This window comes from Copidosoma floridanum, unplaced genomic scaffold (assembly GCF_036245765.1).
Source record: "Copidosoma floridanum isolate Cflo_tuat_1 unplaced genomic scaffold, Cflo_Japanese_pri ptg000029l, whole genome shotgun sequence".
Classification (NCBI taxonomy): domain Eukaryota; kingdom Metazoa; phylum Arthropoda; class Insecta; order Hymenoptera; family Encyrtidae; genus Copidosoma; species Copidosoma floridanum.
In genome coordinates, this window is record NW_028321906.1 from 6,469,566 (window position 1) to 6,537,005 (window position 67,440).

At 38.5% G+C, this 67,440-nt stretch overlaps 3 protein-coding genes across 3 annotated transcripts; 1 reads left to right on the forward strand and 2 right to left on the reverse strand.

The window, feature by feature from the left end:
• The first annotated feature begins 4,970 nt into the window (after positions 1–4,970).
• Positions 4,971–40,029, forward strand: LOC106645390 (trehalase). The gene is made up of 9 exons (XM_014361238.2): positions 4,971–5,216; positions 14,378–14,494; positions 14,949–15,250; positions 16,567–16,745; positions 16,832–17,013; positions 17,090–17,339; positions 19,143–19,383; positions 25,612–25,811; positions 39,847–40,029. The coding sequence occupies exons 1-9, from the start codon at positions 5,092–5,094 to the stop codon at positions 40,012–40,014; spliced, it is 1,764 nt and encodes a 587-aa protein (XP_014216724.2). The 5' UTR covers positions 4,971–5,091; the 3' UTR covers positions 40,015–40,029.
• A 2,682-nt stretch (positions 40,030–42,711) lies between these two features.
• On the reverse strand, positions 42,712–47,954 carry LOC106645359 (B9 domain-containing protein 1). Its single transcript, XM_014361206.2, has 5 exons — positions 47,811–47,954; positions 46,694–46,805; positions 45,747–45,855; positions 43,100–43,218; positions 42,712–42,840 (listed from the first exon to the last, which is right to left on the reverse strand). Exons 1-5 carry the CDS (start codon positions 47,952–47,954, stop codon positions 42,740–42,742), a joined length of 585 nt encoding a protein of 194 aa, XP_014216692.2. The 3' UTR covers positions 42,712–42,739.
• A 2,435-nt stretch (positions 47,955–50,389) lies between these two features.
• On the reverse strand, positions 50,390–57,903 carry LOC106645388 (aconitate hydratase, mitochondrial). Its single transcript, XM_014361236.3, has 10 exons — positions 57,605–57,903; positions 55,697–55,851; positions 54,924–55,090; positions 54,504–54,847; positions 54,037–54,448; positions 53,742–53,944; positions 52,844–53,132; positions 52,508–52,781; positions 52,090–52,438; positions 50,390–51,787 (listed from the first exon to the last, which is right to left on the reverse strand). The coding sequence occupies exons 1-10, from the start codon at positions 57,635–57,637 to the stop codon at positions 51,647–51,649; spliced, it is 2,367 nt and encodes a 788-aa protein (XP_014216722.2). The 5' UTR covers positions 57,638–57,903; the 3' UTR covers positions 50,390–51,646.
• Positions 57,904–67,440: the final 9,537 nt, after the last annotated feature.

Genomic DNA, 67,440 nt, shown 5'->3' on the forward strand with positions numbered 1-67,440 from the left:
ACGGAGGATCTGGCTGGCCCTTTGGGGGTGACTCAAATATCGATAAATTGTTGCTAAACTGACGATTTTCTCTATTACGTTGACAATCGCTGCTCGAACTCATTTTCTCGCTGATTTTTTAAACACTTTTCCATTATCGGTGGTATGCATTTTAAAAACCGCCATTTATATGGTAATAGATTCATGTGTCTCGTCCGATACGTGACCAGGAAAGTGATTGCGTCGTTTTTTCACATTATAACATTCGAGAGACATTTTTACGAAACTACAAATGACAATTACGAGTTTATACATTCAGCTACGTAAGCTCTACAATCTGTCACGTATTTGAATACACCAAAAGTATATATTAGTCGAGTTCTATTGGCATTTGGTAAAATACATGTATACAATGTCACTGATATTAAACTCAATTAGGACACCGTATAGTCCGTAATGGCATTCGAATTGAAATTCATTATCGTCGATCGAGAAAATCAAATGATATTATTACAATTCGAAATCACTCGTTCGATTGGTACGTCCGTGATTACTTGTTACGTCTGGGAAATCGGACGTGATGATACAGCAGTAAAACACAATTAAATCCCAACTATAAACTTTTACGTAACGAGCAAGCTGCAGAGACAAAACAAAATTTACTCATCCCAGCTCGCTGACTATATACGCTAAATAAGGATTAAAAAAAAAGTATTTTATTTATTTTCATCATCGTTGACCAAAAACTACACGCGAGCAATATAAATCACGTGATATACGCGCGTCGTTAAATCGTATCATCGTCCCGTCGATCACAGTAAATAATGTCACCCTCGTTTCTAACCAGTCCCAACTGGTCTCCGGATAACGTTTACCGATACAAAATCCATGTCACTTTTTTTTTTTTAACTGCATAAAACTTGTTTCGCCAATCGCAGAAAAGTAACAATTTTACGAAACATTAAGTGCTCGGGTACACTTTGCTCTCTGCATAACCAAACAGTGCAGGATTAAGCGTCTCGTCGATTGATAAAGTTCGAAAAGCGTCGGCCCACGCGCGATGTATACAGGGTACTCGTATACATATACATCTATGTAGCAACCAGCCGGAAGTTGCATTAATTGAATTCAAACTTGGCACGGTTGGGATTTATTGAAAGCCCGACGATGATCTGGGGTGAAGTGGAGCGTCGAGGAGAGAGGGACAGAGAGATCGTATCGAGTGATTGGAGTTGGGCATATCCGATGGCGTCGAGACGCGCGTATACCCGATGGGAGCACAAAGAAATGATGCAGACAGAAGTTTGCGGTCTGGAAAGTTGTGGGGATTTAATGTGATCCCGCCGTGTCGGTGTTGTTAACTTGAATTTTTTTTTTTTTTTTTTTTTTTTTTCTCATCAAAGTAGATCTTTGTTTGCTGTCGGACGTTTTTCACCAGAGTTGTATTTCTAGTGGTGTAAAATGTGTTATTGATCGTAATACTTTTTAAAATTTTTTTATTAAAATCTAATGGTACATAACAGAGATGAAAAAAAATTAGACGTACAATTGTATTGTTTTTTTTCTGTCTTTTTAATGAAGACTTCTGTCCAACACCGCAGTTTGGCCTTGAAAGCGAAGGTCTGACACGATTGTATAAACTGCACAGTTTCAGCGAAACTGAAACGTTTGTTGACAAAAACGTTGTAATGGCTCTGAAAATGTGATAAAAAGTATGTAGAAAACATGTGCGTTCCATTGACACAATCACAATGACAAGTGGCGTTTGGGTTTTCCTGTACATCAGCGTACAGTTTTTATCATACTATTTGCGTAATTCACATAAGCGATTCTCGTAACGGTATCTAATCGAAACAAAGTGTCCCGGACATGAACAAGACAGCTGCGCTTACTAATGCAGGCGCGTCGATGTATACATTGATGTGTGTGCTTGGCCGGTCTTTACAAAAAACAAAAACTCTTTCACTACTATCTTGGTGCAATAATGATATACCAAGTGATAAATAAAGCAAGTGTTTCTGAAAATTCGTTAATAAAAATACTACAAATATAAAAAAAAAAGTCTTTTACAAAAGTTTTATACATGAAATCTCAACGTCGTCATTCCATGTGTTGATCATTTTTTTAAATAAATAAATTTGTAGTAGTTAATAAAAAAATTGGATGAAAAATCATGACAGAGTGAACGTGATAGAGAAAAATAATATTTAATGTACTGGAAAAAATACTCAATAATGTTAGTCATAAAATGTGCCCATATATCGTCAATTGTTTGTTTTTAATATGTTTTACTGATTAAGCACATTTTTTTCCTAAGCAATAAAGTGCTCACGAACTCTGAGAGGAAAATTTTAAAATATTAAATGTAAACAAAACAATATTTGGAAAATTAAAAACTAAATGAACAACTAATTTACAACTACTTCCAGAGAATTTTTTCACAACCGATAAAATTAAATTATTTCGTAGAAATTTTTCATTTTTTTTTTTTTGCCACGCATACAATATTTTTTCCTCTCGAGGTTATCTTTTTGCCACAAAATGTTGTCAAGCTATTTTATAAATTGCTGTAAATCCATGTATTGTTTGCAAAATGAATACAATTTCACGTCACATAACTTTCTTTGGGAAGACACGGGGAGTTATGCGAGAAGAGATTTTCACGAGAGACAAGGTGTAATGGAAGCGACCAAGAGTGCAGAGAATTGTCTCTTTGCCCACTCCTTGCTCGGCTGACAGGGGAATAAAGTTTGATTCAGTGTCACTTGCTTTTTTTTCATTACAAGACTGAAATATCTACCGTCAGAGTATACCATGGCAGATATGAAACTTTTCATTCGCAAAGTTTTGGTCCGTTCGGAACATCAGTAGAGACACCCTTGGGAAAATTCAGATTACAGAAGATTGAAAAGAGCGGCAGCTTCATTGTGAAAAAAAAAAAGAAAAAAAATACAGCTGGTTCTCAGGAGCACGCTTTCAAAACATCTATTGAAAGCTCACTATTATCTAGCATAGCTGTCTAAAAAAAATCCCGCGCACCTCATTCAAAAGCGCCACTCGACCGATGAATCAGACTCTGGCTGTCGTGGAGAGAAAGGATAAGAAAGTACGTATACTCATGCGCCTCACGTGGAGCGGCTCGTGGTTTGGATTTTTACGAAGCCCCGCACCACCTATCTCCGATAAGTGCATGCTTGTAGATTGGAAGGAAAAAAAAAAAAAAAAAAAAAAATAGATGACGTGTAAATAAATAAAGAAAAAAAGGCAACGAGGCTATCAGCGCGGGCAGGATTATCATCGAGCGCGCACGGCTGCTCAGAGGCGGATAATTATGTAATCGTCGGCCCGATAGCTCGACAAGTTTACGCACGAGCGCGCGTGTAATCGCTCCTGCGTTACCTGCTTTGGAGTTTCTTGCGGGATAATTGACAGGTGCCAGATTCGCGAGCTTAAATTGGAGAAACACTTGGCTCGCGTGCGAATGATGGTACATTCGCGACATTGAGATGCGTAGACTAAAGTACATACAGTCCACGAGGACCTGGTTGTACACGCTTGGATGTCTAGTTATTTTGGGGATGAATGCTTTGCTTCACTAAATTACGTGTACACGTAAGACTCGTTTGTCAAAGGACTCTGTAGTTGCGGTGGTAATGATGATTTCCCGGCAAGACGGTGTGCGGGTGATTTATGTAACGTTATATTACATCACGATACGATAGTGATAATAACGCGATGCTGCAGATAATTTCGAGATGCTTTTGCCTCGTGAAGAACGATTTTGATCGTAATCTACGGCTAAGTAGAATAAAAAGGCGCCATGGCAGTGAAAGGAAATTAACTTTACGTCATTGAATTTTCACGAAAAGTAAAAATGATGTACATTGTATGTTTTTCCGTTTAGAATTGAAACAATACAGAGACACTGTACTTTTCATTTTCGATACGATCATTTTTCACTCGGGCACGATAAAATATGGGAAGAAAATCGGAAGAGTGAAGCGGATCGTCGAGCAAAGTTGCTGGAATTAAAAAAGAGATAAAAGTATTACATCGTAAATGACATTACGATATACGTTATTCAAACGATAAATCATAGCCAGGCCTGATATTGTTTCGCGATTCTTCCTCGGTCGTAAATAACTTTGATCGCGTTGTGTACACGGCGACGGAAAAAAAATTACGATAAAAATCGTTCAGGTAAAACTTTTGGTTTTTATTGCCTTCGCTACGTATTGTTCGCCCCGAAACCGATCCCGTACAATTCATTGTTATACACGTATACATTTGTTCCTCTTTGCAGTGCGAGCGATTAAAATCGATGAAAAATCGGTGATTCAGTATCGACTCCACGTTCACCCGTTCCGTTCGACGATCCTCCAAGTCTGACAAAACGCCGAGTATAAGTCCAAGGACCCGAGCAAAGTTTCGGCCTCATCACCTCGTTTTCACACTTTGTTGCACTTGACCCACATACGGGGTGTACACCTACTCGACAATAGACGAATCAAGCAGCGCACCGATAAACTTCGATCTCCAGCCGAAACTTGTACACCGATCGGCTCTCCTCTCTACCCCGAAGCGATAAGAGAAGCCAGGCACGACCACAGCGAAAATCCATCATCCGTGTGTGCACCGATACATCTGCGCGCAATCCAGCACAGACAGCTAAATTATTGCCGAGTGCAGGGGCATCCCCAAAGAGAGGAAGAGAGAGAAAAGAAAGAGATGTAATAAAATGAGATGCTATAGATGGTGAGAGGAGGGGGCCCAAGTGTTTTAAGGTCGTCGACCAATGGCCGGCCGCTGCTGTGTACTCCTCTCGTGATCAATTCAGGCCTCCGGTGCACACACACACACACAACCACGTGGCGATGTCCGGACAGGCCCAGCGCAACTCTACAGTCCGTCCGTCCTATCTCTTCCTCCTCCTCCTCCTCCTCCTCCTTTTGTTTCAGCGCCAACACTTCTCTTTATAATGGAGAGCGCGGGACTCGCGCGCTAGAGCGTATACTTATTGCGCGACTCGGCGGCCACGCGGCTTCGAGCTCTCGTGGGGCTTTTGGTTGTAGTTTCCGTGAAGATCCATAGTTGGACTTTGAATCGCGAGTCATGTCGGGGGGCCGATTTTCGTGGGTTATCGTTGCCCTTGTGCTGTGCCAATTGGGGCTCGATCGGGCCGGTGCCAGGATCGTAGGGGAGCTGGACACGAACGATGTGCCGGATTTTTGCGACAGGTGAGTCGAGAGGAGGGTGTTATTGTGGTTTATCGATTGGTGCTTGTCGTTTCGTTGAAAAACAAAAAAAAAAATCAACTCCTGTCGGAGCAAGGAATGTGTATTTCGAGACGACGACAACAATAACAACAACAGCAGCGTCTGTCAATACGGATCATTTGAAATAAAGTGCAGTACCCGTGACTGTACGGCTTGACTCTCCCTCTCTGCTAATGATCGAATTTCATCGTCAATTAAGATATCGTTTACGGTCCGAGGAAGTAGAAATAAAAAATAAAAAATCCTCGCGCTTGGAGAGTGCAAGACAAGCATTCTCGGCATTCTTGGCAATAATACTTTAACTGATCGTTCGCGTAGCGCTTAATAGAGCTCAGTTGAGTTATAAAAAAACGTGGAAATTATTTAACTGTTATTTTGTCATTATTGTTTCATGTTATTTTTTTTTTTTTTTTCATTTCACAATTGTTTACTAACTGATCTGATGATACATCGAAATTATTCGTGTTGTTGGTAGTGAACTTGACGTTGCGTTATTTTCCAGTAGAGGCTCGTGTATATGAGCAATCACGCGAAAATGTCTAGCTTGGATTGTACTTGGATTTTTTTTATTATCGAGGATGACCATTGAGATCGTGATTTTTATTTTTTAAATGCCTTTAGAAATATGTAGAGAAATTCGTGAATGTAACATAAATGCGGTATACTTAACGTAACAAAAAAGGTATAAAATATTTTTTTAAACCTCTTTCAAGTTTATTAAAAAGTCACAAGGCAACTGAGAAGAAAATGGATATGTCTAGCAATTTTTTTTCAAGTTCCACAATTTCTGGATAAAAAAATTGCAATATTAAGAAAAATTAAATTTTCCCATATTTCTCAAAAGCAAAATGAAAATAAAACTATTCTGTACAACAACGTGCATACAAAAAAAAAAAAAAACTTTTCAAGTACAACTAAACACTAATTTTTTGCGGAATAGCCCATATTCTTGTGTAAACACATGGACGGTTTTTATAACATTCCCGGAAATCAGCTACTTGACATGCTTTCGTTTCATTGTTTTCTCAAACGTTCAAAGGGTAAATAAAATATTTGCTGGCTCACGTTACCATTAGCTCATAGAGACTATTATTATTATTATTACTGTAGCGTTACCTTCATTTTTTCTGGCATCGAATAATACAGTGGGTATTTTCTTTTTTCATACACAGTTTTTGAACAACAATGGAATCTCATCTGTCACTTGTTATAATATCTTATATTGACCCGATTATTCCTTTATTGTCATTTAATAATGAATATTAATTATGCGACGACAATGAGTGAACATATCATGTAGGAAAACTTGTTAATTAATGTCAACAAAAATTTTCTTTTTTTTTAGAATTAATGAGAAGTAGATAAAAATTATTTAAATAATTTGTACTTTTTTTTTTTGCATAATATTCCGTTATATTTCCAAGAATTTATTGACATTGTAGCAAACGTCACACGGAATGGCACATCTACTTTATCCGCACATAAAAGATCTCTTTGACGTAGCGATCGTTTGGTTAACGAGTTTAATTGAAACAAATATGTGCTCTGATGATAAAGTATTAAAAACTGAAAGACCAAACGATCAAGAGTCATTTATGTCATACATAGATTAGATATCACTACGTTGGATAGTTTACTCTTTTTTGCTACCGTATTTTTATTACGTTTTTATCTGATGTTGACCACTTACTATAGGCAGACTCTTGAAATTCCACGGTACAACTTTAATTGGGATACCCTCAAAATGAAACAAAAAATTACCAATGTGATTTTTAGTGCAATATTTTTTTTCAGAAATTTTAGAGAATTTTCAAAACTCCAATGAATGATAAATCTTTTTTGTTAGATTCCTTGGCTTGTTAAAAAAGTGGTTGTAATAATTTTTTCTTAACATTGAAAAAACAAAAATTCGCAATCTTGAAAAAAGTACTTTTTCGAAATTATTTATTGAAATAAAATCCTGAGAACTCTTATATTTACTATGAATCAAGTAACGAAAATTTTTTACAAAATATTAAAAATTTTATACGATGATGACATCATGAACGTACAAACTTTCATTCCCAAGTATCTTTTAATTTTCTAGAATCTTCATCTAAAATTTTTTTGTAGAATTGTTCATAGTCGTACATGCGCGTGGCATGATGAGATGTCAGTGATAGATCAGAGTAATTTATGGCAACTGGACTTTGCAGGCAGAGAGAAAAAACTCAATGTTAAATTGTATCTCACAGGTGTCAAAGCAAATTATAGTTGTTGGGAGTGTTTTTATTCTTTCAAATTAATGTTTTTCATGAATCACTAAATCAATCATTTACTTGATGAATTTTCTGTTTAAAGTGACCAAAAATTTTTGCAAAATTATCATCTTTATCTTGAAATTTGAAAAAAAAAAAAAAAAAAAAAAAAAATCAAGTACAAATGAATTCTAAATTTTCTTATACTTTATAGACAACATTGATTTTACATACAGAAGCCATTAAAAGCATTAGCAAAAAGCAATCAAATCGATCCATTGCAGCGTATTTATTCCTAGTTGTCTTAAGTTTTTTTCGTTATTTTTCTTTTTTATCCTCGATCTGCGGTATTTTATCGAAGCAATATTATAATGACACAGTAAATACACAAATAAATACACACATTTATTTTACTTCCCAGCAATAAATGTTGAAAGTTAGTAATGTACCACGCACGACCATAGGTACACAATTATTATGCTTCAACTTTGTTTTGAAGAAGGAAAGAAAAAAAAAATTGATAAAAGCGATAATCGAGTTCTTCGTTTTTTTTTCCATTAAACCGAACCGAGTGGGGTTCCGTGCAAAGGACGTGAGCTCATATCGATGGAAATTCGGTCTCTTTCTCGTACACCTATACTCCGTGTCCTTATCGCTTCTGGGCAAAGTAGTACTTCGAACGAAAAACAACCACTTGAGCAGCTATTCACAGACAAAACTTTTTTTAGAAGAAGAAAAAAAAAACTACAACAATTAACAAAGATCGCGAACACATGGCTGCGACAAGAATTTCACGCTTCCCTCGACACCTCGATCGGGTACAAAATCGGTCATGCGTTTAAACCAACAACAAACAAAGACACGCGTGTGAGCTCGTGACCAGCATCATGTGCTATGTTTACCCGAAAGGACCAGACCCTCTCGAGAGCGAGGGACCATCTGTAAAAACACGCGCGTCGCCTCCCTATAACGTTATAAAGACGTATCGCACACGACGTCCCGGCAACTTCCTCGATACGGTGACCTTCCACGTTGGGGATGATGGGGCAGGGGATTATTTGTCGCATCCGGGCTTTCTTATTTCCTTACACCGGAAGCACTTACCTCCGAAATCTCATTTACCGCGCCAAGGGCGGTTAATCTTTATAATATCATCTCGAGTGTGGGTAACACGTGCTCGATGGGGTTTTGACGAATTGCACTTGTATCGATCAGGGTGATACGATATATATGAAAAAAAATGGAAAAAATGGTCTATTGCAAATATACAGTTCGGAGATGTAGAAACGCAACACCTTGAGCCTGATGCGCAATCCATCGTTTCGCTGAGCAAGCGCGGCCTTGTGCCAACCACCTGCAGGCTTTACAACCGAAAGAACACTTGGGACTGCCGAATCCGCACTTTTGGCTTTCACATCGCACGTCTCGCTTCTTTGGTTACCGGAAATGTGAGTCATGTATGGCCGATGCGGGAGAGGCTTGCGCTGCAAAACCCGATGCAATTAGGACCCGTAGTTTCGCGCTTCCAACTTTCGATTCGACATCATCGGATCTCCTGCCGAGCAAAGTTTCACAAGAGCTGTGGGTTTATTAATGTGTGGTAGGGGAGTTTCATTAGTTTGATTTATCAGTATACAGATATTTGTGGTTGTGTGGTGCAAACTGCATCAATGTCATCAATCGACTCCCTGCATGTATACTCGTATGAATGTATGACTGCCCCGGGAATACGTATGGGGTACATTGGGACTGCACGAGTTAACATTTGCCCAACTCCAATCGCTCATATACGTTTACCAATATCCAAAGCTTAATTAATAGTGGAAGAGAAGGGTAAGCTGAGGTTGTGTCGGTTTACTGATACATCTCGAGACCAGCCACTAGTTTGGACTGATAGGGAAGGATTGCATCAATTTAGCTGCTGGTTACAATATATCTTTGTTAAAAAAAAAAAAAAAATAAAAAAAAAAGATCCATTAAAAATAACCATAGATTTTGTAGAATTGGTAATAATAAAAGTTATCGTTGCACAACCAATGAAATACGAAAACACAATTTTTTTAACTCTTAAAACAGACACGTAACTTTGTTCTGTTGTTATCTAGTCATCCAGTCTAAACGTCAAAGTAAGCGTTTGTCTTTAATCGCACGGTCGCAGAGATAACAGTAAGCTGTTTATTAAAAGCTATAGTATACAACATCCAAGGAGGGGATGGTGAAGGAAAATAAGGAAAAAACGTGGCTAGGACGCAAACCTGCACGACACCCCCATGCTTCTCAAGAACAGGGGGTGGAGAGAATACGCCTTTTTATTCCAATATCTTTCCATAAAAAATGCATATATACCTGCTACGCGTTTTCTCATATCTCTGGCAGTGATCCCCGGGAAATCGATACGCAAAGATTGTCCTTTTGCACTCTGGTTCTTTTTGTCCCCGCAATAACGCGGGATTTGATGCACCCGTATTCCTTCCGACACAACTTGCGATTCTCCCGCTCTCGACTTTTGGACCATAAAATGGAGGATTATTATCGTCCAGGCCCTCGGGCCTACTTTCAGCGTTTGTCTTTGAAGAACAAGAAAAAACCTCAGCCACAATCTGTGCAAGGTATACAGATGCACCTTAAAAATGAATACAAACTCGTTTTCTCCTCACCCCCTTCTTTGATAATATTTCTCATCCAAAGGAAGGGTCAAGGGGGGGAGGACTGCGTGCACGCCGTAGTTCTCGCAAAATTCATTACCTAGCGAGATTATGAAGTTTTTTTTCCCCTCGAAACTTTTAATGGATTGCCTTGAGTTGCTGCTGTTGCTCGTGATAATACTTTTCTCCTCGATCTCTCGAATCGCCAAAGGCGCCATCCCCATTTGCCAGCCCTGCGCGTGTTTATGATAATGAAAACGCAATTTCGCAACTAAAATTACGTTTTTCACTTATTCGCCCCTCCCAAGCGCGGAATTTTTCAAATTAATTTGCGCGAAAATCACTCAAGTTTGAGCCAGTGCTAACTGGATCTCACAAAAGCGCTGGACAACGTATTTGTTTTTTTTTTGTTTTTGTACTCGAAAAAATGTAAAAAAAAAAGTAAAAAAGAGAGAAAGAGGGAGTGGCTGTAGCGGGAGCAGTATATATGTTCTTGACACTCGGACAATGGGGCCCTCGCGCCGGCATCCGTTTCGACGACGCGAGAGACACCCTAGAGAGCGAGCTCGAGAGGACCGGCAGAACGTCAAATGGACAAAGAAGCGCGCCGGGCGACGAGTCGCGTAATGAGGTCTCGCAGAATGGGCTTCCTTGGTTGCCGAGAGCTAGCAGGCGCTGGCTGCTCTCCTCCACAGTGGGGCAAGGGAATTTTCGTCCTGCGTTATAGTTGATTAACTGGGACGCGGGTGGATGCTCTGGCTTGATTAATTAAAGTTACTCGCTGACGGTTCAGGGTCATTTGTTGTTGTTGTTTTTAGCTGGTGCTAATCTAAATTTTAACTATTTCGCGAGCTGGTATATCCATACAGGTAGGGTTGAGAGCTTCGTGAGCTTTTTAGTGGTCTTTATGTCCATTTTTCAGAGTTTTTTTTTTTTTTATCCAACAGTTTGTAAAAACATCATGATGAGATTTCATAATTTTTAGGAGAAAAACAAAATACCAACGAAATGAAACTTGTACACTTTAATTTATTTCATTCCTTAGCAGGTAAGATCTTACCTCTAACTTGTTCTACTCACCTTTACGGAATCGGAAATTTCGCAGAGATAAATAATAAGAGCAACGTGATGATAACGAAGCCCCAACTTTAAAACGACATGATCGGATTAAGCTGAAAACTCTTCCCACCCTAACTAAGCGAATTCCTCTCTCTCTCACTGCGCAATAAGCTAGTTATGAGAGAGTTTCGTTGTCTCGGGTATGAATATTCATACGCGAGTCATGTAAATTCCCTTACCTTTGACGCGTTTTCACAAATTTTCTTGAAAATCCTTTGACGCAAAACTGTTTTACGGTCTGGACTTTTAGATTAGACGCCAAGGAAGGACTTGTGGAGCAGTTGTTCCCGAGAATTGTATTGTTTGAAAATTTTTTTTTTTGGCAGTCAAACTGATCTTGATTAAAGGCCAATATAATAAGAAGATGATTCATGACCCCGGAATACAATGAGCGCGCCGTAAATAATCAACCGAACCGGAGGAATTTATTGGAAAACGTTTATCATTAGGACGCGGATCGTAACGCTCGTCCTTGATAACGCTGATTTATGAAAAATTCGGTCCTCGATGAAAAAGAAAATTATTTTTCTTACCAAAAATTTTATTTTCAACTCGAAGCTGTGGGATTATGAATTTTGTAACATTTGAAATTCAATTGATACTAGATACAACATCTGACAAGCAATTAAAAAAAAAAAAAAAAAAAACCAAGATACATCACCGATAAACTTTATCTGAGAAGATACGTCTTTTAGAGCACACTCGTGTTTGTGTTAAATGTGTGATAATGATTTCTTTTATTGCACAGCTTATCTGCGTAACGTTTATCAATTCGACGTTGTTACAATAATTCATGCATTTAAGAGATAAAATTTATCAAGATGTGCGATTCGAATCGTACGACGTATATTACAGCTTAGAGTTCATGAAGTGATTATTTACCATACGCACGTGTTTAAACTACCATCACAGAGCTAATGGTCCGAGAGTCGCATTCGCAAATCACGAGGCGTAACTCGAGGCACTTGGTGTCTCCTCTCTTCTTGTCCACAAAAGAATTCCAGTGAAATTTGCACCACCCACGCGCATCTCTCGATCATTTCGTTCTTTGTTTCAAGCAACTCGGAGCAAGAGCCTCGAGGAGTAATGTTAAAACCCCAGCGCGTCGTACACATTTTTTCTTGAGTGTAGCAACGGCGATCCTTCTTGCTTCCTCGAGCCTTTCTCCGCATGCAATCTTTACTCTCCGGAGGGATAGCATCGGAGGGAAGAGCTTATCAGCACGTAGGGTATGTACTCCATCGATCTAACTCCTTCCGTCGGCGGGTCACAGGGACGACAGTTTACGTGACTGGGTTACCCAACCACCCTACGCTCTCTCAACCGTACACATGGATGCCGTGCGTCTGATGTACATCATGACGCGTCCGCGATTTCCCCGAGCGAGTCAGGAATCCACTTGTGCAAGAAGCTCTCGACGCGCGTAACTTCACCGATACTGGTGCTCGTTTTCTCGCAAAAATATGCCGAGGTAAAAATCACGCACGGCTGCTCCTTCGTTTGAATCCTGTTTTTTCTCATTCATGTGTATTTTTTTCATGTTTTTCACCTTTACGAGAAGCTTTTTTTTTCACACCTCAAGAAATCCTAAAATTTGGAACGAAGAAGATTGATTACTGATAGGATATTGTGTTTGGGATTGGATGTACTTATCTTAAAAGTAACTAATAAAAAAAAAAAAAACATAGTGTAATGAGATTCTTTGGATGCATAGGGTGCACCAAGATCCTGCAGGGATTTAAGGAATTTTAAAGCTTTAGCCTGCAATCTTTTGTCGGACACTAAATTGTGACAAAAGCGCTGTCGAGCTTGTTAGTATACGTGAACAATGTATCGTCTTCGAGCGTGTATTCCTTTGTTTTTCCGGCGAGAAAATTAAAATGTTTATTAGGCACCGGAGAATACCGGCTACTCTTCGGAGGTGTGTAAATTCTCGTTCGTTATTACAAGCACCACCTAGGGAGAGCTTACGTTTTCCTTTGCTCCGGCTATCTTTTTGTTTTTTTCGAAGGAAAATTGAGATTGAGCGACTAGTACTCTTCGCTCTTTTTTAAGGTGAAACCCGACAATTTTTTTCTTTTACAAACATAAACATCAAGCATCGTGAGATTCGTTGTCCAGCAAAAATCGCACGAGGAATAAATAGCCACGTAGGTGTTGAACTAATGATCTCAAAAAGTTCCTGATTCATATAAATGCCAACATCGCAACTTACGCAAAAAAATTAAGCTTCCGCGCTCACACGCTTCGCCAATGCCTGAGTTCTATCATGGACTTTTTTCCTGGCTCTTGCAGCTTTTGTCCACATCCGCAGTTACAGTCTCCATTTCAAAGCTCTCGCGTGGCACAAAAAAGCCACGCTCGAGTATCCGCGTACACAGGGTACGTCGAAACGAGCTACCTCTCTTTTTGAAGTAAAAAAAAAAAAATGCTCTAATTGACGTAGAGACAGCTTAGCTTGGCCAAACAACTGGACAAATGTATTTTTTTCCGAAGTTTGTCTTTGTAAAATCACCCATATGGATCAGAGTTTTTCTTTTACCGCACCATGAAAAAAAGTGCGGATTGTGAAACGCAGTCGACAATGAGATATCACATCGGAGGAATTACGTCATTTCTTTGACTCCCAACTGTAAAAGTCGAGCTTTCTGGTGTTGAAAAATGTACAGCTTAAAAAAAAATTCTATCCCACCTCAGTCGTACAAGTCTAAAATAGCCCTTGAATGGGGTATTAGACTTGGCGTACGTCAAAAACTCGTTCGAAAAATTTTTTCTCAGCAAGCACCAAGTAAAGGGAGGGAACCTACTGAAAATTGTGAGAGTATAATTACCAAAAGATCATATTCAAAATAAACAGTGGAAAGGAAACTTGGCGTCCACTTTTTGCGAGGATCGTACAACATCGTCATTGTTTCCTAAGAAGCTTGAGGCGAAAGTACGAAAACTTCGCCAAGAGCAATAACCACTGTAAAAGCTTCCACTACCTTTTCTTCCCTTCCCCATTGTCGTGACTGTCATTTGACGCGAAACAGCTTTTGTACGTAAATTATAATGATAATAATAAAAAAAATAGTAATAACAAAATTAAAAAAAAAAAGGAAACCTTTTATTTGTGTTGCAGCCAAGTCTATTGTCAAGGCGAGCTGCTAAAGAGAGTCCAGCTGGCAAACTTGACGCGCGACAGCAAAGCCTTCGTCGATCTCTACCAGAAGCAGGACGAGGAGGTGACGCTCGCCAAGTGAGTGAATAGTCGAGCGATTGAATACCCACCAAACGGCACCTAACTCGTTCGCACATATGTTTTCGTACTGTAGAAATCAGATTCTCGTTTCCACTTCACGCCAGGCGATAACGATCAAACTTTTGGCTCGGGCCCTGAAAAACGATGATATAATATGAAGTTGCGACGATCGTCGATTTTTTTCTCCCTTTGGAAATTTCCGGGGAGTTATTTGGCCAGTCGAGCGGTACCTGACAGAATGACGTATCAGTTACACAACATCTCTTTTTTTTTTATTCTCACACACGAGAGAATTAGTTTCAGTTTGGTAATAAATTCCAACGGGCTTGAGTCGCATGCATTTTATTTCAAAGCGCGAACCCACTTCATCGCCAAATACATTTGAAATTCCCTTCAATCATTGTACAGATACGTGCCATTGAAACGTAAAAATGCCCCCAATGATTCGCAGTTTCAAAATGCTGATGCAAAAAACGAACGACAATCCGAGTCGCGAGGAGTTGCGCAAGTTCGTGAACGACCACTTCGAGGACGTGAACGAGCTGCAAAACGCCACACTGGCCGATTGGAGGGAGCACGTGAGTCTGATAAAACGAGTGAGGGATCCAAACTATAAGCGCTGGGTCTACGATCTCAACCAGATTTGGAAGGTGTTGGCGCGCAAGATGACCGATGACGTGCGCAATCGTCCCAGGAGGCACAGTCTCATCTACGTCGATCATCCCTTCATTATTCCCGGGGGACGATTCAAGGGTGGGTTATCTATTTCACTGTCTACTGCCTTTTTTTTTATCATCAAGTGATGCACAATGCAAGAATGGCAAGGTCTTCAAACAATCGAAAGTCTAAATTATTCCATGATATATTCACATGACTTTAGATTTAGATTTAGATTGCACTTTACTGAGGCCTTGTGGCAATGCCATGTCTGGCCCTCTGATAATAATACATTTGAAATGTACAACATGATTTGTAAAAATACAGATTTAAGTAAGTTTATGCAACGAATTACAACAAGTTAATAATTTACTAAATTACAAAACGCGTATAAAAAGAGTAGTGTGGTAGAATCGTAGATGCAAGTAAAGTGTAATAGTATTGATATAGTTTTAATACATGTTTCGTTTACGAATTACATAAAGCAAGTGATTGTAGGTAAAAGTTAATTAAGATTGTAGTGGTATAAGGCTAAAGAAATAGGTACAATTTTGTGCATGCTAGAATTTGTTAAACATTATATCTTACAATGATAATAGAAATTTGACAGTACTCGGTAAAAATAACTAAATAAATAAAAAGGATTTCTATATAGTGTGTAAAAAGTGTGTTTGGCTGAATTAAGGTTAAATTTTGTTGTAGTTTAGCTTAGTTTAGCAGCTGTGTCATTCATTCAAAGCCATCACATTCTCAATCTTATCTCTATTTAATATTGAATTCCTTAAAGATTCTTTGAAATTAGTAATGAGCGCGAGATCGAAGACTGGGATGCACGTTCTGTTTAGCAAGTAAATAGCCTGGATCAGGAAAGAATGTCGAAAAGTTTATGTTCTAAAACGTGGGCAAAGCAATAAAGTGGACACAGTTCTAGCTGAGCGTCTAACTTCATCTGAGCTGAGATTAAAATTTTTGGCTAAATAGAGCGGGCGGTTATGCGCTATAGTTGAGTAGGCCAGTGACCCCAGAAAGTAGTCGCGACGACCTTCAACAGATAACCAACCTAGGGACAGTCGAAACGGTGTCACTTTAGAATATCGGGGTATTTTGCCGAAAACAAAACGCACGCAAGCGTTCAGTGCTGTATGAAGCTTAGCATTTGAAATCGAATCAATCGAGTGGTAGGCAACTGACATATAGTCAAGTAGTGGAAAAATAAGAGTTTCAACTAATTTCTTTTTAAGTTCAAAAGATACTTTGGATGATTTTGACAGTCATATCTTTTCACCAACACCAGTAGTAAGCCACTTTTTAACTATTCGTGTATGGCTGGGAGGAGAAATCCGGAAATACCTTATTTCGTTTAAAGAGGTAAGAAAAAATAAAATAAAACGTGTCAACCACATCGTTTCCAGAGTTCTACTACTGGGACAGTTACTGGGTGATCGAAGGCTTACTGCTGAGTGACATGTACCAGACGTCGAGAGGTATGATCGAAAATTTCAAGGAGATGATCGAGAGGTATGGATTCATTCCCAACGGCGGACGTGTGTACTACCTGATGAGAAGCCAGCCGCCTCTATTGACGTCGATGGTGAGTACATCGCGCACTACAGCGCACGAATTGTTTCAAGGACTATAGGGTATAGAGTGCAACCACGTAATGTGATTACTCGGCAGATCGAGAAGTACTACGAGTTCACGAAGGATTGGAAATACGTGGTCGAGAGTCTGCCGATTCTAGAGAAAGAGTTCAAGTACTGGAAGCAGTACAAGACCCTCAAGATCCCCGTGAACGGCAAGATCCACGAGATGTACCGGTACGTGACCAGCAGCGAGGGTCCACGCCCGGAAAGTTACCGGTAAGTGTTACAGCTTTGTCGTCACCATGACTATGTGACAACAACTCTTTCAATGGCAAATGAAACGCAATCGCAGGGAGGACTACCACCTCGCGCAGGGCATCACCGATCCGGAAAAGAAGCGTCGTTTCTACAACAACGTGAAGGCCGGTGCCGAGTCCGGCTGGGACTTTTCGGCGCGTTGGTTTGTCGGCCCGAAAGGCGAGTTTTCCTTCGATCTCGACAACATCAACACCCAGGACGTAGTTCCCGTTGATCTCAACGCCTTTGTTGAGAGGAACGCCAGGACCCTCGCCATTTGGTTCAATGGTCTCAAGAATTACAAGGCAAGTCGTTCAATGTGGTACATTTCACCCTTACCTATACACTCTCTTCTCTAAAGAGGAAAAAAAACAACAAAATGTAAAGTGACTAAGCAGCTTGTCGCAAGAAAATTACCGATCCCCTTTATCGACTGGCTCTCCAGCGCGGGCGAGGTTTATAAACGCGGTTCGAATATTAATGGCTACCGCCTGCCCTAAATAAAAGCACGTACGATACAGCTGCAATTTTTCTCCTTCTTTCTTTCAAGGAGGTGGAGGGCGGAGGACGTTGGAGGAAATGATTGTAATAAATCGTTCGTCGTAAATGTTGGGCTTTTCTTTCGTCCTAGTCGGTCGAACTCGGCGTTGCTCGCGTATGAGTTATCGGTGAAGGTATCTTAATTCGATACGACCAACTGTGAATAGAGAGAGAAAAAAAAATAAGGGTAACAGTTCCTGCTGGGAGGACCGTCACGGCAGGAAGAAAACGGAAAGAGTTTGAATGAATGAGTAGTTAACGTTGGTTCGAGTCATTTGCCCTTATATTGTAAGATTATTCGTTTCTTGTTCTTATTGGAATAATAGAAAAGTAAGATTTTTCACTGAGAGTAATATGCCCGTCTATAACGAATCTTACAAACTAAATCAACAGGCAATCGAATTTTTATCAGAAATCAAATAAAAGAAACCTCAACCACTCCGTTAACCAGTCGAAAAGCGCTTACCCTCAGTTTTTTTTTTTTTTTTTTGCAGCGTAATCATTGAAAGCCTTCTCTGTACGTACACGGATTTCTATAGACAGTCGTTTCACCACCTTTAGCCTCAAAACAGAGCGAGAGAGCGATTTTTTTTTCCTGCAATGAAAGCCCACGAGGGAGATAAGCGGCGTTTCAACAGAGAAAAGAAAAACGCTCGTAACTCGTATTTCGTTGAAACTTTTTTTTCCCCTGCTTTCCTTTATCCCTCCTTCTTAGGCATCTGTATATACACACTGAGCCGAGTGCAGCTCCGGAGAAGAGAAAACGCGTTGCCGGGGTGTTGTTGGGCATGCAAGGGGCTTGTTTGGTTTAAAGTAGCATTATTTTGTAAACTCGCACCGACAGGGCTGCCTTCGGCCTTGGGACCAGGAGACGGTTATCTCGTTGTTGGTTTGATGATAGTTGGCATGTAATTGCTCTAATTTTCGGTACATTTCTCCCTTCCTTTGCATCTCAACGACTCGGAGGCCAAGTTTGCACGACTAAGCAGCGCGGCGTTCTCGCTCTCTTCTCTCCAAGACGTCGTCCCGGAGATTTTAAGCTTATAGACTTTAGGAATTCACAAATTGTTTCGTCCCTTTTTTTTTACTGTCTCTTTAAGAGTTTAATTTATTGGTAGAAACTAAATTTTTTACTAACTTATACAACGGACTTTACATATATTGATAGTCGATTATTCATCTCTATAAAGTCTGTATAAGCTGTTTGTTACACGTTTCACGTTCCCGGGTCTAAGTAACTATAAACATATATAATTAAGTACTCCATCATTTCTACGGCCAGTTTTTGATTGATAGATTGTCCCGAAACATCACAAACAAGGTTTGCTTTCTCAACCGGCCGTGATGGAAAGTAAAAAACGCTTGTGCCCTCTCTCATCTATCGACCCTATTTTACTTGGCTAATCATCACGTATTTGTTCATGATCTATTTGAAACACTAATGTACCCGCCTCTTGATAAATTTCAATTTTTTGAAACAAAGAACCAAGTTATAAAAAAAGCTCATTCATTAGAAGGTGCATTTCATCGTTAATAGTTTTTGTTTTTTTTTATCTTCCCGCAAGCAGAAAGCAAAATACTACAAAGGCATAGCAGAGGATCTGCGCGCAGCCATTGCAGCCGTTAACTGGAACTCGACAGAGGGTACTTGGTTCGACTACGACGCCAAACATCAGAAGCACAGGACCTCATTTTACCCGTCAAACTTGGCACCGCTCTACACCATGAGTTACGAGCGAGATTTGGCCAGCAGCTTAGGCCAGCAGATCGTCGACTATCTCCACCGCAAGGGCATCCTCGATTTTGCCGGTAAGTGCATGGTCCATGATAATATTTTGAAAATACTAAAGTTACCAGTGTACAGCGTATTAGATTCTGAAAAATGCATAGTAGAGCTAGACTGGATTATTGTTAGATAAGAGTGATGTTCTTCTAGGCGGTGAAAAAAGAAAGAGTAGAACAAGACCAAATATAGTCAGACAAGAGTCATTCTCGTGCAGATATGGCCAGGCGAGGGGAATCTCTTGAGTTGTAGCATCTAAATAATGAAAGTAGAAAAATCCGATTTGGTCAGACAACGGTCATTTCTTTATAAATGCTAAATAATAATAGAAAGGAGAATAAGACCAGGCATGAACTAACAAAAGTCTTGCCTTTAACGCATCTGCAGAGATGAAAGGAGAACAAGACCAAATATGGTCAGGCCAGAACTATCCCCTTATGAATGATCCATAATGGGAAGTAGATCGAGACAGTTATGGTAAGACAAGAGTCATTCTTGTGTAAATGTTGAATAATAGGAAGAAGATCAAGGCCAGACATGACCAGGCAAAATCCTTTGAGTTGTAGCATCTAAAAAATGAAAGTAGAAAAACCTAACTTGGTCAGACAATAGTTATTTCTTTATAAATGCTAAATAATAATAGAAAGGAGAATAAAACAAGGCATGAACTAACAAAAGTCTTGTCTTTAACGCATCTGTAGAGATGAAAGTAGAACAAGACCAAATATGGTCAGACAAGAGCTATCCCCTTATGAATGATCGATAATGGGAAGTAGATCAAGACAATTATGGTCAGACAAGAGTTATTCCCTTTTTAATGATCAGTTATGAGAAGTAGATCAAGACCGCTATGGTCAGACAAGAGTACGGGAATTAGATTAATACTAGCCGTGATCGGAAAAGAGTCGTGCCCTTGATTGTAAAATATAAAAAAGGATAATAGAATGAAAGCGAGTATAGTCAGACCATCAGCATTCCCCGTAAAATGGTTCTGGTGAAGAAAATTTCGATAGATATTCATAAAATCAGTTCTTTTATTTCCATAACGAGCCGAAAAAAGAAATCGTGCATAAATTGTAGAAGGATTATTAATTTTTTTATTGCTTTTTATTCTTTGATAACATAATATGAAGTCATTCACATTATTTTTCGCGAATAATAATATTATAAAATTGTTTGAAAAATAAAACTAACATTTTAAGTTGAAGACACCGTTATAGCTGCTTTTATTGTATTATTCAAAAGAAGGACGTAGATCAAGACCAGGCATAGTCAGATAACTACCGTATGTAGAATCTTGAAAAAGGAAAGTAGAACAAGACCGATTATAGCCAGCCAAGAGTCTCAAATGTACCATTTTAAATACTAAACAAATAGGAGGTAGAACAAGACCGAATATGATCAGACATGCATCACGATCTGTAGTGTTTACCATCTATCTTACTAATCTCAACTACAAAGTCGAGTACAAAACTACGCAATTAGTATTCTTTTAAAAATTTTCACACGTATTTAATCGTTTTAATGAGCTTGCCTTAAATTCAAAACTCATATAGTTTTCTTTTCCATAAAGTCGTAGATAATATATTATTTTTACTTCTCTGAAAGACCGTTTTAAGTTGTCAAAGTAATATTTGCTCAAAACATTACTGGAAATTAAATAAAGTCTTGATCTAGTGCTTTAGTATTGACGTTTCATAAACTTCACTCAAGTAATATTGATGCAGTGAAAAGAAACATTTAGTCGTTAAGGTAGATATTTGTTTGTCAAGTTAGTTAAATGTTTATTGTAGTAAGTTGATTTTGTTATTGATTACATAAAATATTAATTACCTTTTCATTGTTTGAATATTACAAGTATTATCTTGCGTTTATCATAAAATCAAATAGCTTAATTTACGAACATGTCACACTCCAATCATACATAATCAAAATGAAGCCAGAGAAATGGGTTTTCCCCGGTCCTTAATTAGAAATTTCGAGAGCTCAATTGTTTCATACGGCCAAGTGTTGACATTCGTTTCCAAGCGTGAATAATTTATCCCGCACGTGCACGGTACATATAATGTGCTTTGATAATTCATCGCTCGTTCAGCCGGCGTATCATAAATACGAGCACGTGCCACAAAAAAATTCTAAATAAGCACAAATCCTAAAATAAAAATACGCTTTAAAAAGTATTGAACATTAAGTTGTTATGCTCGCCTGTAAATCATGACTTTTAGACTCATCTGGTATTTAATATCCCTTTAAATAACTGCAATACTTCTTATCTCCTCTTTTTAAATTTCCATCAAGCAGATACTCCGCCTGGAGGCTATAAAACACCCGAGTAATAAGCGTTTGCACAATCAGGATTTTAAATCGTAGCCGTTCATAAATGAGTCCAACGCGAGCTGCGGAGCAAAAAAAATAAAATCATCTCTCCTGGACGAATTGTATCGAAAGAGAAAGAGAAAAATAATGTTGGTTTTAAAAAAATATCACCGGAAATTAAAATTACACAAAATTCAGTCGAGACGACGGGAATTAGTAGCACGTCGAGTCCGTAATTGAAGGAAGATTACAGAGGTACGTCAAGCTGAGAAAAGCCTTTTAGCTCGAGCATAAACTCAAGTTAGCGCGGTCTCCTCAACCGGAATAGGTATATATTGACGTTGTCACGCAAAGCCTTGGCAATGCTCTCTGTTGGGACATGAGTAGGATTCAGCTCTGGATGAATAAATAAAGACACTCGGGATTAAGTACAACATGGCTGTGGATACAAGCTGCTGTTGGTAACTGCTGACATTTCTTACCCATTGTTGTCCCTTCAGTGGTTTCTCGTCATTTCAGCTGGTGGATTCCGGCACCTGCGATGTTCTTTCGCGAAACGTAAGAGATAATTCCTAATGAGCACGAAGCTCTTCGCTAAACATTTACAACCTTTTTTTTTTTTGAAAAATTCACAAAAATTAATCACAATAATTATTAGTATCAACAATTTTTTTTTCTTCTTATTTTCGTGGAGAGTATCTTTAAAACTACTTAAGTCATAAGATATTATAATTCACACAAACCGATAACCTTCCTTGTATCTCATAATACAATATATTCTAACAAAATTATTCCTTTTTCAACACTTTTTAAGTTCATCTTTGAATTCAAAGTTGTTATTAGATCATTTTAACCTCAGGTATTTGTTGGATAATATTCTGCCTTGTGCCACGTGTTACAAACAACCCTCATAAATATTAAGTGACATCATCTGTGACTAGGAATTTTTTGATAAATGTTTTACTTATTTCTATAACCATTATTACTGAGCGCGCGGTGGCTCAGTCGGCTAGGTCGTGGATTTGCACGCGGGGAGACCGTGGTTTGATTCCTGGCCAGTGCGACTTTTCGGGCAAGTACCTCTGTGATTTTTCACATGTGCTTTTTCACCAAGCAATGCTCCTCGAGGAGGGTTTAGGCGACCTTCTCGCAGCGAAAATTGCCTAATTTCCCCCTACCCCCCCTCTCAATAATGGGAGGCCTCCCATCCCGTTCCTTGTCCCTTTCCCAAGTGCCAAGTGCTCATAGTAGTGCCCCTTATGAAAGGAACCGGACGTAGAGCACTATAATATAAAAAAAAAAAAACCATTATTACTATCATTTTTATTGTTATTATAATATTGTTATTATTATTCTTATTTTTATTATATTGCAAGCATACAAGTTATAATGTGCGGGCAATTAAACAAAAACAAAAAAAACAAAGCCTTGCTCTGTAAATAATTGAAGCAGAACTCGAAATACCGTGCTCCGTAAAATTTGTGTAAAACAATTACTCCCATCGTTGGATAGCGGAAGCAGAAGTAAAACAATATGCCAGGTGGTGTGCTCTTTATTCTCGGAAAACGTAAAAAGGGTATGCACACGACACGGGAAATAGAACAGCAGAGAGAGAGAGAGAGGGCATAAAATATGCATCGCACGCGCTTGCTCGTCCGCGTTTCTCCACGCAATACAACGGTAAAAGAGAAAGACGAAGCACGTACTGTCCCTCGCGGGGGAAGGTCGGAAGTCAGGGAGCTTTGTTGGGGAACAATGGGTCAGTAGCAGCTTCTCGTTCCGTAAGTATGATAATGTACGTACGGTATGGAGTATGAACTACGTAACGGCAGTGCTTATGAGTTTGGCTGTTCTTTGTGTTTTTTTTTTTTTTTTTTTTTTTTTTTTTTTTTTTTTTTTTTTTATTTGTTTTCCCCATTTTTATCGCGATGAGAGTGCCCTATAAATGAATGTACGAACCATCAAGTGCGTATTTGTTTGATCGATGTTTGCTTCTCAGGCGAGGATAATGAATATTATAGTAGGAGCGGAAATCAAGTTTCCGTTTTTTTTTATATAAAAGCGTTACATTAGTCTGATTTTCAGCGCAAATGAATTAAATGAAGATAATTTTAAAGAGTCAATCCTTGTGAAAAATAATTGCAAAGCACGATCTTTAAAATAGAGGGATAAAAAGCTTTTAGAAGGAATCGTGAGATTGTACGTCGTGTATATTAAAGTCCAAGAAATGCCTTGAAACATAAATTTGTGAGTAAAAAAATCTAGTGCACGTGTAAATTTAAGGAAAAATCGCTCTTATCCTTTTGAAACATGCATTCCCGTCCTCTTGTATATTTAACTCTTTTTTTTTTTTTTTTTTTTTTTTTCTTAGATGATGGGTACTAAAAGTTTCACGTTTTAAAATTTTACGAGCAGTATAAATAGCGTAAAACTTGATTTTTCAGTCACTGCAGTTTGTGTACGTAAGTGCACCCGGCTCAAGTCGTCCCCTTGAGAAGCTCTTACAAAATGCTTACCAACTAAAATTCGGTGATAAGCTATTACTTTTAAATTCAATGGCTCTTGTACGTGTACTTTTTCGTTTTGCATCCAGCTTGCAGAATTTTTAAAATAATTTTTTCCTTCTATTTTCTCGTAATACCGATTCAAATAGAATTATCTCTGAATGCAATTATTATTTTAATAAATGCTTTTTCAAATAACAATTGGCCTTGGTAGAATGAAAAGAAGTTCGATTAGTACATAAGTACATAGTACGTTAGTACATACTACATAATAATAAAAATAATAACGCCCTCCAAACCCGAAAGGGAGTATAAAATGTATATATATATAAAATAAATAAAAATAATAACAAGAATAATAATTACATTCACTTATCATAGTAGGATGGCTGGCCGTCATTAAAAGCATTTCCATTTCTAAAAGCATTCTATTCATCGTTCCATTACGTGCCTCCAAAAACCTGTAATAATGCAGCTGTGCACGGACGAGAGTTTAACTTTTTGCGTTGTAAAATACCAAGTAAAAAATCATAAAAGCCTGTACCGGCGCAACGGTCACACAAAAGAGAGTACCTACAAAGAGAAGTAAAAAGCGACATTTCCGTATGTTTTTATTTTTTTTTCCTTTTCGTGAGTAGGGAGCTAGGAAGCTTTCTCGAGCACCCCAATGGAACATCACGTGCGCCGCGATGCATCGGCCAACAGAAAGCGAGCGTGGAAACGCGTTATGAGGCCGCGATTACGGGCCGAACTTTGGTGCGCGCGAGCTCGAGTAGCCGTCGGGGCAAGATGTGGTCGTAGCTCGCTAACCGCGTGATTATGCGTGGCCGTTATACGCTGTTGTGCGGAGGAAGGCTATGGGCAAAGCTTTTCATCGGGCACTCGCTAATTGAGCTCCGCTGCAGTGCGTTCGCATTATCGTCCACGGGAGCGAGCTTTTTGCTCCTGTAGACCTGTTCCTGAAGTGGGTTTTGACGAGCACTTTCGACTAAATTTCGCAATTGTGCTCCATGATGTGCTCTACCCGAGCGTTTGATGAATAATTATTTTTTTCTCTCCGGTGAATATTATTAAGCTGCGTTTAATCTACCTGCCAATCTTCACTGCAGAGCGATATATTCCACTCGGGACTGCTAAATTATTATTGATTGTCGAATGAGATTTTCGCATTAATAGCGCGAAATGACAAGTGTACAGTGATTTCTTAAAAGATGCGCGATTCATCGGAGTAATTTATGCGTCGAGCTATTGGATTTAAGAAAAAGGTCGTCATTGCGTTTTAATAGAGAAATTAGTTACCCTCGACGACTCGAGCGCCTCTACTTCCAAAGAGTTTTTCATTAGAGCTAAACGAGAAGAAAGCGTAGCGGGGACGAGGGGAAAGTGAAAAGAGATGATGGAAATTCACGGTATTATTTTCTCGTTGAGAAACAGGTGGTGTCCCAACGTCGCTGGACAACAGCAGCCAGCAGTGGGACTTTCCCAACGCCTGGCCACCGCTGCAATCGATCGTGGTGCAGGGCCTGCAGAGAACGGGCTACCAGCCGGCTATGAAGGTCGCCAGGACTCTGGCCTACACTTGGCTCAGGTCTAATTACATCGGGTTCAACGATACGGACAAGATGTACGAGAAGGTAAGTGCTTGGCCCTTTTTTTACCTTTATTTTGGACAGAATTAATACAATCTTTGTGCGCACACAGTGTGCCGCAAACTAAAGGTAAATGTCTCTCTGGAGTCAAAGGTTGAAACGAACCCCAAGTGAAAAAGTCGTCTCAAAGAACTCGGCTATTCACGCATGGGTGAAACGTTTAGAGCTCATACGAACCGTTGGAAGAATAAAATTATGCACAAAACAAACTAAAATGTATTTTTAAGATTTAAAGTAAAGCTGAAAAAATTTGAGGTTGAAGTTGCAACGATTTACGTGGAATGAGCAGCAGTGAGAATTAGATGGCTTCAGTTTTTTTTTCTTAAAGCTTCAAGGTATTTGATGATTCAACCGAGTTGCGTTAGCGCTTGCACTTTTTGTGAAAAAAGGCAATAAAACGTGGGGAGAAAATTTATATTTAATACGAATATTTTAAAGGAATGCAGAAAAATTTGTGAAAAAAAAACATATGAATAACGAGGCCAGCCCTCTTGCGAAATATAGCCGAAAAATGCTAAGAGTCAACTTATGGCTGCTCCTAATGTCCCCACTACTTTAAAGACCGCAGCTCAAAAATGAAAGCGCAAATTGCGTATCGCCATCAGCCAAGTATCATTTACCTTAATTCACCGATTTTTTCTTATACTCGAACACGAAGAGCTTTAAGGTGAGGATAAAAATGATATGCCCCGCTTTTGGTGATACGCTCCAAGTAGGACTTGAAGTAATGGTTAGTTTGTCGCTGTACATCATGCTATGATGCAGTATTGATATACTACAGTAAGGTAGAAAACGAGAAAATAAATGAATTGCACTTGTTTACCAGAACCTCATCATCGAGAGATTTGTCAATGACGGCATTTCAAAGAACCATGAAAAGACTTCTTTCAAATTGCTGTAAACACTGTTGACGATGTATACAACTCAGGCCTCGCTTTGAAAGCATTAATGACCCTCCATTTGCAATTCCAGCGAGTCTTCCTTTTAAATTTCAGCTTAGCGTTTGATTAAAGAAAGACCTTGTAGCAAACGATTTCCACCGCGAAATACGACGCAGTGAGGAAGAAAAAAAAGATGTTGGCCACGCTACAACTGTTTACTCTCGGCGGCTTGAAACTCTAACCTTGGCCAAGAAACCGCATTACGCAAGAGATTAATTTCGTGGGAATTGGAAAAACCGTGGTGGCATTGAAAATACGATTTTCCATTTTTCTCCGGTTGGTCTTACACTTCCGTGACACCGGAAAACGAGAAACAAGCGCGAAACCCGCGGGGGCTGGCGTTCATTTTGATTACACTCTCGAGTGTTTATTAACCCAGATCTGTATTTTACACGCGAGCCATGGGGAAATACTGACTCCCCGCATTCAAATTCGTAAGGATAATTATTGATAATTATTACAAACAGGGTGGGCTTCCGCTCCCTTTTTCGCAGATGCTTGGGCGAGTAATTGGAGTTGCGTGCACGTTCGGCGACAAGGAAATGGCCTTGGGTGCACAGTCGAGTTGCGAGCTGTTAAATTACTACGTGGGACGGTCAAAAGGTTATTATGTTTTGTTGAAGCAATACTGTATTCAAAAGGAAACGGCGGCCTTACGTTTGATAAAGGAGTTTTAAGTAGTGCAAAACAAGTTTAGTCAGCCATCTCGTTGCTTGGCTTTTAATGGATGGAGAAAAACGTACGGCCTTTCGTTGAGCAAAGGAATTGTAAGTAGTACAAAGTGAGTTTAGTCAAACATCTCGTTATTCAACTTTTTATAAAGAGTAATGTACGGCCATTCATTGAGTAAATATATCACTAGTAGTACAAAGCAAGTTTGGTCAGACATCTCGTTGTTCGACTTTTAACCGTTGAAGAGTACAGTAGATGTACTTTTAATGAGCAAAAAAACTTTAAGAAATGATCAGTAGTACAAAACGAGTTTAGTCAGACATGTGTTCGCAATGTTGATAGGCCGATCTTTTTAGTAATGGAACTAGTGTACGCGCATGATTATCACTTGATGTAAGAGTCGCTGAATTTTCAATTTGAAACCAGCCCATCAACTCAGCTTAATGAAACAATTACGGTTAAAGTGTTTACCTTTGAATTTAGCTGTCCAAGGAGGCGAAAATTACCGCAACAACGGAAATGCCCGGCAAGTGTTAATTGCGCTTACACGCCGGAACAAATTGCAATTAACAATCAGTCGAAAATCAACGAACCGGCTCCTGCGTAAACAAATTTATGAGATAATGAATGTGAAAAAAGTTCTGTTGGCCCACTATCCCGAGCTTGGGGAAACGAATAAACATAAACTCTGGCAGCCAAAGGTAAATATTGGCTCTCGCAGAGTATTTCCACGGCCAGCTCGCGATCCATTTAAGATTCCGTAGAACAGGCATCGGCAAAGTTTGAACTCCATCCCTCCTCTTTGAATGCATTTTATCTCTTAGACCCCAGGCTGCTGTGGGAAAGTTTAATTCCCTCTCGGTAAAGATTAGAAAAACTTTTGTATATATTAAATTATTTCTGCTTTTAAGTCCGCGCGAGCTTAACTGATTTACTTCGTAGTATAGTGATCGACCCATTGCAGCTTTCGAATACCAAGTGACTGAGACGCAAAGGGAGAGATGGGGAGATTGCAGGTCACAGTGCAGCATCTCTCCGTACTGATGAGTTGATTTGTCCTACGCACGCAACTTTTAATTTTATCATCTACGAGCTGTTCTACTGTTTCCTTTTCCTTGAGCTATTTTTCTCTTCTTCGTTGTTTTGTTTCTTCCGAGGGGATTAGCACTAATGGGCTATTGTTGATCTCGTTGGAGCTTCGTTTCTCGCAACAGTTGTTTGGAAAGTTAATCAATCTTATCTATATTTTAATTTACGAAATTTGAAGTAATTTTTTTTTTTTTTTAATTTTTTTTCTTAAAGAGTAACCATTGGGTCAGTTTGAAACTTAAAATGCATTGTTTGTTATTTTTTTGTGTTTATTTTACTTTGTTTATAGTTAAGCACAGACTAAATAAAACATCCGTTCTTAATTATTTGATTTGCATATTAATGTTTTTAAATTGACAGTTTTTTCTGTAAATTTTAATAAATGAATGATTGAAAACGTATCTCTTTGAGAGAGAATAATACGAGGGCACTTAAAAGTGTACCTTTGGTTGTTTACTTAGTGTTAAATTTTTCTTTGGGTAATGCTGACGTATTTAAAAATCTGTTTGAAATGAGCAATTTATCTAAAATAAGAAAACAGGGGTAAAAAGCTTTCTGAAAGCAAATATGGGGGGGGGGGATACATAAAACTTCAAACTCATGTCGCATTATTTCACGCATGAGATGCAAATCCCTTATACAAAATCTAGGTGGAGCACCTGCGAGTCGGATCATCTCGAGTCAATCACTCATCACTACAATTTCTCGTCCAAATATGTCTATCATGCGCATTAATCTGTATCGATTTTCTGCGTATTTTTCTTGGCATGATTTTCAATACTTCCATTCTTTCTTTTTTTTAAAAAAGTAAATGCACGCTTTTGAATACACTAGGTCTAATACGTGATACTTACGTCATGCAGAGAGGAACTATCGTATTAAGATCAAAAACAGATTGATAATTCATGTCGTAAGAACTCCTCGTGTAACAAATTTTTCGTCTTTTACTTCTACTCAAGGTGTGTCTGACGAGGCTTATACGTTATAAGAGTAGTCCGAAAATATGGCAATCATTAATCGATAAGGGCCAAAGTACATTATATTCTTGCAACAGAAGAAATACTTGTTTCACTTTGAATTTTGCAGTTGTGCAGTGTCACTTCTACTTTTAGAATTTCGCTATGGATTTTTTTCTTCCAAATAAACATACGCTACAGGAAAAATTGTCTCAAACCCATTAGCGTGAAAAAATATGGCCCTTTTTGCAAGACGAACCACACTTTTTCCTAAAAAAAAAAAAGACCATGCCATGAAAATCTATCGCTATTGCCAGCACTAAATTTGCATGTGTCCATTAAGGCACTGAAGCTTTCTCGGTCGAGAAAACTTTCGGAAACTGTCACTGCTTATAAAACTATTAAGGTGTAGACTTAACAGACTACATAACTTTGAATATGCGAGCAAAAAACAAAAATAAGAATTTATAAGATAGTACTTAAGACTTGGATGGTTTTAATTGTCTTGTAAACGAACAGTAACATTTTATTATTAAGTTTAAGTGTCTTAATTATTTGTTTACAACAAAATACAGTTTTTCTAGGGCTCCGCGATTTTTTAACGTATAGAAAAGAAACCTGTCAATTCATGATTTGTTTTTAGTTAGCGATTATTAAAATTATTTAAGGATAGAGTATTTTTTCATTTAGGTCATGGGGTACTCGAAAGGTTCGGCAGCCCGACCGTTTAATTTGAAAGTAAAAATACACTAGGGGCAAAATGACGATCCAATGGTTTCCAAATTTCCTCAACGCTCCCTCGAGAAGCGTTTCATCCCGAAAAATGAGAGATGCATCGGCAAACTCGCCTCCACTCGTGGCGCCTCTGTTTAATTGAGAACAAGGGCATTGCTTTGGAAAATTGTTTCTTTGGATCGAAAGGTCGCGAGAGTCTGTTATATCATCTGGAAATTGCGACTGCACTTATCGGATTGGTTCGTCCGTGACTGAGTTCACTTTTTGAGCTCTCGGCAAATTGCTTGAATCAATAAAACGACACAGCGGAAAAAACCCCGAAAGTGAAGGTGACCTAAAAACAAAGGAAAAAAACGTTTGCGGAGGTACACCACTCACGTTGAGGCGAGTGTCGTCTTATTTCACGCAACGTTTCGTACGTATACACACATCACGTACCAGCGCACACTCTTCTTGAATCAATCTCTGCTCCGCTGCAAGTGTAAAAAAGTCTCTCTCGCATTTTTCAGTCACAACCACTTATCCGGCAACCGTATTTTCCGCTGATGATCACAAAGAATAGAAGAATATTATGTAAAGCACGTAGGGCTTGGCAGCGAAAATAAGAGGAAGTAAAAGTTTTAGCCGATTATGAACGCGAAGGATCATGTATACAGGGCTCGGCAAAGTTTCGACTACTGTTTTCGAGTGCTCACCAAGTGGCTTAATTTTCTCCATTAAAATTTCCTTACCCTCTGACGTACTTTCGCAACATTTATTTGTGCCATCAAGCCGAAGATGTTGAAGATTTTCAGAAGCTAAGGATTTTTATGTCTCTGGCTGAATCGTGGGATATTTTTTTAATGTTTTACCCTCTGCCGAAGTAAACGTGAATCTTCTTGCGGGGATACAACTTTGATCCCCTTATCACGATAATCCATGTAACTCTTTTTCTAACGGAGCGTGATTTTAGAGCGCCCTTTTTTTGTGAAATGAAGTTAAAAATTTTTGTCGAAGCAAGTAAAAACTGAAATATGAAGAGTAAACGAAAAACGGACTCGTTAGCACGCGAAACTAATGCACGTAATGGTACATTTGCTCTGTCGCAGTCGAAAAACGGATGCCAACATTTCCCTCGAAGCTCGGGTCCCATCCCTTTCCCTTCGCGACAAATGCACCATCGAGCGCGCGAAACTGCAAATTTTTAACGATAAGTAAGACATTTATCACGCGCACGCGGAAATATTAAATCGAGCAATAGGGGAAGGGAAAGAGCGAATCTCTCGAGGAGGTAGAGTCCTAGGAAGTGGGAAAGCAGGCGCAATTAAAGGTCTTGAGGAGCATAGGGAGGCACAGGACGTGATGCGGTTTTCTTAACTGCCGAGTCGTCAAGTTTTTACAACCGCGATCTTTATGGAGTGTGTATACGTTTCCGGGGTCGAGGCTAGCTTTTTAGTGCGAATAATTTACGGGCTCCGAGGCAGTTAGGAGAGCCGTGATGCCATTCTCAGGGGCTTTACTCCGATGATACGCATTGAGTGCATCTTGCTGTTTCGGGTTTAATTACGCTGATGGACTCGATGGGGTAGTTTGTAAGGGAAAAGTTTTTTTTTGTTTTTTTTGGAGGGGGATTGCATTTTTGTTTTCAGTTTTTTGCACAGGAGCTACTAAGTGTTTTTAATGTTAATATAACAGTGGAACCCAATGTGTTTTTTCAGCCTAAGATCTAGATTTTGAATAAATTGTACATATATGAAACCATTTTTTTAACCATTCAATGAAACTTTAAGGGTACCAGGGAAAAACAAAAACTTTTGCTTGAATTTCCGAGCGCAAAGCTAACAAAAACATAAAAAATAACCAGCCCCCTTGTGTAAATTTATACGTTCTCGTTGTTCAAAGCAAAAGCAAAACTGAGAGACGAGTTTTGCGGTCCCTTTTACCTCTGAATTATTCGACACCGCAACGTTGTTATACGCTAACGAGTCAAATTTCGTTTTCAATTATAACTGCTTTGACTCAAATGTCTGGCAAAAACCCCTCACCAACAGAAAAGACGAAAGCCATTTCCAATTACACGCGAAACCTCAATAATTATAAAGAAATCAACCCCCAGCCTCTCGTGTGCTCGAGCAATTACATTATCATTAGATATTACGGAGCCACAAATCCTGGTCAATTAGTTCAGACATCGAATCTCAGGTCGCATAAAGTACACATCCAATCAGTCGAGGACCGATTGATTTTATCGACTGCATACTGTGCACCTAAAACTAATTTCCTCGCTTCGCTCACACTGGACTATATCGAAGGCCAACCGGTTCCAAAACAATCGGCTCGACATTTTCCTTGTCAAATCATCCATTGCTTGCATACCGCATCGCATTAAAACGCTCAAAGTTGGCCCAACTTTTCGGCTTCTCTCGCGTGCGCCTTGCTTTAATTTACATACCAGTAGCCACAGACCAAGAGAAATGTGTATTCATGCGATGCGGTAGCATCTTTTTCCGCCAAACCATCATCATTTCTTCTCGTGTCCGTGTGTGAAATCGACTCGGATCAGCGGCCGAGGTGCGAAGAGGATATCTCAAGCAGCGCACCCCTCGCTGTGGCGGAGAACCAATTACCATTCAAATCGGCTATTAAAGTTCTTGCCCTGACCCCCGAGCCGACAATTATAACTACCTCCTACGGCGAGAGGAGACCCGAGGAGATAAGGGCTGCTCGTGTGTGCGCGTACCTTTTCGCGGTGCAGCGTCTACCCCTGCGTGCTACATGTACGCTCGTGATGGGATATTTGCATGCACGCGTCGAGAGGCGCAATCGCGCTCGTAATTACGTCGTCGTCGTCGGTTCATCGAGTTCTTCTTCGCGTCGGGCCACCTACTTGAGAAGGTAGTAATTGCGATGGGCATCGCGTCTGACGGGAAAATGAGTTTCTGCGGTGGTTACTTTTACGAGATGCGATGTAGAGTGCAGTTCGAGAAGTACATAGGGCATTGGGATTCTTTCTTTTTCTTTCGGTTATGAACCCCAAGTTGATTGAAATTCTAATGAAATGCAAAAGAGATAATAAAATTAATGGGAATTGACGACTTTTACGATAAAATTTTTAATTGGTACGTCTTGTCAGCTACTTACACTCGCATCGTGACTCGTAATTCAATAAATGATTTATTGACTACGTAATTATATACACGCTTCCGTACGCAGTTTTATTGTCTTTGATGGTCTGTCAGATTAATCAAGAGTTAGTACTTGATTTGCAAAAATGAGCGTCTCATAATTCATCTCAGATAAATGTTGTTTTTCACTTAAAACTCATTCAATGAATTGCCATGGAAACTTCCACGAGTACACGCGCATAAGAAATTAAAAGTACTCAAATTAGTTCAACTCAAAGTCAGCAGGAAAAGCGAGGGCAGAGTTTCGCTAAAAGCTCCAGTAAAGCTCGCCGCAGCACTTACATTTACAATACACCGGAGAGTACAATTCACGTCTCGTCCGAGCATAAGCTGCTCACTCCTAATAGGCACAGCGATGGTATACTTACCGATGCAACTCCCCCATATTCCACACTCATAGGCACGACGCAAAAGCTCAGCACAGCATCCCGGGGTACCTACTCCTAAATGTGTGCCAATACGTCGTGGTGACCACTCGACTTGGAGCGCACTTACAGTTCTGGGGAAAAGCAGCTTTGGCCCGGCGATTTCGCATTCGACCGCGTGCTCGGATTATCGGCGAATTTTCATCAGGAAGTTAAGGCTCGAGTGTCCTTTTATAAAGTTTGAGTAACGACGGCTGAGCGATGTTGCACTATACGCCGAGAAAATTCCCCCGAGGGCTAATTGAGTTTCAAAGCTTCAGGAAATTTGCCAGCACGTCGACGCTCACGTGCTTATGCGTGTGTACCTATACGAGTTGCGTATACCTGAACCATCAGTTCAGGGGGGGGGGGTACTTGATGTATTTGCAGGTTGGTATACCATGGGCTTTGCGTGAGGTTGGTTGGGCTTACATGGATTTTTTTTCTCTCAAGGACTACTGGATTCAAAGTATCGTGGTTGTGTAGTAATTGGTAATGAAGTCACAATTTTTAATGTATGATCAAAGCTTGTACATTGTTTTTTCATTTTTCATGCTTAACAAATGTAGAGTTAAATAATTAGAGTTTATTTAGAATCAAGTCTGGTTGATTGGAATTTCCAGTGCACCTACATGCGATGTCTAATTCCAATATCGGTAGACCCGTTCATTACTCTAATGTACATGTATGTATCCGTATTCCAATTAATTTGTAATTCCATCAAAATTTAACTATGTCTACGTTCCGTTTAACATCGCGCCAAGCTCTAGCACTGGGTCAACTCCGTATAAAATATCGCCAGCGTCAGAGTTACCACCCACCGACCCCTTCCCGTGAAGTTATCGTAAGAAAAAAGGATCCCGCAAAGGCCCTTGGGAATTCTCGAAGCGATACAAAAAAATCCAAGAGCCTTCATCTGTGATCTCTCGTAGAGACAAGGCAAAAAGAGTGTGTCGATCCGTACAAAAAAATTTGGCGCGTACCAACGGGAATGGGCCGTAATTAATTTTCAAGAATCGGTAAATCGGCCATTCGGCTGGCAACGATTGAGTCCTTAACGGCTTGATACACGCTTGACTGGCCTATTCGATCGATCCCCTCCCAGCCCCTCTTTCCAAAGTTCCTGAATACATCTCTTTTATCTGCCCTACCCCTCCACCAGCGATAAAAAAACTGCCCACTTGAGTGCGCCCTGCGATCGTTTTATGAGAATTGCCGAGGACGCGGATGCTCAACGCTTTGTTTTTTTTGCCCTGCAATTAAGAGCGACGTATCGTCTTGGGTGTACCAGCTACTTGGGATTTTCTACCACACGGTTTGTTTGTAGTTGGGAAGACGGAAAAAGTCTTTTGGTATGTAAAACGAGAAAAAATTTATGGGAAAGGGTTATCCTTGAGACATCTTTGATCTTGAAGGTAGCAGAGCAGAGCTTCGAAGGACACGCGTTTAATTCCTCCCTTAGAAAACCCATCGATTCAACTTCGAGACACTGATAAGAAAATAAAAGTCTTTTTTTTCAAGAAAAAAGAAAATACGTTACGTTACCTATGTAAAACAGTCGTGGATCGATAAAATTTAGGTTAATTTATCTGTCTACTGTAACCCATAGTTATAACTCCTGCTTAAGTTTTTTATCAAACTGTTGTATAAGGTACAGCCTACTTAATGTAAATTTGAGCACACTTTAAATGCTTTTGTTGTAAGGAACTGAGAATTATTTTTCATACATTTTTTTGAGTAAATTACAGTCTCCCAAGTTGTTTAAAATAAAAAATCATCGTCTCACTTGATTTTTAGAACTATTGCTATCTACCGCCTCATTATAACTATTATTAATATTTTTATTTTCGTAGCAGATATTATAAGGCATTATTATTATAACGATGGACAATACTTAAGACAAAGGCATTTTTTGCAATCATTGAACACTTTGCTGATCGACGTGAGGCTCAGTTAATAACTTGCAAACCTAATATGAACGTGGCTAGAAATTAATTATCTTGTGCCTTGAGGACAAAATGTTTGTTTTTTATTAGTGGAAATTTGTATCCAGTTGACATAGAAGTGAAAGATCTTGGATATTTTATTAAAAATTTTAGTAAGTAATGATTGGGATGTCTCAAAATTTTCGTGGCATTTTTTCTTCCGTTGCACAGCTGTGTTGAAAAAAAATGAATTTTTTTTTTCTAGTAAAACTTTTATTAGTTTTTCAGTACCCAAAGTTTTTATTTTATCTATGCGTGATTTATTTCTGTAATCTACTACGTGTTACATGACACCATTTTACAATATGGGTCTTCTTGTTCCTTCATTTTTCGACCCTTTCTCTTTATTTTAGTTTTTTTTATCGACTGAAACCCTCACAAGGTCCGTTCTTAGTTTATTTCTAACAAATAAAAACCTTTAGTTTTTTACAGCGCATTTCACGCATTCACAATCAATACGAATTTGATATTTGTAATCCACTTTGACAGTATGATATCGTTAATAACATAATAATAGGTATTTGAGCATACATCTGTGCATATAGCGTGGAGTGAGCGATGTTAAAACCTCAGTTTTAATTAAGACGATTACTTCATGGAGGTTTTTTCACTGCTGATTTTCATCGAAGCTATTGTATGAAAGTATATATACTGCTCCAAAAGAGGATAAAGAGCGACGTTATTTCTTACTTTCAAGTGAGACGAGGGTATCGTAATTTCGTGCCACAATACGGTTTTTAATACCTATCAATTAAAAATTGTGACCTCATACTCCCACTGTGCAGGGAAAAAAATTTAACGTTCGGAACAATTTTAGACCTCGTTTTTGTTTACAAGATCTCAGACCTCTCAGGTAAACAGTTCATTACGCAACGAGGGGTCAAAAGAGGCGTGCAATATTTTTATTTCACGCAAACTGGTCGGTTTGCCATAAAATTACAAACTACTATTTTTTATTAAAACAAAAATAAAAGCAAGAAGTATTTCAAATTTTAAACTGACTCGTTGAGTTTTATTTCTACATAACGTCTAGGTTATCAACTCTGTGACAGTAACGAGAAAATATAAATTGTTTTAAAAACAAAATAAGAGTAATAATATAATCAATTATTTTATAAAGCTTGAAAATAATTACTGCACAATTTAGACAGCTATTTTATTATGATAACTTTGATATATCATCTTTTAAATATCTAATAGTAATGTATTCATTAAATGTAGATTTGAAAGTACTTCAAGTATCTTTATTATTCCTATTAAATTAACCAAAAGTTAATTATACAATTAATGCGAATAAAAGGCAAGATAATTAATTACACACATTTTAACATGGTTTACAAAGGCTTCCGTGTCATTGAATATAAATAATTTTCTTAAATTTCTTTCCACAACTATTATTTACTCTTGAAAGATCATGTCGACCCTTGTGCATATCAAGGCACATAGTATGAAGAAAATTCTTTCCACAGACACTGCAACGATTATTCGCACATAATATGTCATCCTTAACATTTCTTTTACTGGCACTGAACATATTTGTAAACGACACCCTTGCACTATCAGATGATGACAATTGAACGGATTTAACAGTAGGTCTTAGCCTTGCTTTGAGGTAGTAAGAGTAATTGTACGGTGTAATCAGGATGGGGTTGCCTTGTTTGAAAACTGGTTTTCCTGTTGATAAGAAAAGTTCAGAGTTAAGGTGAGTCATAGATGGCTAAGTAGTTGGGGTACTAGTCTCCTTCCTTTCGAGACTTGAAAGATTTTAAAGAGAATTGTCACTGAAGTATAGCAGATGTTTTTATGAGCAAGAGAATTTCGATATGGCCATACGTTCCGTGGATCGGTCGTTACAAAAATTTACAAAAAATTTTACAGGTTTTGACGACAATAGAGTAAAGAGATCTATAACCAGTAAATATTTCTTTGAAATTTTCAATCGTTTGGTTTTGAAAGCTTTTCATTTTCATACTTTTTTAAAGAGATGATTCGGCCCAATCATATAAAACAAGTGCTAAACGTTCACAAGAAAATTACTGTATGAATAAATGAACAAATAAATTATTCTTACGTGCAATTTTTTTCATTGATAGAGTTGAGTTTGACAAAGGAGTTGTATCAATACAGCACAAGCTATTACAAAAGTATCACTTCATTGATCTGAATAATTTTAAGACCAAAAAATTACGTCTTCAGACTGTTAAATCTGCTATTCGTACAGTTACGCACCCAAAAAGTAAATGCGTTCACTCTCCAAATGGCTTCCCTACTTATAGTCCACAATGATAACGATACAGTTAATAGTTTAATAAGTGTCTCACTACAGTACATGTACATCTTTTTTTTACGTATGACCGCGTTTTAGATCTGACGTTGAAAAATGCTATATTTATTTTACAATACATACATAAAACTTAAAAACTATAGAGACGATACATGTAAAGTAAAAGTTAAAGGCACCAATTAATGGTTGTTAATATGTATAGAATTTGTTTATTATAAAAGTCTTAGAATATCTTAGTTTTATGTGTGAAACATTTATTTTGATTAATGTAAGGTAATAATGATAAAATTTTTCACTTTAACATTAATTTACTGTCTTTGGGCGTTCGATGTGTCCTCAGTGAGAAAACTAGCATTGTCATAAAGATGAGAGCACCAGTGAAAAAATTTTCAACTTTTTAATAATAACTCTGAGCAACATTTTCTGGCATATGCTTTTAAAAAAATATTTCAAGTTATCTGTGCTCGACGTTACAAAAATAAGAACTCTGAAAGACGCCTATTAGAACATGTTTGTTATCTGCATTTTTCAATTTAAAGTCAAATTATTTATACAATAGATTCCCCAATTCCTTTATCTGCGATGCATTAGTTTTATCTGGTAAAAAAATATCAAAGTTGCCGTATAACGATGTTAAAAAAAAGTAGGAGGTTTGTGAGGAAAAAAAATACGAATCCAACAGTTACATCAATTCACAAATGCTTCGTTGTCCACAGAATCAACATTATCTACAACAACAACACACACGTCTAAATAAATAGCAATTTTCATACTCAAAGAATCATTGACATCGCTAGAAAAAATTTACACCAGTTTATTTATGATTCTTTACTCGTGTGACGCATTATTTTTCACTTGCAAGCAAAACAGTTACGAAACGTCATGAAAATGCAGCGTCATGTACGCGAAAAAATATTGAAAGCAGAATTCACTGGAATAATGATAAAAACCAAAAAAGCGAAACAAGCTTACGACACTGAGGAGCTTGGCGCGATATTCCTTTCATCTCCACTCGACCTATACCTCGTTTTTCCTTCTTCGTCGCGACAGAAGTTCACGTTACGTTTCCCCTACGTGCTCTCGCAACACCTGTAGCATGTACTTATGCACACGCACGGGAGTTAGACGCCTCTTCTCTTGTAACCATGCAGTTGCTCCAAAGAGAGAATTAAGGCAGGAAAATAATATATATGAGTGAAAATGAAGGTCGAGCAAAAAATTTATCTGGAGTATTTTCTGCACTTACTTTATTTAAAATGCATTATCACACGATGTTATCCACTGGTACATTAGTAGTTATACTTACGGTGGAGTACGGACGTTGCTTTGATTGATCAGGATTGAGGCTGTTTTTCCAGTTAGGGAAAACACGGAAAAAAGTTATATATTGTATGTTATCGCTTCCAAAAACTACATGAAAAGGCATTATTAACTTGTTTATTCAATTTTTTACTACAAAAATTTAAGCTCCTGAGAGCGTGCAATACAAACTGTATGTAATATTTTTACAATATTAACATAATAGTGTACAGTAACCAAAAGTGCAACACAAAACTTTGGTAGACGAGTCGGATGGCTCGGAATGTCAGACGAAGATGTAAGCTTCTTATCTATTATTAAACGTTGCTTTTACGAGGAAAAACGTCATGCCCGAACAATCCCCAAAGCTACTTTACGTTTAACCGACTTTTTTCGAGGCTTTTTCAAAATAAAAACGAAATAAACGTCTACGCAAACAAATATGCGAAAAATAATAAAAGAAAAAAAAAACCTTTTTTTTAAAATTACAGTACGATGCAACTAGTCCTGGCCGGTACGGTGGTGGCGGTGAGTACGACGTGCAGAACGGCTTCGGCTGGACGAACGGCGTGGTGCTCGAGTTCCTCGCCACCTACCCGGATTTAACTTTCAACAGCAATGCCGAGAAGCGTCCGCACTACGAGAGATTCGGTAGGTAAAGTAAGTGTACGTAAGTACCCGTGTCAAGGTGATTGATGTCGATTTCAATATCCTCCCCCCGATCGCATGGAGCTCAGTCTAGTCTAGATGCTGTGATCACGTGATTCTCGAGGGGCTCGCGAATATGACTGAGACAAATGCCTGCTTTTCACTTCCAGCTTTTGTATACGTTACACAGGCGCTTCCAATTTTACCGTCCCCTCGTCCTCAACCATGCGGATCATGATCCGCGGGTTTGTGAATGAAACGATACCCCACACCACTCGGATTCATCTTTGAAGTTATGATTCATTAGTTTGGAGGGTGTGGTTGCGATGATCGTTTTCCGGTGTTTTTTCATGTACAATCTAGATATTGCCATGGTGACTTCAAAGCTTGGAAGCCAACGATTTATACTGATACGTGGAGAAATCAAACACGCATTTATCATTCTCGTGATGCAAATTGAGTTTATGTGTGGCTTGGATGAAATATTCAAGAAAAGAAAAACGAGACCCGCGCTTTGAAAGTAATTTTGTGGAGCCGAGAGTCCTTGTGATAATCAAACGTTATAAATCGCGTCGTATTTTGATTAATTATCGTAATGAAGTATACAAGTACTCGGATGATCAATGTACAGCGTCGAAAGCGTGAGATTACATCTTCAAAAGCATCAGCGGGTGCAATTCAACCACGGGATGAAATTAAAAGCCATTTATCCTTAAGGCGGATACTAAGATGCTAATTTACCATAGAGGAGATTAAGCTCCGGTATTTTACCGCCCAAGAGGCCAATTTCTCCGGGGGTATACCTCCGAGTTTGCTTCGCACCCACTCGCGCCGGATCTATGTATCTTTATCTCGCCAGACTTTCCACCGCTTTCTCGCACTTTGGCTGCGATTTATGATTCCGCGTCCGTGATCTTTTTACACAGACCCGCCTTTTTTTCCCTCGTCTTCCGTGCCCGCTCCGTTCTATTTTCTGTTACAGCGTCAAAGATTTTAAGCTGATTATCTTCCAACGAAGAAAAAGACAGTAGGTACTCTAATTTGTGAAGTCTGGCTGCTACTGTTGTTTCTGATTTATTGGTACGAGTTCGAAAGAGATAAGACCCTTTGGTATTTAATTCTCTGGTTTATGCACTGGATTTTTTTCTCAGTCGTACCAATTCGTTTGAGATTGTTTTGTTTTCACTTCTGAACAAGAAAATATATCCTATACGTAGTAGAGACTAGGTTTTTGATCTAGTGTCCAGTCCTAGTTTTTTTTTTTTTTTTTTTTTTTTTTTTCAACAAATTTGTAGTCCGTTGCTCACTGAAAGGTAAAAAAATTTCTGACCTATTTACGTGTGGATCATGCAAAAGTGGAAATTAGGACTATGACAGCAAAGAATCACGTGGCAATGTTAGATGTTTTATTAAAATGCATAACGTATATTATATACTAATGAATATATATATTTATTTGTTTCCAAAACTTTTAGCTTATCAAAATCATCTGAGAACCGCAGGATCCAACCGGCCAGTACTTAGATCTATATGGAATCATTATTGCCAGAAGAAGTGAGAGCAGAATTATAAATCTAGTAAGGCAGTGCATTGATAAAAAAAAAAAAAACTAAGATAATTGAATTTGACATTGTATTGGTGGTATTATTTTATTTGTAAATTATTAGAACAATTTATAAAATAATGAGAAGTGTACAAAGTGACTTTATCTAAATATCTGTAATATTAAATGTTATGAATGATGGTAAACAAACTCTTGGAATAATGTTCTACAAGATTTTTACGACTTACTTGTTGAAGCCAAAAAAATATGCATCAGTATATTAGTACTATTAAGCAAGAATAATAATAAAAAAAGTTTTGAAAAATTGTCATGTATTTTGAAGTATAACACTTGATAAATAAATGTTTGAGTATTTACTTACTGCATTATTTACTGGTTCCCTGCTGTTTCACGTAAAAAAAAAAAAAAAATGTTTCTAAAAACCATTACGACTTGAAAATATAAATCAAATTATGGATTTGTTAATTAATTCGTAAGGAATTCAACAAAATTTAAAAAACATTTTTCAGAGATTTCATGGAAACTTTCGTTCACAAAAACGTAATAGACAAATTTTAACGAACGTTAATTTTATAGAATCTGCCTCGTGAAGTATTTGAAAAACAACAACAACCCAACAGATTTTCTGGACTCAACTTGCGGCATGAAGACAAAGCCAAGATTTTCCCAACAGGTACAGCGATGCTCTTGCCAACGTATCTGATCCTACCAACTGCTGTTCAAAATGAAAAACCGCACGTGTGATCTCTGCCACTAAAGTGAGGTCTGGCTAGTGGCCAAAATCGTGTTTGCACTTGCCGAATAAGCTGCCCTCTCGGCATGACAATAGCTTTTTTCAAAACTCTGCGTTACAGCCACTTTCCAATTCCTGGTACAGGATCGCACTGCAACGGTGATCAAGAAGCTTTGTCGCAGTACGGAAAGATCAGGTATTGTCGAGCTTGTCGAGCTACTCGGTGAAATTATTAATTAGTCTTTGTCTTTATGCTTTGTCGTGTACATTGCTTTAAAATTGCATTAATTAAACAGCTACAGGATGAACAATACCGTTTATTACAAAAAATATTTACACATGGCAGGGTTTTTCGTTAGCTTCAATAATGCGTGATTCGTTCGAGCGTAACGTGCAGCAATTGGAGAAAAAAAACAGTCCAGATGTCTCTGAACGAATTTTATCGGAAACGTTCGCCGTTGTCGTATCCAAGCTGGAAGAAGTCCTTTAGTACGACGTTGAATGAAACGCTGACGAATCCTTGAACGCTCATTCTCGTGACTGAAAATGATAAAATAGAATGTAACAAAAAAAAATAATAATAATAATAAAAAATAAATGCTCGAGTAACTTTGAAAGATTTAATGATGGCGTAGTTGAAATATTTGAAAATCTTTTCAGTCCATCCAAAAAATAACGTTGAAAGGATTAGAAAAAAAAAAAAAAAAAAAAAACCAAGGGCTCGGAGAAAAACTCGGTCTGAATGTTAATATTGAAATTCGAATATTGAAAATGAAAAAAAAAAAACGTATACACTAACGCTCTCTACCATCGCCAGCGGCGAGTATACCAACGTCGACTAGCTCGGGCCTGCGTCCACTGAACCATCCAGCAAACTGTTGCACCAGTGAGCCCGACTCGGGTACGTAAACCGCTATCCTGTTCATCCGTGAAATCCAGCACCGAAAGAGCATGGAAATAAAAAAAATGGTAACAGAGATTGAATGCATGAGAACTTATGCATGGATTCCATGATATATTTCTAGCAAAAAATAGAGACGAGAAAAAGCATTCGCGCGAAATTGAATGGATGTAAAGGGTTAGGCTTTACAAAGTATATATAAGTTTTCGTGCACACAAGGAAACTGATTTATTAGCTTGAAAGCCCCTTCAAGGACTGCTCCAGCGCATTGTTTGCTTTTTTCTCGCACTCGAGAAAGTTTTTACCCCTTTTTTTCAAGCGAAATGTAAAAAAGGGGTCTCACAATCGGGTGGGTTGGCCATACGTGTGTAGGTGTGCTATTGATTTTACTTAAATGAATGTCGTCCGGACAGATCCGTGTGTGTGTTACATCAGAGAGCAGAGGTATAGATGGGAGGAGAGGGACAATGGGGAGTCCTGTGTCTACAATCCTGTCGATTTAATACAGATTTGTTCTTCCAATGATTGTGGATCTTTGCCGATTCCCAGTTCATTCATTGCGATTGAAAATCAAATGCAATCTTTTTCCCGTGAGATTTTAATTGCACCCGATAAATCGCTCTATTGGTCGGTCGGATATTTGTTAAATGCGCTCGATACAACTGGTATGCTGTGCATGTAGGGAGATCTAATAAAATAAAGTAGCATTGTAGTGGATTCTGCGCAATAAAAAGAAAAAAAAAAAAAAAAAAGAAAAACAATATTAAGAAAGTAATGAGTATTTTAACTCAATTATTTGCCTGGTGAGAGAATCAAAGTGACACTGCACGATCAGAGAATGTACACAGGCATGTCTGTATGTTCTTTGGCACAATGGACACTTTGACAAAGTGAGCGTTCGAGAGAAAATGTCGCAGTCATAAATAGGGCGCCAACGATGAAAGCAAACAGTATAGGTATAACGTAATGACCGACCGTATCAAGTTAAGACGTAGGATGATGAAAAAGAAAGAGGCTACGACCATTTTTGCTTGTTTCTCGGCTTACTGTCTAGCCTCCCCCTAATACTGATGTTAAATCATTAGAAAAAATGCTGGGAACTTGCCACACGTATACGATGTATTGTGACACACGTATCGCTTAATCAAGCCCGATTAGGTGCGAAGATTAATTAGGTATGTATAACGAAGCAGTGGATAATTAAATTAGCAAATATTGAGGGGATTTCCCTGCTGATGAAGGTATATTAATACATTTGAAAAGTTTCTTTGTGCAATCAAACTCTGGTATTTGGATCACTTATTCGATCATGCAAAAGCTGAATTTTCCACAGTTTCAACTTTTTGTCTCTACAATGAGAAAATTACGATAAAATTTTTTTTTGGAAACGAGCTACTTACGTTGTCATTTCTCGTTTGAGCAGGAATAAATTTGTAAACGATTATCGATGCACATTATAATCCAGGAGTAAAAATCACTTATTATCTTGGTATTTAACAATAACTAAATTAAAGTAAAATTTTAAACTCGTGTAAATACGTAAAGATAAATTTTTAACTAAGAGTGTTAATTGATCCAACAATATGTCATTTGAAATGTTACCTCTCACTACGAAATTTTCATAATCACTTAAAAAATTATCTTCCTCTGTTACTGACCATTTGTTGCTAGCCAAAAATACACCAATAAAAAAGAAACGCACAGACAGATCTTTGTTTTTTCTTGCAAGTTCTGAGGGTAAGATAATCTTAAAGAATGAGACGCTGCGATTATGGTTCTCCAAGCCCATAGTAAACAGTCGTATCTCAAGCACGTGGTTGATTTGCTTCTGCTAATTTTTCTAAAAGGGAGGTGCCCTGATTTATGCTTGCCCCTAGCGTAATACTATTTGTAGGAGAAAAATAAAACATTATTATAGATGTTCACGTGTTGCTAGTCTTGAATCATTGGCCACTCTCGATGCGAATACCGTAGAATTCACGTGGCTAGACATAAACAAAAATAAAATTTGATAAAAAAACATTACCAAAGTAAGCTAAAAGTGATGAGCGTGCGCTAAATATAATGTAAATAAAAAATAAAAAGCACACTTTGAATTCCGATTTTCTCATTAACTGCCGTGTACTATAAGGTGGAACGTAAAACGATTTCCGTCAATCTGTCACGACCAACAACGAAATATTAATATAATCATCGAAGGTCACAGAGAATGGGATTCTACAGCAACAGCAGTTACTGCTAGCAAAATTTGCTACTGGCAGATTAATGAAGCTCAAGTCAACGATAATTGCAGATTTTATTTCTTAAAAAAAAAAAAAAAAAAATTTATGACGGAAGGAAAGTTAAAAAAGTGTAAAGGACCTTTCTTTTTTACATTTCTATGGCGCTTCCAAGTACCTACGTACCATTAGCGTTCACAATACCTTTTCATCTACATTGTATTTTTATACGTTGTTGAGAATTTACTTGAATTTGGAGTAATATTTGTAAGATGGTCACGCTCGCACCACGGAAGTACATGAAAATAAAAAAAGCAACAGCTTACCGTTTTTCGTGCCTGCCCGTAATTAATGGGAGTCTGCAAACACCGTACCCCTGGACGATGTCGTGTCCGAAAGTATCCAGTCCGTAAATCGAAAGCAGCAATTGTGGCCCTGCAATCAAAGCGCTGCTAATACTCTAGATATATTACTCGTTTTTTTTTCTTTTTTCTTTTTTTATTTGTACACACAAAAATTGTTGATGATTTTTTTTTGTTCATTTTTTTTCGTGGTCACGCTTGTCATTAACTGATTGCCCCACGGCCAAGCCGACTCGCACTGATGGCTAACGATCATTTTCACGCCACACTTAAAAACTCGTGGCTGGCCACTAATCGGAGTAAAAGGTTCTGGCTTTCACAAGTCAGCCTCATCTTGCATTACTATTACTATGTGGCTTATTTTTAAGACATTACGCTGATATAAGAGTGATTAACTCAGTGAGCTAGTATCGCGAAAAATGCAGACAAAATAAATTATTTTAATGCTTGCATCAATTATTTAATCATCTCAACGTTTATTTCTTTTTTTATATATTTTTTTCCTTATTATTACAAGGTAATGGACAACTAGCACCTACCCCATAAGATAAAAAGTGACCAATTAAAGAAAAAAAAAAGGTATAAAATTGGGGGAGCTTTAATTCTTGAAATACAAAGAAGCTAGAGTATGATTAATCACTGATTTTTTTTTCACGAAAGTCGGATCTTTAGTTTAATTGCGACAAAAAAATTTCTGATTCTTAACAAATATTTTTTGTGGTAGAAGAATAAATTTAAAACCAATAAAGCATAAGCCAAGCCGATTTTATCGTAAGCTAGATAAAAAATGCATGCAAGCTGAAAACCACTGAAAAATGTTTGGCTTTTCTAATAATTAGAGAATATTTTTACATGTACTAAACTTGAGGAAAAAAAAATGAAACAATGACAAAAAAGACACAATTACTCACAGCCGAATGGACTTGTACTTTTAAATGCCACGTCCAGCGGGAAATTCCAGACTGCTAGTCGGCGGGCATCCCCGCTGCATTTGCTCATTTGTGTGAGACCTTCCTCGATGCCCTTTAAATCATTGAGTGGCTTTTACTACTTTTGTGTGGTGCATTTGTATAATACGCGGATTCGTAAATGCTGGAAAGTTGCCCTCATAAATTTCACTAATGGAAATATCTATAGGAAATTGACAAACTTTCCGCGGTTGAACTGCAACAAGTTCTTTGAAACTCGCAATTGAAACACTGATTGTATTAAGTATTTCTACTAATTTTGTATTGAATAAAGTAATGATACATTTAAATCACATTTATTTTTCTTAATGTTCGAACAACACTAAATGAAGTTTTTTTTTTTTTATTCATGGTATACAATGTAAAAGATGAACCTTAATTCAATTAAACGTTAAATTCAATTTTCAATTCTGTTTTTTGGTCTAAAGTTCGGCTCAATTAAATTTTCCGCGTTTTGTTAACGATGCCTTAGTTGTTTGTGCTAATCAATATTCGTTAGAACCCACGTCATTAGGATATAATAGTAACAAAAGAAAGTTCATATTTCAAAAAGACAAAAGAGCGTAACTATATACGCGGAAGATATTTTTTGGGCCGAGCTCATTCGCCCAAGTAAACAATGCACGAACGTAGTACATTCGCCAAATTGAAATTATTCTTAATTACGAGGGAAAAGGGGAAAAATATATGTATACACGCGTTAGTGCACACAATAGCTGAGTTAGTGAGGGGCACCGGTGTCAAAAAGTAAAAATACAAAACTAAAAAAAAAATTCAAATGTAAAAAAAGAGAAGAGCAGAGAATAGAAAAGAAAGAAGGCATCGAAAAAGAAAAGAAACGCAGGAGGACAAAGGGAAGCCCGCGAAAACAATGATGAGGACCAAGACACCAACCCCCTCTCCCTTCCCTCATCACGATTTTCACGTGTGCGCGTAATAAGCAGACACTTGCACACACAAAAAAAAAAAAAAAAAAAAAACGTCACACAAAGTCGTTGGATACAGCTGCAATTATAAATACACATGGTAAAAAACTAGGTAGATTTGTCATTAATCTCACCGCGAGTACACTCCACTCTGGGCCAAACTGATATGCGTATTTGCAGTAGGCGTTGCCGACCTCGTAAAAATCCGCGGACTCGATCGAGCCGGTCAAGCTGAGGTAAAACTCCCCCTCGGTGCCGTTTACTCCGGCCCCAGACATATCCGGACGACCAGGACGAAATGCCTAATGATGTTACTTCAGGAGACAAGGAGTTCTAGTTTACTTTGGAAACGAGTGTCATAAGTTAGGCGTCGTCAAGTGTTTGGGTGCGATGCATCGTCATGACAACCTGGCCTTTCAAGTGTTATGTTTTTTTTTACTGTTTCATGACTGAAAGTAGGTAAGTAACTTATTTAATTTGTTTGATTAATTTTTATTTTTTCAGAGTTTCAGAATTTTATTTATTAAATACATGGATGTTTAAAAAAAAAAATTTTTTTATGGGATGAAGTATGTTATACAACCAATTATTTAATTAGCAAAAAGTTTTATATGTTGACTAAATTTTTTAATCGTGATTCATGGTTAGACATTATTATAAACTATTTTCCTCGTAATAATATTAAAACTCGATTAAAACTGCTGAAAAACTTTAGAATATTTGAATCTGCATTATTTAATTAGTTATTACATTTTTCAACACTTCATTACTGTGTTATTTTAATAGTTAATGAAATTTAGATAAAAAAAAGATAAAGCAAAAAAGTTTATCCTTTTTGAATCACTGTAATACCAACTGTGAGTAACTTAAATTAAACAGAAAAATATTTGTTCTCATTTTATGAGTAGCTATTTGTAACTATTTTTCAGAATAGATGAAATTTCTAGGACTTTTGAATTTACAAATCCCAATACTGATGGACGGTTATTCTTTTAAATGTTTAATCCAGAATCCAGTTAGGTATTTTCGAATATTTGACAATGAGTTACCATAAAATTTCTACACGTAATGTGAGTTATCTTTTTATAAATATGGTCTTGCTACTACTAAAAATACGTAAATATTCGCTATAATATATTCCACTGGATGATAAGTCATAACTATTAAAACTACAAAAGCTATCCTCTTTGTTTCTACATACATTATAAATTAATCCTATCCTATCCTATCTTAAAAGAATGATTGTCACGTGACTGAAGCCTTTTTATTCTTTGTGTAATTGGTTGCAACAGATCGAGTGTATTGTTTGGTGGATTTTTTGTTATAAATCAATTGCATTAAAATTCAGAAAAAATTAAAAATGGACCTATCTTATTATACAAATACAATCAAAAGTGATACAAATAGAATCAAAAATAATTGATTTTTTTTACTCTGAAAAAATATAATTTATGCCCAAAACTTTATTTGATTTAAATTGAGACAAAATAAAATTGCACGTAATTTTGGAATATCCCTTACATTAATTACACTTTGTCCCATATGTATCGTATGTGTATACGGTTAGGAAGACAAAAAAATGAACAAAGTGGTGTTCTCCTTTTGCAATGTGTTATGCTTTTTGAATAGCATGAAAGTGAGTACAAAGGAAGCCACAATAAGGCGAAGCACGTTCAACATAACTAAGTTTAGTCAAAAAAGAAATTTTATGTTCCTCTTACCCACCGAAAAGATACTCTCTGATCTCCTAAAAAAAGTTATGCGTCGCTGTTTTAAAACGCCATTTGATTGGCCGTCGATGTTTGACCTCATTGGGAAGTTTATACATCTTGCCTTTTGCCACATATAGGTATACTACGGAATTCTATTATCGTGGTTACCGATTACCTACATTTCAAAGGAAAGCCAATTAATATATACTTGTATTATTGTTTCTTTGTTATCGACAACGAAAAAAAAAACGCTGCCACGATATAGTAACTGCATCGCCGATCGCGTGGTGGCAATTGATACAATAATTCGTGAATATCATCGTTTATTTAGCTCCCGCAAGTGGCGAGAAAAGTGTTTGGTGGTAGTATAAATAGAAGAATTTTTTAGCTACCGATAGAAATGTGTGCACACTGGCTCGCCTATGACGTAAGTCTAGGAGCACCCACGTGGACGGAATCGGTTTGAATGGTTTTCTAACACGAGTTGAACAACGTGTAGTAGCCCACCGACCGTACCAGAGGTAAGTTGAGGTAAGTTGAGGTAAGTTGAACGTGGGGTGACTTGCTGGTGTGTCATATTTTTTGTTTTTATTTTTGCAATCATACTAAATATTTATTTCTTATTGCAAAAATAACTGTCAGTAACGAAGAATGTACGAAACGCGTTTAACTTTACTATGGTTACTTTTGATATATATTAAAAAAAATTTTCATACAGACTACAAAAGTTATTGGTGGTTGAACTAAAATAAAATTAGAAATACAATAGGGGATGAAATTTCTTGTAATTACAACTTGAAGATGTAACGAGTCATTAAATTTTATTCAATCAAAAACTATAAATTTAATGAGTCAAAAACGTATTCATGCATGTACCGAATATAATAAAATATTTACAATATTGCATTATTGGTTTTAGGTAGCAGATGACAATAAAATAGATGGGTACCAGGAGACATTGAATCAAGGCCACTAATATTAAAAAAAAAAAAAAACAATCGTTTATCATTTTTTAAAATTTTTATTAATTTGTAATAATCGCAAGTATTGACGATGATTCGATCGTTTGATTGCAATGAGTTATTTGCGCGCTCGCACGCAACTTGACAAAGCATGTGCCACCCTTTGGTACAACTATACAATAGATATTCGTATACGTAGTTGTAAATGTACGTACGTATATATATAGGAAACAAAACAAAAAGTAAATCGCAAAATAAAGATATAATAAATAGAATAAAGGTAAGCATATTACATAATTATAAGCAATGCACAGGTCCTAGTGGAGATACCTGCGCGATAGATCGAAATTCGTTTACAAGTTTATGTTTACTATGGTAAAATATGTACATGATCCTCTAAGTGCTCGAGAAAGCACGTAATGGCGCAACGATGATGGACGATCTCGGTCCGGGGCGTACACAGTTTTTCCAAGATGTTGAAACCGAAGCACGATCGTCGCAAATCGTTCGCGATACGAGCTTTCTTCTCTGTAGGCATTTGATTTTTACATTTTTTTCTTAAAATAAAGCGCTAAAAAAACCTATATATTTTTCGACATGTCACATACGCAGCACTTGTCTATTGGATAATTCAACGCGAGTTGTACCTTTTTTTTTTCTTCTCAAAGATCACTCGTTCTTATGGCATCTTTGTCGTGTTTGTTATATGATTTTTTTTTTTTTTTTTTTTTTTTTGTTATTTATCGTTATTATTCATTATGTTTAAGTTTTAGCACTTTAAACGCGATCTACGATTATCGTTCGATCATCATCCTAAAATAATACAGATCTCAAAATTTAATCCTGATGCATCTGTAATAAACAGGTTACGAAAGTACCTGTCAAGGGGTACAATAGAGCCGATTTTTTAAAAAAATCCAGCTTTACAATACTAATGTATCATTCAAAGATTCAGCAATAGATTTCTTTAAAAGCCGTAACGTAAATTTTTTCGCGTTGCATAATCACGGGGCCTAAAAATAATAACGATTGCATCGCCGACGCGACCATATTCGTATCTTCCGCTCTCCCGTTTGGAAATCGGTAACATCGAGCAACAAAGATTTCAAAGCCAGGGGAGATCGGAAGGAACAGTTGTGAAGCCGCTATTTATCGGGAGTCCTAATTCAATACCATATATATATATATACGCATATAGAACCAGCCTAAGTGTAACTAGTTGTAGAAACGTTTTTTCGTCACAGTTGCCGTCGGATGGGGAGGTCGGAGGGAGGCTCGGATTAGGTGGTTGGCTGCTCACTTGCCGGCGGCGATCTCCTTCATGCGGTTGAGGGCCGAGCCTGCTTTGAACCACGTGATTTGCTGGTCGTTCAGAGTGTGGTTCAGCTCTATGGTCTCCGTCTTGCCGTTCTTGTGTTTGATCTCGCACTTCACGGGCTGCCGGAAAATAAGAGACAAAAATTACATTGACCGAACGAATCGAATAGTAGGGACAAAGGACAATCCTCGTCAATTGGAGGATTCGCGTATACAGAGATTTACTTTTGCGTCTCTTATTTGATAAATCTCCAGTGACAGATGGATTGTTGATTTAATTTAACGAAATCAGTAGAGGCCCCCCTTATTGACTTTTAATTTTCTACATTGTTGGGAAGCCCCCCACTTCAACCATTCCAAGACAGTGAACAAGACTATTCATGGATCTTTTGATTGTCCAATAATGGAAAAAAAGGTCATACCTTTCCGGGCGCAAGGTCCTTCAAGCCGAGCAGGCTGATCTTGTCGGTGGGCTCGATCTTGTCGTAGTCGGCCGCGTTGGCGAACGTGAGGGGCAGCATGCCCTGCTTCTTGAGGTTGGTCTCGTGAATGCGAGCAAAGCTCTTGACGATGATGGCACGGCCGCCCAGGTGGCGGGGCTCGAGCGCGGCGTGCTCCCGGGACGAGCCCTCGCCGTAGTTCTCGTCACCGATGGTGCACCACCTGACCCCGTTCTTCTTGTAGTGGCGGGCCACGTCGGGCACGCCGCCCCAGTCGCCCGTCAACTGGTTCTTGATCTTGTTCATCTCGCCGTTCTCGGCGTTTGTTGCGCTGATGAAAACGATTCGTAAATCACGTCCGTACAGGACAATTCCGGCGACTCTGGTTGTGGATACTCACCTGATGAACATGTTGTTCGAGATGTTGTCCAAGTGGCCGCGAAACTTCAGCCAGGGCCCGGCTGCGGAAATGTGGTCGGTGGTGCACTTGCCCTTGACCTTGATCAAAATGGTCAAGTCGGTGAGGTCCTTGCCGTCCCACTTGTCGAACGGCTCCAGCAGCTGTAGGCGCTGGGATTTGGGGTCGACGTCGACCTTGACCTTGCTGCCATCGGCGGGTGGGGCGTCGTACGTGTCCGCGCCAGGATCAAAGCCCTTGCTCGGCAGCTCGTCCCCTGCAACAGTTCAACGTCAGGGTGGATTGCCACGTCGAGTCTACGCTGTTGGGTTTTCTTACCGTATGGACAGTCCAGGAGGAATTCCTTTCCGTCGGCGCCCTTGAGTTTGTCCTTGATGGGATTGAAGTCGAGGCGTCCGGCTATCGAGAGGGCAGTCACGAGCTCGGGGCTGGTGACGAAAGCGTGGGTCGCAGGGTTGGCGTCGTTGCGACCGGTAAAGTTACGATTGTACGAGGTGACTATGGTGTTTTTGTCGCCCTTTTTGATGTCCTGGCGGTCCCACTGGCCGATGCAGGGCCCGCACGCGTTGGCGAGGACCACACCGCCAAACTCACGGAGGGTCTGAGCCTACGATCAAGATTCTCATTAGGACTATTGTAGCATACACATTGACTGATTGCACTTTTTTTGTTGTATGGCTACGCGTCGTATCGCTTGCAACGTTTGTTTTAGCGAAGCTAGTTGACAACACTTTTTAAAATTACACCCTCAGCCACTGCGACAGGGTCTTCGCACTCTTGAAGTCTCGATAAAAATTCCATAGTTTTTTTCGAGATTTTTTCAGTCTTTGAATGACTTTACGCAACATTTGCGGTCTTTGAAAATCTTTGAATGATTTCTGGAGTGCACAGACATTCAAGCCACTGTATGCACCCACTGAAAAATGTTTAATAAAAGCAACTGTTGGGCGATCCTTTGAAATGTAATGTACTTGGCAAGATTGTCGTAAAAATTGCCTAAATCACGCTGAACATGTAGATTATGATTCTCTAATGTACTTGGCAAACACGTATGCTCCTTGTGTACAACGTAAGTGATCGAAAAAGAAAAAAACTAAAGCACACGTTACTACCTATGTTGTGATCTGGTTTTTGGCACGAGCGATTATTTAACAGTCGCATAACAATCGCGTCTATGTATAGAACGTGCGTATACATGTATATACAGTGCACTTACAATACCGTCGCGCTCGATGGTGGCGCGAATCTGTTCCGAGCCAGGGGTGACGTTGAACGCAGATTTGGACTTCAAGCCGTGCTTGAGCGCCTGCTTGGCGATGTTGGCGCACCTGCCCATGTCCTCGTACGAGCTGTTGGTGCAGGAACCGATCAAGCCGACCTTCACCTCGTTCGGCCAGCCGTTCTTTTTCGCTATTTGACCTACAAAAAACAATAAAGTCAACCAATTTGAATACCCACCACTTTGACAGTTGGTCCCAACGAAAAAGAACCACGTCCACCACTGCACTCACCCAACTGGGAGATGGGGTTCGCGAGGTCGGGCGTGAAGGGCCCATTGACGTGGGGCTCGAGCGTGGACAGGTCGATCTCGACGATCTGATCGTACTTGGCATTGCTGTCGGCCGTCAGGAGTGCCGACTTGTACTGATCGGCGGCAGCCGCGATGTCATCGCGCTTGGTCGACTTGAGGTAGTCCTTCATGCGGTCGTTGTAGGGGAAGACCGAGGTGGTGGCGCCTATTTCGGCGCCCATGTTGCAGATGGTGGCCATGCCGGTGCAGCTGATGCTGTCAACGCCTGGCCCAAAGTACTCGACGATGGCTCCCGTGCCGCCCTTTACGGTCAGGATACCGGCGAGTTTCAGGATGATGTCCTTCGGGCTCGTCCAGCCCGACAGTTTGCCCGTGAGCTTGACGCCGATCACCTACGAGCATTTTACACGTACAAAGGCTGCCCTATTAGAATATTCCTTGGCCTACCTTGGGGCACTTCAGTTCCCACGGGATGTTGGCCATGACGTCGACGGCATCGGCACCGCCCACACCGATGCACAAGCCACCAAGGCCACCGCCGTTGGGCGTGTGGGAGTCCGTGCCGATCATGAGGAGGCCGGGGAAAGCGTAGTTCTCGAGGATGATCTGGTGGATAATTCCAGAGCCCGGGTTCCAGAATCCAACCCCATACTTGGCACCGGCGGTTTTCAAGAAGTTGTATACCTCCTTGTTGATGTCCTTGGCGCGCTTGAGGTCCTTCTCGCCCCCGATCTGGGCCTCGATCAAGTGATCGCAGTGGATGGTCGAGGGAACTGCCACCTTTGGTAGTCCTGTGTGGGAAAAGTCGGTGGGTCAAGGAAGCTGTTCGAATGATTGGGATCGCGGTTGAAATCATGCGTCGGTTACCAGAGCTGATGAATTGGAGCATGGCCATTTGGGCCGTGGCGTCCTGCATAGCGACGCGGTCGGGGCGTAGCCGCAAGTAGCTCGTGCCGCGGATGACTTCTTGGTTTTGAGGATCATCTATGTGGGAGTACAAAACTTTTTCCGAGAGGGTCAAGGGACGGTCTAGCCTGAAAGCGGTTAATACGTGTTATTGCAAATGTTTCACGTGTATTTTCGAGCGAAAATCATCTCATTATTTTCATTGTTTGTAAAGAAAAATTTAAAAAATAACAATTAATAATAACAAATAATAAGATCTAGATTTTAAACTATAGTGATATTTGTCTTCCTAATTTTATATTTTACTATTGTTTTTCTGTTTTATATTAAAACTGAATCGAAAAATTTAGTTTAATTCCCTGATTGAATCATGGCAACAAATCATTTTTACAAATAATTAGTGATAATTTGTAGAAGTTTTTGTCAGTTACTCAAAAATATTTATATAATAAATAATACACATTATAAATTTATAATTTATAATAGTTACGATTGGTTCTTAGATTTTTTTTTGTACCTTCCAATATGTCAGTTATAACGAAAATTAATTTAAAAAATCTCAAATATCGACCTCATCATATCTTATTATTTATTTCTTACTATCTTATAATTATTTACTATTTGATTTTCGCTTGAAGACATGCATTTATTAAAAGTTGAAAGAGATAAAATTTATTTGTTTCCAATTTATCCCTAAATTTGGAATTTTAGGGATTCATATTGTTGGTAATTACCTTTTCTTTACGACTTTAAGTCTGTCTTCGAGTTTGTCGTAAGGTAAGTGAGCATTGGAGTCAAATTTGGACATAGCCACCTTTGCGGCCGCAAAGGTGAGTGGACTCGTGTTGAAGCATCTTTGCTGGATTTCAGCCGCAAAGACGGCAACTTTCTGGAAAACACAAGTTTTTGATAGTTAGCTGAATAAAATGATAAATTTAATTTTCTGATAGATTACATTTTCATTTATTTGACAAGCACTCTCAATAGCACGTAGCATTGTTAAAATGCTAAGAAAAAATATTATTCTTACAAATTTTAACGTTGTTAAATGAGATCGTAATAACGTTGTATGAACGTTTGTAATGATGTTCGAAAATGCCTGCCGATTTTTTTAACTAAAAATAACGTCTGGACTACTTTTTGTTGTAATTTGTGACTAATAGTCATTACCATATAGATGACAGTATTTAAAGTGAAGGGTCGAGCTAATTCATAGCAGTACAATATTACTCAAATAAATAGAATAAAATTTAATTATGATTAAAAATCATCACATCATAATTATCTTAGCATTACATTGTAGGTGCTGTCATTCAAATAGTAACATCTATGGACTAACGTGTTCTCGGAAAAGTGTTATCGTGTTATTTTCTAACTTGATACTCCCGATAGCGCGAATTAAAGTTAAGAATTGAATTGCGATACTACTCGTGTTAGGAATAAAGATTTATAATTAAAGCAACTATGTATCTTTTAGTTCTATAGTAAGTAGAATTTTTGTCATTTGTATTATTTTGTAACTGATATTTTATAATAATTTGATTTTTTTTAAGTATAGATAAATCAAAAGCCAGTTGAAAAAATCTACAAGATACTTTCAATTTCGATTATTATAAAAATTATTATAAAAATTGACTTCACCCTATCGTAAAAATCATGTGAACAGAGCTTAAAGCTCGTTTTTTGAAAAATTTCAAAAAACAAGAAAGACTTGCTCGTCCGCGCCAGAACGCAAGCAGTACCCAGTGCGCATGAATGTCGACTAAAGCAACGAAAAGAGGAAGAAGAAGAAGAAACATAACCTTGTGCTTGATTGTGTCTCTTTCGCACCACTTGATTATGTAACTTTTGCACGAGATTTTCCAAACGAAAAAAAATGTTATCTCCTGTCATAAACTCGGGGCCTTTATCAATTTACTTTATCTTTTATGACGCAAAAAAAATTCCAAAACTTGTGTGATAAAATTCCCGATGATAAAGACAGTAAGAATAGAATTTTAAACGTATGCTCCAATTACATTTTTCAACTTTTACAAAGTGTCAACTTTTTACTGCGGTTTTTATAAAATATGTTACACAAGATTAATAAGTTACGCGTGCATCTATAAACGAACATAAATTCTATATTTAAAGTCCCCTAATTAAAGTCTTTCAAAAAAATTCGCACAAGCGTAAGGTCTTATTTGAAAAAAAAAAAAAAAAAAAGTTGAAGCATCCCGTGATGCCAAATCATACAGTGCACCCAATAACGTGACATGTAGGAGATGAGAAAACAGGTGATCTTACGTAAAAAGAAAAAAAAAGAAACTGATGTTTTGACACTATTTGGTTGACCAATGAGTGCGTGACATGACGACTCGTCACGTCAGTGTGGGCGACAAACGACGGACGACAAAAATAATTCATCCCCAAAAAAATCCTTTTTGACCTTTGCACAACAGCGACAGTGAGTAGAGTCTTTGACACACATGTGCAGTATTTGATCGAAAGCTCTACTTAGTTCCCGAACGAGAAAACGAAAAAAAAAAAAAAAAAGAACAGGTCAACGCGCGAAGGGATGAAAACAGGGTCACAAGGGGATGAATAGTCGAAAGGAGGGCAGAGGAGGGTGGGGGAGGGGTGGAGAAGTGGCGTTGGCCTACCTGCGCCTGCAGAATCCTCGCGCCGTAAGACATCCTCGCTGTGCAACGTGATCTCGTTGACTCTCAATCGGCTGTCAATAATCGTCAGAGGCAACTCGGGGGGTGGTTGTATTGTAACGAAGGTAAGGGACGACCGGGACTCGAAAGGCCGGCCACTCCGCGCTCTTGCTGTTATTGTCGATTTAGGTAAGCGGAGCGAAAAATAATAATGGCACCGCTCCCGTATATACTCTATTAGAGCGCTCCCGTGGCAGTCCTTCTCGAACCGGCCACCAGAGAACTGGCTCACGACTCTTGGCTTCGACCCGAGCTCGGATTCGGCAATCGTTTTGCCTTGCGCCTTGCGCCTCTCACGTATACTCACACATATCTCTTTGCGCTCTTTATATAGTTGCCAGACTGTAGGTGAGAAGGAACGCCTTTGTGTCGAGCTACAAGCACGAGCATTCTCTTTTGCCGATTTACGATGTGGAACGATACTGAGTGTAGCAAACGTTGGTAATACTGTTTTCACGCTTGCTAGCGGTCGACGTATCGATTTTCTACTCTTCGGTCTCTTCAAACTTCTAGTTTTTCCCAACACTGATCGCTACCTTCTTTCAATACAATAACGAATTTTCAAGCTTTAAGTAAAATAAAATACAACTAGTGTGTAATTCAGCAGAACCATCAACATTTGTCAAACAATATGAACATCCGGTACGGAAAATGAGAAGTACAGGTGTTCTTCTGAATATATTTATTATTTGAATGTGAATCAAAAAACTATAGATAAGTTTAAATTCAAACCAGTCAACAAACACTACTTCATAAAACCTCTTCTAAGATCGAAAAATATTCTAGATTCAAAACGTTACCCTGTACACTGTACAGTTTCTTGTACGTGCACACCATGAAAATCGCAAAGTAATCGAGGATTAACAGTCAGCAACTAAATCCCATTTACTTCGATTGGACTCAGCCGACTCCCCAATTTGTCTCGCAATCGTCTCCACATGCAACTCAATTTAGATTGTATCGAATGTCCATTTGAACCAAATGTGAACTTGTACTTTTTGACACCTTTATCAACGCATGTGTACCAGCTACTTTCAACACTCGACGGCCTTGGAAATGTGAAATTTAGATCACGTCTCTTCAGCGAGTATACTTTTTTTTTGCCCCGTAAGCCCTTGCCACCTACTCTGATAAATGATTCATCGATTTTCGAACTGAACCCCTCGCTGTCTCTTCACCATTGTGGCCATTTAATCGAATCCACGCGTATTCCCCCGAAACCCGAAAACATTCACTCGTCACACACCCCCCAAATAAAAAATAAAATAAACATCCTACATCAACTCTCGTTGCGCAATCCTTTTTTCATCAGCCTCGAGCATTTCTCTCTCCCTCTCTCAAAAGAGACAAGCAAAAAAAAAAAAAAACACTTGGCTGGATTGTATTATCCACGTCTCGTAGCGAATTCTCTTGAGATCCCAGCCTCTTATTTCACCACGAGAGCCGAACAGAAATTTCTCCGGCGATCCCCAGCCCCTTTGCAAGTTCACAGCGAGAAAGAAAAGTCGTAGGCACGTTGCATCGTACGATGCTTCGGTCACTCAGACAAGTAGTAAATCATACAAGTGCGCCTATAGACACTTTGAGCTCCAGAAGACGCGTAGGTACATACAGGTATACCTACACGAGAGATGCGCTAACAGCGAGGCCGGGGCCGCACAATACACGCATTCGTACAGCTGGTACTCGCATCGGAGAGTCTCGTTTTCCTTGAACTGAAACACCCTTAGACACGTAGACGCTCACACATATACATATACGCTCGTCGCGGAGGCCTAAACCGGAGCGAGTAGCCTTTGCCCGACTATTTTTGTCCTCGAGGCGATCGGTTGATTTTTCCCTCCAGGAGCAAGTTCCTCGTGCATCACAGACATATACATTTATATATGTCGGGCAAGCAGAGGACGTCCACTGGCGAAGGAGGAGGAGAACGTATACGTATACGCGCGGGCGAGCCACAGCCTTGACACGAATGTTTCGCGCGTCTCCGGCTTGACTGTATAGGTACAACCCGCTCCCTCGGCACATTGTTCCTTTCGGGATGGCACGGACACGGCGGTTTAGTTGCTTTCGAGGGTCCAGCCACCACCGACACGGGCTTCCGCGCGTGCCATTGTTTCGTCGTTAGAGGGTCAGCGACGCGGAAAGCTATGTTGCTTTGGATCGCGATTTTGGCTATTTTCATTTTTTTTTTTTTTTTTCATCAATCATCCACTCGACCCGTTGATGCTTTTTTTTGTTTACTTCTTTTAAGAGATAAGGATTGGAGATTTATGATCAACGGGAATTCGCGTGCACACGGTTTTTGCGTAACTCGTGTTGTCATTACATGCGCCGAGGGTCGATTTGTGTGCCTAAATGCACGTGGGAATAAAATGGCACACACACACACATGTAAGCGTTGTAGGGAAAAGGGAACAAATCTCACAGAATTTCGTGCATTACTTCTGGCTGCATCACGTGTACGTATGGCTATGCTCTTGTAAAAATAATTTTCTCAGCTTGGCTATATACAACGGCATAAGTGTATACAATTTAATGTAACCGAACTGGGCGTAGGTGTGGGCGCTCAGCCAAATATAATTCGCGTGAATTGTTCCGTACGTTCGCTATGTATGTGCATACATACGATATCCTTGTCGGAGAAAAAAATCGACAGTGGCAAAGTAAAAAAAAAAAAAAAAATAAAAATAATAAGTAAAGGTACAAAAACCACAAGAGTATCGCACCTAAAACGTGCTCCGCTTAATGTATATGCACATGGGTCTCATTACGTGGTATGGAGTATAGTCAATGTATGCCGGATTGCGCCCTGCCATAACTTATATCACTCGTTGCGGGCTGCACGACGATGATTACACGTTGCCGTATGTTAAATAAAAATTCCACGATACTGTCGATCGTTTCAGCCATACGTGCACTTAAATTATTTTCTGTACACGTGACGTTATCTCAAGTTGATTTTTCGCTCCACACATGCACTGTTCCTGCGGAGTTGAGAAGCTTTTAACGTTATCGCGTGGATGTGAGTGTGTACAAATTGAATCGATTTACAAAGAAAAGGTCATGTAGTTTCGTTGTTATTTGTTGCAGTACATCTAATGATCTTGTTGCAATAAACTATACTTATATATTTCAACTGTCGAATGAAGTTTACTTTCCCTCCGTTAAGTACACCTAACATACGTACAAAGTGATTTTTTTTGGATCTAGATACGAATAAGTAAATAACTGGCAACACAATACACCTTCACTCGCACGATGAGCGATTGCACACAGGTTGACCTTGATACTTTCGACTCCCGAGAATTCTGAGGTGAATCGGCTGAAAGATAATTTTTTTTTGGGGTACGGGGAAGCCGACTCTGGAGGATTGTACCTACACTGGCAGAGTCGATCCTTGCCGCAAGCAAAGAGCTTAATTGGTTGGTGCAAGCTGGATAAAACTTGGATCGGTGGAAAAAATAATGTACGTGGACGACATTTCGACTTTGCTTTTGTGTGATAAAACTCGATGGAAATATACTTACCATTAGTATTTAAGTCTTCGTTTTTAACTTTGATTACTAGTTTTGATAATAGCGAATAATAAGTTTTAAATATTATCATCACGAGCTGAATGACGAGTGTTTCGTCACTCTTACTCTGTAGTTAGGAAAGTTTAAGTAAATCAGTCCATGCGCATTATATACATATGTATATCTTTAAATTACACTATTGAAAAACATTCAAACGTATAAATAAACTATGTTATGTGATATAGTCGTTGATAATCTTTATTAATTTAGAGTTAGGTGAGCAATAAAATCGCCTAAATGATTTCTTATACAGCAAAATTGCATTGGATACGTAAAAGCTTAGTCAAGTGTCTATCACCAGTATAATTAATCAATGGGTGTATCTGCTAAGTATTTAACGTGTAGTGTGATTTCCTATATGTGAATTATATAAAAAGAACACTTCAAACAATTGTTAAAAATGTTCTGTCTTTACAGAACGTGTCGAAAGGAGTTATCTAAAAGAGATAACTATCGTCGCACGAGTAAGTGAAAGGACAAATTTTGCCTTTTATGATATGAGCTCGCTTTCTGATGTTTTTAATTATTCCTCTGATTGTGAAAAAATAGTAAAATTACTGGAGCTTGTTTCACAATGACTGAAAACATTAAGTAGTGACAAAAATTCAACTTTTTATACCTTTTAGGCTAATTTAACGACTTTTAATAAATTATAGTTACCCAAAGTATATGCGCTGCAAGAGATTTGATCTTTAGAATAGTATATGCTAGAGTAGAAATGTTGATCGCGTGGTATGAAATTAATCCATGCCAATAAATCGTAAAAATATAAGATTCCATCTTTTTTATTTTTCAACTTTGATGAGCAGGGACTAGTAGATACAGGTTGATTATGTGCAAAATGAAACACACAAATGAAGTTTAACGTTTTTGTGTACATGGTTATTTTTAAAAACTTTTACTTTTTGTTACAACGTAGATTTTACCTATACTGTGAGCTAAGCTGTATGAGTGATTTGAACAAACACTAGATACAACTACATCTCTACAAATTTATCGTTTCAAGGAAAAGGAAAACTAACTGTAATACAACGGCCCTGGATTTCAGTCCAGAATTTCTATCCATTGTGTGAAATGAGCTTGAAAATTTTTAGTGGCCGAAGTACTTATAAATACTTCTGGATGACATATATGACATGACACACGTATGACACGCATAAACAAATTTAATTGAACACCGTAATGAAAGTTCTGAAAATACAAATTCGTTGATGGTTGAAAGTGTCTTATGGTTATGAATGTAAAAATATTTAAATTCATGCTAAACACCCCACCACATAATATGTGTTCTAGATGTTTCCATCATGTTTAACTTCCAATTAGCGAGTCGACGCGTTCTTCTGATTAGTAGAAATGTTGTGTGCGTCAAAAATGTCAAGTACTGCCTCCTGTCTAATCTTAGAGGTACTACGTACTGGCCAGCCGGAAACCTAAGGTTGAAGCTGAAGCAATACAGCTCGCAGTTCTCCCACGCACTTCATCGCACGTTAGCTAGCACTAATTTTTCATCAATTTAGTACTTTTCATATACTGCACACAACCATCATATAATTTGTTTATAGTACTTTTTGAAGGAAGTGAACTTTTTTGAGCAATAGAAGCACTTTGATTGATTAAAGGAAACACAATGGCAATCCATTTTTCGATTTGTGATCTCAAGATTGTGCTCTTTGTTGTCAACGCTCTTTTGATGGTCAGGATTAATTGCAGTATTTTTTTTTTTTTTATATGTTTTTAACATTTTTGGTACCTGCACCACTCGATACAAGCTTTAAAAAGCAATAAGCATTGTACTATTCAATTTAATTTTAATGTCATAATAATTGTTTTTTTACCTATTCCACACATTTTTATTTGCTTTACACGTTTCGAATAAAGTCAAGGAGTGCCCTGTATTTACAAAAGTTTTAAAAATAAAAAATTTCCAGCGTTCTTGTATGTTTAGATCTATAAATATGAGTAATTAAGTTTTTGAAGTAGGTAATACTCATAGTTTATTACAAATTTCAAATCCTACATCATACACCTTCTTTTGTTTTATACCTCGTTCTCTAGATGAAATTTCTTTTATCATTACTCATCTACATACCACCTGCTAATTAATACTTATGTATGTACTTGTTAATAATTTTTTTTTTTTTGTTCTTAATCATTTTAAGCTGTTGAAGTGTGTGTGTGTGTGTAGTTTTATCATTTAGTCGCATCCTACCGTAATCATTATTTATCGATTCACTATGTATTTCAGAAACTCGTGCAATCAAATAAAACTTTTTTCGATTTAAATTCTTCGATCATCGTTTGCGTGTGAGCTTGAGGTTTGTTTAATCCTAATGTATTAAATTCAACAGATTCGGGGGTAAAAAAATGTTATTTTGCCGTACCTCTACTCAGCGTAACACTGTACTATTTTGTCCGTATGAGAGTAAAAAGGTTTGGTTGAATTGAAATATGACGAAATTAGACATTATAATATCTTCTTAATTGGCGTAGGTGCGTTGTTTAAGTATCATACATAATCACTGAGTAGAGAAGAAAAAATGTTTGATGCTGATGAGGCAAATGAAAGACAGTTTTTCATTTAAAAAAATGTAAATTAATAACCGCATACCAGTCAACTTAAAACAAATATGGATGAAAAAAATAGTGAAAGAAAAATGTTTTTTCATTTAAAAAATTAAAATAAAAAAGATTCTACGAATCTCTTATTTTTCAGATCTCTGGTGCATTGGTGTTTTATTACAGCGAAGTGGTAGGAATTGCTTTGTCGTATATTTTTATCATAATTATCGGAAGTGCCATTTTTCTCACGGCCATTTTCAGCAGCTTCAGTGCATTCAAGGAGAACAGTTCTTTTGTTACGGCAGTAATGACATTAAATCAAATTACTTAAATCTCCATCAAACATATGCACAATAGATAATTTTAACGCCTACCTATCTTTTTTGCTTGCAGTCTATAAGCTTACAATTAACGAGCCTCACACTTGGAATTGTGGCAATAGTGATTTTTATTATTAATCGGGAAAAGTATGCCAATTTTTTTACTAACTTGTTGTATCAACAAATAGAATCTTACGACACAATACATGAGTCCAGAAAGGAGATCGATTCAATTCAACAGAAAGTAAGCCAACACTACATTTTTCATTTTGTCTTATGCTCAAGTCACAAAAAATTTTAGTGATCAAAAATTACTTGTTCGATAAATAGTTCCAATGCTGTGGATACGACGGACCTCATGACTGGTTGAAAAAATATTCGAACGTACCAGAGTCATGCTGCAAAAAGTTTGATTTTTGGTACCCCAATGAGAGACACTGCTCCTTAACTTCTGCTTATTCAGATGGATGCCAAATAACTTACGCTTATGTAGGATATGTTATTTTGTGCTGTATACTCGCTTATGCAGCAGTAATTGCTGTCATTCAGGTAAGAATTTTTTTTTGTACCACAAAATCATCAACTTGATAATACACAATTTTTTTTTTTTTTTCAGATTGCTGCAACAGTGATTTCTTTCGCGCTAAGAATTAAGATCAAGAAAAGACAGATAGAACAAGCCACGCAAATGTCACAGGTATGCAGGATGAATTCACCCAATAGTGTTCCAAACGTTTACATGTAAAGTAGCTGTACTTTGAATCAAATGATCTGTTTGACTGGAATAAAAAAAAAATCGTTGGTTGATGTTTGAGACAGGGGCCATTCTACATGTACCATTTAACATAAGTGCAATGTATTTTACTGTGCTTTTCTAATTAAAAATCTGATGTGTTGAAAAAACTGATATTCATTATTCGTAAGTAAAGTGAGAGTGGAAATTTACTGCTTGTTGGGCAGAGTAAAAAAGTATAGCTTCATGCCCTTTCGTTTTATATTTTGGATGGTATACGAAAACTCATCAGAGCCATTTTTTGAAAATTACGTACCAAATGATGTTTTTCTACTACACAAGTACATTACAAGGTTAATCTAAATGTACATACAGAAATTAATATCTAGTACCCTTTAGAAAGTAGACAATAAACAAGAGTACCATCAGTATATCACTTATGTGCCATTGTTTTTCGTCTTTTCAGAGACGGTAGAGTCTCAGTTGATCTTAAAAAATGAGAGAACAATAATTTTACTTTACTTTAACGTCGATTCCTATAAAGTACATCAGAAAAGTCAGAAAAATCAAACGAAGTTGTTGAAGGATCTCAGCTCAAGTATAGTATACGCTTTTCTATTGACAGCATCCATCAGTAAAATTTTTGTCATGCCATTTGTATAACATCGACTTATACGTCACAAATATTCATAACAAAATATCCTGGAAGCACAGAGACTCAGCCCTACATTCATTTATGAACGTCGTGGTACTCCAAATGATGCCAAAGGTGATAGTCTAAGGCTTATCTCCAATAATCGAGTGTCCTGATGTTGTTGCAACCCCCCCCCCCACCTCTTTCATCACACGTGTGCCAATGTGTGTATGCGTATAGGTACTTTTTTTTTCCTCTCCAGCTGACTGACTCTCAAACGACTTAACCCAGTTTAGAAAAACAGAAGCACACAATGTGTCGTAAAGCACCGCAGCTCAGAGCGCACGTACGTATTGTTTATTTCTTTCGCTGTGTATTAATTGTTTGAAACAATAATAGAAAAAAAAAAAAAAAAAATTGTATTCCTAGTTGGCGCGATGAATGACAGTTGAAAGACGAAAAAAGGCCAGTAATTATATCCTTTATCTTACGCGTCTCGAAGTTCATATATACGAGCTGTACTGGTGGAGGCGATATTTGTGCCAATGCGTGTGTCCGTGTACATTTTTAAAAGTCTAGCGCGTACACGCCATTGTTGTCAGAGACCATGGTCCTCGTGACCTCAGGAGTTTGGAAAATACCCTCCTCTCGTATCCTGCGATATTTCACGCTCTTGTTCGCGTACTATGGATAAATGAGATTCGGAAAATCTGATAAAGATACTTTTCGAGCGATGTACGCCGGATCCTTGACATACACGGAAATCCACCCATCTCGCAAGGACTCCCTTTTCGAGTGGGCCTCGAAAAAAAACTTGTGATAAATGTACAAAACGTAACAATACCTCCTTTCTCTCATACAAAATCCTTTAAAACATTGGGCTGCTCGATTAGTGTTTTTTTTTTTTCTAATTTTTCTAATCCATACAGTATGCCTCGCAAGCCGTAATGTATATCTCTTCTGATTGGACGGCCATTAGGTAATACTGCCGGTCTGTGCACGACCCCCGGACACAAAGCGTCATTTCTATTCCATGGCGTGTATTTTATAAGCCTCAAATTTCCGCGAACGCTGCCGATTTTAATTCAAAACTTTGGCGCGTATCACCGGTGGGTGAGTTGCGGTCGTTAAAATTCATTTATAGCGATGATCAAACAAAGGGAGCCGAGGAGCGATAAATCGAAAAAAAAAAAAAAAATTCACGCGTGCCCGTGTACGCGATTGTCGTGCAGTTTGTTGCGTAAAAGAACGGCTACCACGAGCTCAATTAAAACGCAAAATGCCACAGGAGCGCGAACCGCGGGTGTACCTATCTCTGAAAAAACATTTCGCCTGGAAAGTGGAATATAATGGAATCGGACATCGCACGGTCATCAATCTCTCTCCCCAAGAGCAGGACTGCGTAACAGGTAGAGAACAATTTCCTCCACGAGAGATCGTTAACTCCTACAGCAGCGCCTCGTTTCTTATGTACGGCTCGCGCCTGTGATCTCCGATCGGAGGCGGTGATGAGCAGAATAGAGCAGCCAAACATCACCGAGGCATCAGGTGCAAGGTAACGCGGCCGTGGCGCTCACTCGGTCGTGACCTCCCCCTCGTGCCTTTCTTTGGAGTATACTTCACGACTTGCCTGTGGCTGAAACGATATCGATTCTGAAACGTGACCGTTTTCATACGAGCTAATTGCGGGCTGAAGTGTGTTTCTCTTTCTGTTGTTGTTGTTGCAAGAGCTATACGGGATATCAGTGATCCGTCGATCAATCAATATTATACCCGTATCGGTGCGAATGGATCGTGATTTTTATGTTTATTTATCCCACGTTGGATGCATGAAAAAACTCGCTGTACAATGTAAGAATTATATACGCGGTGTACGTGTTGCGGAGTGTCTCTTTTTCATCACTGGAGCCTTAGGAATGTCATATACTCGTCCGCTAATCATCAGAGTTACGCGC

Bases quoted from the DNA above. Each gene is read 5' to 3' on its own strand.
- LOC106645390 (XM_014361238.2), top strand. From the start codon at position 5,092: ATGTCGGGGGGCCGATTTTCGTGGGTTATCGTTGCCCTTGTGCTGTGC. The intron at 15,251-16,566 runs GTGGGTTATCTA...CATCGTTTCCAG, and splicing joins TCCCGGGGGACGATTCAAGG to AGTTCTACTACTGGGACAGT. The intron at 25,812-39,846 runs GTAAGTGCTTGG...TTAAAATTACAG, and splicing joins CGGACAAGATGTACGAGAAG to TACGATGCAACTAGTCCTGG.
- LOC106645359 (XM_014361206.2), bottom strand. From the start codon at position 47,954: ATGTCTGGGGCCGGAGTAAACGGCACCGAGGGGGAGTTTTACCTCAGC. The intron at 45,856-46,693 runs GTGAGTAATTGT...CTTTGATTGCAG, and splicing joins AAGTACAAGTCCATTCGGCT to GGCCACAATTGCTGCTTTCG. The intron at 43,219-45,746 runs GTAAGCTGTTGC...ACGGATGAACAG, and splicing joins ACGGGCAGGCACGAAAAACG to GATAGCGGTTTACGTACCCG.
- LOC106645388 (XM_014361236.3), bottom strand. From the start codon at position 57,637: ATGTCTTACGGCGCGAGGATTCTGCAGGCGCAG. The intron at 52,782-52,843 runs GTAAGAAAACCC...GAACTGTTGCAG, and splicing joins CCTCCTGGACTGTCCATACG to GGGACGAGCTGCCGAGCAAG. The intron at 52,439-52,507 runs GTGAGTATCCAC...CGTTTTCATCAG, and splicing joins TCGAACAACATGTTCATCAG to CGCAACAAACGCCGAGAACG.